This window comes from Lampetra planeri, chromosome 30, assembly GCF_965212315.1.
Source record: "Lampetra planeri chromosome 30, kcLamPlan1.2.h2, whole genome shotgun sequence".
NCBI classification, from domain to species: domain Eukaryota; kingdom Metazoa; phylum Chordata; class Hyperoartia; order Petromyzontiformes; family Petromyzontidae; genus Lampetra; species Lampetra planeri.
Genome location: NC_136136.1, coordinates 7541698 through 7613786, shown reverse-complemented (window position 1 = coordinate 7613786; position 72089 = coordinate 7541698). Strand labels below are relative to the sequence as shown.

At 47.2% G+C, this 72089-nt stretch overlaps 2 protein-coding genes and 1 long non-coding RNA gene across 5 annotated transcripts; all 3 read right to left on the bottom strand.

Moving 5' to 3' along the window:
- Nucleotides 1-174: 174 nt before the first annotated feature.
- Nucleotides 175-1644, bottom strand: LOC144728718 (uncharacterized). The gene is made up of 2 exons (XR_013587563.1): nucleotides 1455-1644; nucleotides 175-357 (listed from the first exon to the last, which is right to left on the bottom strand). It is a non-coding gene; the product is annotated as an uncharacterized LOC144728718 (long non-coding RNA).
- Nucleotides 1645-18075: 16431 nt separating this feature from the next.
- On the bottom strand, nucleotides 18076-29341 carry LOC144728909 (calcineurin subunit B type 1-like). 3 transcript variants are annotated; one of them, XM_078608651.1, is made up of 6 exons: nucleotides 29234-29341; nucleotides 27310-27349; nucleotides 24448-24624; nucleotides 23843-23902; nucleotides 23438-23622; nucleotides 18076-23318 (listed from the first exon to the last, which is right to left on the bottom strand). In XM_078608651.1, exons 1-6 carry the CDS (start codon nucleotides 29234-29236, stop codon nucleotides 23271-23273), a joined length of 513 nt encoding a protein of 170 aa, XP_078464777.1. In that variant the 5' UTR covers nucleotides 29237-29341; the 3' UTR covers nucleotides 18076-23270. The 3 variants fall into 3 exon arrangements, with proteins under 3 accessions (XP_078464777.1, XP_078464776.1, XP_078464778.1); XM_078608650.1 differs by lacking the exon at nucleotides 29234-29341 and adding an exon at nucleotides 27742-28208; XM_078608652.1 differs by lacking the exons at nucleotides 23843-23902; nucleotides 29234-29341 and adding an exon at nucleotides 27742-28216.
- Nucleotides 29342-31279: 1938 nt separating this feature from the next.
- On the bottom strand, nucleotides 31280-56789 carry LOC144728908 (alpha-actinin-1). The gene is made up of 21 exons (XM_078608649.1): nucleotides 56573-56789; nucleotides 51547-51661; nucleotides 50256-50375; nucleotides 48489-48575; nucleotides 48280-48367; nucleotides 47539-47617; nucleotides 47257-47338; nucleotides 46770-46855; nucleotides 44394-44486; nucleotides 43556-43786; nucleotides 42985-43132; nucleotides 42633-42783; nucleotides 42093-42201; nucleotides 41757-41897; nucleotides 41388-41570; nucleotides 40509-40643; nucleotides 36181-36360; nucleotides 35070-35216; nucleotides 34533-34613; nucleotides 33617-33775; nucleotides 31280-33155 (listed from the first exon to the last, which is right to left on the bottom strand). The coding sequence occupies exons 1-21, from the start codon at nucleotides 56681-56683 to the stop codon at nucleotides 32997-32999; spliced, it is 2685 nt and encodes an 894-aa protein (XP_078464775.1). The 5' UTR covers nucleotides 56684-56789; the 3' UTR covers nucleotides 31280-32996.
- Nucleotides 56790-72089: the final 15300 nt, after the last annotated feature.

Here is a 72089-nt window from a genome sequence, read left to right as displayed (position 1 = left end):
GGCCGTGGCGGACGTGGTTTGATACGATTCCTCCTCGTCATGGTACATCCCGATCGCACGCGCTCGCCGCGCCACTCAGGAGAGGTTTGCGTCTCTGTAATCGCGCGCGACGCGGCCATCCCGTGCCCACCGTGCCTCCGGGCAGTGATGTTCCGATACGGACGTGACAAGATGTTGTTTTTATGTTTTTATTCCGCTATAAAAAAAAACATTCTGGCACAACTTCACCCCGATTGCGCTTCTGGCGTCGCGACACGAGACGAATGGTTCGTTCAGTCTGGGCCCCTCGCGTCAGGGAACGGCCCAGGGATATTGATACAACGGCGCCACCTTTGAGATCCCTTCTTCACGTGACCTCTGGTCCACACACGGAAGAACAAAGCAACATTTTTGCCAAGTTAAGCACACAAACAAAATTGAGCGTGATGGAGTGTTGATTCTTGTTGTGTGCAGCCATCGGCGGCCATCAACTCACACCACTTCAGCCGGGCCTGATTAAGGTTCTCGTAGGGACCCATGTTTCAGAGGCCTTCAGTGATATGTTTGGTGCTGCTGGCCCATGTTAGTATCGTCGCTGTCACTCACTTTCTTTCACGCGTACTTTGTTCAGCCGCTGGACAGATACCGAGTCTGGTAAGTTCATTATTTAGCCTGTGCCCTGATTTGATGGGAGCGTGTGAATTTTGAAGGGGAGCGTTCGTTTTCGAAACTGAAGCTGATTTACAAAAAACTGTCTCTGATCAACCATAGGACGACGACACTGTATCTTCCCTTCCACTGCTCTCTTGTGACAATGAGATTGTGCGGAAAAAAACACTTGTAGATGTTATTGATAATTTTGCAATTTCTCAACTTCTTAAAACACACATTGTCATTGACATGACTCTGCCTCTTTGTATATACACCCTGCCTATCCTTGCTGTACACATATTTATTCAAGAAGATACCTTGGTTACATTTGATCATACATGGTCAACAAAAATGTTTCGTAGGCACTTTCTTTTTCGTGGGCACGAGGCACAGTGCCAACCGTGCCTACTGCGCCTATTGGATAACGCGGCCCTGCACTTCAGCACCCGATTTAACCATATGCCTCGATTCGAACCCAGGTTCCTAGCGGTACCGGCTCAGTGCTCCGAGAAGATGTTTTCTTGCTCGTTTGCATTTTAATTCGCGCGGTGGACAGCCATCGACCAGGCACCACCGTCAGCATCCCCGCCGGCCACGGCACGCACGCGTTAACGAGCAGCAGTCCCTGGTCAGCTGACCCACGCGCCAACTCGCTGGAGCACGCCGGGCACATCACCGCCCTCGATACGGCGCCGGTCTCGTGCGTTGGTGCACGATGGCACCGGCTGGCTCGGGAGGGAGCCGTGTCGTGGCCAGCCACAGGCAAAGATCCCCTGTAACGCCTTAACGACATAGCTCTTGGGGCAAGTGCTGAAAGTGAGCACCTGCGAAGGGCGGCACGGCTCGCGAAGGAGTGGGTGGTCACCGTCGTCCCTCCGGTTGCGACGTTTACACATCGCACAACGCACTTAGCTGAGGCTGAGTCGACATGGGGTAGGCCCAGGGAATCAAACTCGGGTTGACAGTGGCGCTAACCACTGCGCCACCCCTGACCAGACTGCGGAGGAAGAGGAGGAGGGGGGGTTAAGGGATGTGGGTGTTGTTGCAAATGGTCACATGGCATGGGGAGGCCTCCATCCATTGGTGGATAGAGAATGGCAGGAATGTATATGTGTTTGTTATCTTTTGTTCCTGTTTGCGGGAGGGTAACATGTTCAGTTATGCCCCCCCCCCTCCCCCGAAAAATGTATGTCATAGAGCATTTATTGAATAAGTATATAAAATAGAAAATTAATTAATAATCATCATGGGACCTCCTTCGCCAGTACCAAAATATGATAATAGGTTTTTCCCCTTTTTTCTGGCAACAAAACAGGCGTTGTCTTTGTGATGTATGCCTTTTGGCGTCCTCTGGTCTAAAACCGTTTGAGACTCGGCTCAAAAGAAAGCTATCTCTGGTGTGGACCAATCAGTTTCAAGGACAATGCATATATTATCAGAGTATGTTTTTTGTTTGCATTTTGACCACAAGCATTGTGGTTAATGCAGACATGATTCCTTGTAAAAGGTTTCAGTTTGGTGTTTTTACATCTTATCGCCTGTTTTATTGTCAGAAAAAAGGGGGAAAACCCTATTATCATAATGAATAATCCTTCATGTAAATGTAATTTCAGATATGTTTAATGTTCGTCATCATGATCATCAGCCTTGATCGATTCACTGCTGGGTGAAGGCCTCCTTAAGCCCGCCGCCACCTCTCGCGATCCTGCGATGAGACAATCCACCCAGTACCCGCACACGAACTGATTTCATTGCTCCATCTGCTCGGTGAATGTGCCCCCGGATTCGTTCGAGAGGACATCCACCCAATCGGAATGCATCTTTTCTCGTCGGGCGCAACTGTTGTTGCACCGTGCTTTTATTCCACCCAAGTCTACGCTTTCACCAACACGCGCTGCCCAGTGAGGTGAAATATGGTCAAATAACCCCCCCGTGACCCGCACTGCGTGGGGAGGCCCTCCTCCTGCAGCAGATGGGCACTTGGGCTGCACGTGTACATAACACTATGTAACACAATTTTTGTTCCTGGGTAGTAAGTGTTATTTCGTAATTGCTTATGCCTAAAATGTATTTTTAAATGGCTATTATTCACTACACACTTTGCTTTTGTGACCAGGACAGTGATATTTTGAAATTTACCTATTTTCAATGAAAAAACGGGCGAATTTGTGTCTTTTCGTTCACATAAAGTCAGAAAAAAAAACATATGAATCAAAATGAATACAAAAGATTTAGAAGTGAGTAGTTTTTCGAGATTTACGATTATACTGCAAATCACTTTCACGAATCAGCCCCCTAATGTAGTCTCCCATCATGTTTTCGTTATACCGTCCTTGGTAGTGGCATTCAAAGTCCAGTATATCCTGGTGGAAGCGCTCGCCTTGCTCCTCCAAGTACGCTCCCATGTTCTCCTTGAATTTATCAAGATGAGCATCAAGGATATGGACTTCGAGGGACATCCTACAGCCCATTGTGCTGTAGTTCTTCACCAGTCTCAACCAGCTCCACGTAGTTTTTGACCTTGTGATTGCCTAGGAAGCCACGAACCACTGCGACAAAGCTGTTCCTAGCCGCTTTCTCCTTACTTGCGAGCTTCTTGGGGAAGTCATTGCACTCCAGGATCTTCTTTATCTGTGGTCCGACGAAGACACCGGCTTTGACATTTGCCTCAGACAGCTTAGGGAAGAAGTTTTGAAGATACTTGAAAGGCTGCCGACTCCTTATCTACAGCTCTGACAAATTTTTAATGAGGCCCAATTTGATGTGCAGTGGTGGCATCAGCACCTTCCGGGGGTCGACCAGTGGCTCCCGCTTGATGTTGTTCCTCCCCACGGAGAACTCGGTCCGCTTTGGCCAGTCCCGCCTGTGGTAGTGCGCCTTGGTATCCCTACTGTCCCAAAGGCAAAGATAGCAGGGAAACTTGGTTAAACCGCCTTGGAGACCCATGAGGATTCCACCATTTTGAAGTCTCCGATGACCTCCCAGCCATACTCATCATTCTTCAAGGAGTCCAGCAAGGTCTTGATGCTGTTGTAATTCTCTTTGAGGTGCACCGAGTGAGCCAGGGGAAGAGACGGGTACTTATGACCATTATGGAGCAGCACAGCTTTGAGGCTCCTGGATGAGCTGTCAATGAAGAGGCGCCACCCATTCTGGTTAGAGGCGATTCCGATTGCCTCGAACAGACTGGTCACATGTTGGCAGAAGCAGAGCCCATCTTGACGGGTGAAGAATCTGCAATAAGGTTGGTGACGCTTCCTCTGATCTGCGACTTGCACACTGTTATCCAACAAGTTCCACTGCTTGAGCCTAGACGTCAAAAGCTGCGCATTGGACTTGGTGAGACCAATATCTCTGATTAAGTCGTTGAGGTCTTTTTGGTTGGGGTAGTATGGGTTTCTCTCCTCAGCTCCACCTCTGAAATTGTCATCTGGATCTACAACGTCTTCCTCTCTTGTAAAGACGGCTGCTCTTTCTCCGGAGGAATGGGTACGGGGAGCTCATGGCAGTATGGCACTGGGGTGATGGATGAAGGTTGGTCCAAATACGTGATAGCAGGTGCATTCTTGCCAGTCCGACATTTGGAAGGGTCCACCATGCAGAAGTAGCAGTTGCTTGAGTGGTCAGTGGGTTCCCGCCATTTCTTGGGATAGCGAACTTCATGGCTCTCTTTTCTTCTCTGTACCATCCTACAAAAACACATTTATTTCACCCACGACTAATGTGTAAGAGATTCTGGCAACAGTTTTCATATATGATATATATTTTTTCAATACCATTGAAAATTGTAAAATGTTTTAAAATTTAAAAAAAATTCCATTTTAAAAATATTAACAAATTTGATAAGATAAAATTCCGAGCAACAATTATCCATCTTACCTTCCAGAGTTTGTTTTGCATTGCTTGCAGGTGAAATGAGGTGCCCAGGGTTTGTCTTGATCCCCGACAGGCATGCCGAAATATGCCTTGTAGGCCTCACACATCTTTGCAGATGCTTCAACAGAGTACTTTTTCGCTCTTGTCTTGATAAATTGGCCGCAGACAGAGCAACATGCGTCTGCCGGATGCTTGCAGCCTCTTGATGCCATCTCAGAAAAATGCAGATATGTATCCACTTAGGCAGCTGGAACTAAACTGAACTGGTGGGCTTAAGGTCCCTGTATTTATACTACTATTTATATTACTGGAAAGTTCTAGAATGCTCTAGAAGTTACTCCAAGTTTACTCAGCATTGAATGTATCTGGAATGTTCTGGAAAATAGGTACATTTCAAGATATCAATGTTCTAGTCACAAAAGCAAGGTTTTTGGGGATTAATAGCCATTTTCTGTATTTTTGAGGCATAAGCAATTGGGAAATAATACTTACTATCCAGGAACGAAAAGAATTGTTACACAATATAACGACCTCGTTGATTATAATCAACGAGGTCGTTATATTGTATTGCTAATCTTGTATTATTCATATTATCACTCTTCATCGCAGCGACGAGCCACATTTCGTTCCACGTTGTTGCCTCCGCGGCTATAGAACAACAATAACAACAACAACACTTGTGCCCAAATTTGCCCCGCGGCCGATTAGAGAATCAACGAGCGCGGGAGTTAAAAAAATAGCCCCCCACTGCCGCGGCACGGCTCGTCCACGCCGAGCCATCCCGCGGCGGAGCCCGAGGGCTCCTGAGCGACAGGTCGGCGTCATTAATATGTAACGAGGCTGGCCCGCGGGGGGTTCCTGTCTGCATGTCCTGCCGCAGCCCAACAGAGGGATACAAAGATCAGCTGTCATCGCGCCTTTTGCTGGTAGCTCTCTTGGCAGGGCCATCCATATGCATGCCCAGGTAGAGGCTCTCCTGCTCCTCCTCCCAGCACATACACCACCCCCCCTCCCCCGCTCAACACCTCCCTCCTGCCCAACATGCATACTCGCCCACCCCCCACTCGCTCACTCGCTCGCCCTCCCACTTGCTTGCTCAACTAACTCGCCCTTCTTCCACTCGCTCACCTGTGCGCTCGCTAATTCGCCCTCCGACTCGCTCGCTCGCTCGGCTCGCTCACCCTCGCACTCACTCACTCACTCACCCACTCGCTCACTCACTCACCCACTCGCTCACTCACTCACCCACCCACTCGCTCACTCACTCACCCACTTGCTGACTCACTCACTCACTCACCCACTCGCTTACTCACTCACCCACTCGGTCGAACACGAACTCGCTCACTTACTCTCCCACTCGCTCACTCATGGGCTTGCGCACTCAGCCACCCTAACCAGGCTAACCCTTGCTAAGCTTCTGAGTTTTGGTCATTTTAAGAGCACGGTGCGAAAGAAGTTCAACATACATGCATCCATGCATGTGTGTATTGATTGATATGCATGGACAGATATTGATATCGATTTGTCTACATATTCAATACGCATCGACTAACACCGTTAAAGTTAAGATTGTGCCAATTAAGTCCCAAGCGATTGCCCGCGAAGCTGGTGAATAATAATAAATGTGCGCGTCTGAAATTTTTAACGTGGAGGTTTCCCCCCCACACCCGATATCCCTTGTTCTCACTGGCTGACAAAGCAGTGTAACCAATTTAATCAGTGTAGCCAATGCAATTTGCCTTTTGTCTAGAAAAATCTATTAAAACCAAATTAAGATAAGGAAACAAGAAATTGGAAAATGTATGCTAAATGTACGTGGCGAGATGAGACCCGGCATTGATCGTTCCGTTCCATATCGTGCATCTTTTCCTCGCACACGAACCGCCGTTCGAACCGCTGGGGAGCTCAAATGCAATTTTAAAAAATGAAATGCATAATGTTATCAAAATGTATGAAGAAAAAAAATACACTGCACGAATTAGCTGATAATAAAAAAAAAATCTTGCAGCGGCAGTGGCAGCGGTACCACTGCAGAACCACACACACACTCACTCATACGCCACGCTCGAGAATTATATTTTTTCCGCCCGAACCGCTAATGTGCGATGTGTGTCGCGCTCGCCTGACATCATTAAGGGCATCGGTGGCCATCTGCCGATCGCTAAATCTCCCTCTCCGCCGGCAAAAAAAAAAAATGTCACCGGCACAATCCATCTGCCGCAGACATTTAGGAGGAAATTCTTTGATTGAAATTCAGTGACCTTTACAGAACTGTCCCGCGCTCCGAACGGTGGGCGAGCGCCGGCCAAAGGGAACGAACGGGGGGCCCACGCCGTGCCTGAATGTCACCAACTATCACCACCACCGTCAACGAGTCTAACTCCACCTCTTGACCGGCTGGTATTTGCGATTAATTTTGTTGTTGTTGTTGTTGTTGTTGTTGTTTACTTACGCGTTTGGTTGCGCGCATCTGTTGAAATTGAATTGTAGAAAAACGGGGCGTCGCTGCCGTACCCGAATGATGGGGACCGCAGGGACACGCCACGTGCTACTTTGTAGGCAATGGTGGTTGTCCGGATTCGTAATATAATTTTAAGTCAGAAGGCCGTGTAAGTAAACATATTTGTCATAAACCTTCCTCCACCCAACACAACCGATTAAAATGCATTGTACCAAATTGTTACATTTATATAGATTGCACTCCAACACCACCGGTGATGCTGCTGCTAGAACGGTAATAAATTGGCACGTTTCAGGACGTTCCAACTTTATTAATTGGCCATGTCGGGTGGAGGAGGGTGTATGACACTCATCTTACTCACGCGATCTGACCCAATAATCAATTAGGAATCGTCATATTTGTCACGAAAGCCCACGTGTTAAGTAGCTGGTCTATTGTGGATAGAATCGCCCCCGTCCATATGAGTGTGGAATGGTCACCACTGGCTCTGCAGGGCTTGTAACAGGAGACAAGCACCAATCCTTCACTGTGGCTCAGTTGAGCAGCAGGAGGTCTCTGTGACCCACCTGGCATCGTGTGGTTGTCGCGATATGCGTCGACAGAGCCGTCATGGGGGTTAGAGACGTGCACGTTACAGAGGGAGTGTGAGGCCACCCACTGGCAGAGCTGGCACAGGCGGTGAGAGCAGGCATGTCACCATCATTAGCTGCAGCAGCCGTGATCCATCTACTGCTGGATGATGTGTCATCCCAAGCTGTCACCATCTCTCACGGTCCAGCATTGTAACAATCAATCTTGCTCCACCACAGGAGCTGATTTCACCGCTGCGTCCTCCGTGTGTTCGCTCCTTTTGCTGCCACTCCATAGTTGGTCTTAACTATCGGCTGTCATCCCTTCCAGCGATGTCCTTTGTCCAGGCCCACTTATATTTCTTAACAGTTAATGCAAGGTTGGTCAAAATAACTTGTGTTGGTTTTTCAATCCCCTCTCTGTCTCCCAGCGCAATTCCAAACACAAGTGGTCGGTGGCTCCAGTTTGTGGACAGCGCAGGTAGGGATGGATTTCAGCCGGGTCTGCCGGGCTCAGCCACCTGGAGAAATGTTTCTGTACCTGGCAGACCGAATCCAGTAGAGCTGTGGCGACTGCAGGCGACCCATAAATATTGAGTAGGAGACTAAGCCCTGAGCGCAGGTGAGCGGCGGCGGTGCCGGCCAGGTGACCGGACGGCAAGAGGGGCTCTCGGGGTGCTGTCTCCCACTGTGAGCGATGCTAAACTTCGTGGTGGCACGTTTGCGAGGTTGCTGAATTTATAACTAATTATTTAGGATACATTTATGTTTATAATGCAATGTGTTTATCTGGGAAAGCCTTGCGGAACTTTCTAGACTTTTTCAGGAGGGCTCTGGGTTGGGAAATTGGGCCAGTTCCATTTTCATGGCAGTGGTCCGAGGGCGGCGAAAATCCAGAGAAGCCTCCAGAAAACCCCTTGAGTGCGAAGTGGATGGCACGTAAAGTGTCACACGGATATGTGTGCACCAAGACAATTGCTGCACTGGCGTCTGAAGTTCAGGGTTCACGTTGGCGTGTTTCACCACGCGAGAAGTCAAGAGACCCAGGCAATTGAGTCTCCCTTGCAAGAGTGACCTGGGTCACCTAAAACAACAAAAGCAAGGAAAATAAAATACAGCAACGAACCAGAGAGAAGACCACAGCAATAGCAACCGCGTTCCAGGAGAGACCGAAATACCAGCCGGCGGCTCGGAAGAAATTTGGGGAGTTCCATAAATCTCGACGCGATCACGGCGCGAGTGCCTCCGCTGGTGCGACGCGGAATCGTTTCCGACTCTCCGGTAACTTTGTCGGCGATGCGTTATTAATGACGAGGTTGGAGGGCGACGGACCACGAGCGGCTGGGCTGGCACAAAGAAGTGATGCGCAAGACGCGAGGAGGGCGCGTCCCCCCCGCGAGCCGTCGTGCTTGCCGACAGCCCAGCGCCGAGGGCGACCCTCGCGCCCATCGCTCTGCGCTCTCCCCCCTCCTCCCTCCCGTTCCCTCTTTGTTTTTTTACGATCAGAGGAAACAAGAAGATGCTCGGTTTAGTCGGCACTTTGCTTTGTTCATCATTTCGGTTTTTTCCATTGCTTTGCTTTATGTGCCCCCCCCCCCTTTTTTAATGAAAGATTTTACGTATTTTCCAAAAATCAATCTGTGCTACTTTCTTCGTAGACACAAACATCAACACGAAAGAGCATGCTCTGCTCCTCATCCTCCTTACCCCTTCCTTATCTCTCCACCCCTCTCTCTCTACCCCCCCCCCCCCTCTGCCTACTCTCTCTCTCTCTGTTCCCCCTGTTTTCTATGTTATTTTTTTGTAAACTACCACAATTGCTGCATCTACACCCAGCACTCCTCGCAGTCTGACGGCCTCCGACGGTAGCTCATATCTTCACGCAGAGCTCTCCGTCTTCTCCCACCGAGCACACGGCCTCCTCCAGCGCCCACTGCTCCATGAAGGCCGGCACGGCGTGGGTCAGCCACACACCCTGGGCACCGACCAGAGCGCTGAGGCGGCAGCGATGGCGGACGAACAAGCGGTGGTGTCGGCTGAGCAAGCGGCCGAGTCGCAGCCCCAGGGACCTGAAAATCCACATGCAGAGTTCGGACTTGCAGACAGTCTCTAGAAAATCATGGAGAGCGAGAGGGTTGCCGGGGACCGTTCCAAGCAGGAGGGGGGCCTGCAGGCGCTGCCTACGCGTGCATATCTTGACCAAACAGCGGTGCCTATCCGCCTCCAGGGGCTGTCTGTGCTTGCCAAGGACAGACCACCAAATCCCATTGAGTACCTTGCAGCATATTTAATGAAAACAAGGCCCGGTCACGAAGACAAGAACTAAACCGCGGAAGAATGTGCTTGAGAGATAGAAATATTCATTTGCAAATGCGTGCTCTGGATAAGCTTATATAAACTTGTTTGTTTTTTGGAGAATCATGGTTTTTCTATTTCGATGTTTTTTGTTACCATCAGTTGTAGTGAACTATGACCTACGGCTGTTAAGACGCTATTGACTTGAGTTTTTAATAAAGTGAATCACAATCATCTGACATTGTATTATTTAAGCTGTCTCTCCCTCTTTCTGTGACACTGACGGCTGCTCTCTGCTCCCAGTGTTCAGGGGCCTGCTCAAGGCGCGGCTCCGGCTGGAGCACGTGTACCACACACATGCCGGTGATGTGCGCGTCTTCTTCGAACGCGGGGGGGGGCCGTAAAAGCCCCCCTCTGTACCAGCGTGGACGGCACCCTCGTGTTCACCTTCTGAAGCGCTCGCTCGTCGCCGTAGCGTGCGCGATGACCACCACCACCACCTCCACGTGACTTTTCTTCCGTGTTGTGCGCGGCCTCCAGTGCTGTTGCTGCTTGCGGCAATTAAAGTTGTTTAAAAGTCAAAGTCTCTCCGTCTCTTCCTCTCTCTCGCGCTCGCTCGCACAGCTGCGCCGACTACGCGCTCGTTTGTCAAATCCCTTGCGGCCGTGACTCCTCCTGTGCGCGAGAATCCATCGAGTACTTGACGCGAAGCGCCGCCGACAAAGCTGTTTTAAAGTAGAGAAACGCAGCTTGCCGTATGGCGGACTAACGATAAGATAACCACACCGGTTTTCCATTTGTAAACATTTATAAACGTGTCCGTTCCAGAAAAAAGAGGTGTGGGGGGGGGGATGCGATTAACAAATGCTCGCGCAACGCACCGGTAATTTTGTTGCCAGACAGCAGTTGTGTTTGCATTTCTTTCCGAGAAATGAATTGTTTAAACTGTCGTAGGGAAACGCCACTTGGCAAATTAAGTGGCGGGATTGGTGCGGCGGCGGTAATCTGGCGTGGACCTCATTCAATCAGCCTCCTCAAATATTGAACAAGGCTCTCTCTCTCTCTCTCGCCAGCCTCGGCGAGAGAAAAAAAAAAGCCGCGGAGGTGGTGGGGGTGGGGGGAGAAATGTGTTCTTCCTTATCCTCCGATTATAAGTTTAATTGAAAAACTTTATTTAAAAAACAAAATGTGCAGTGGCCATTTCCCGTGCGCCCAGTGTGCAGATGGCAGCGGATAAAGAGGAGAAGAATTAATAGGAAGATGATGAGGAGGATGAAGAGGAGAGGATCAGATGTGGGAGTCTCAGCTCTCCCCCGTGTGCTGCCTTCTGGAAATTCGTTCAGGTATCAAGGCGAGGGCAAACCATCTCATTTTAACCATTATTTTGGGGGGAAATATTTAGGACGGACTGATGTGGGAGAGAGAAAGGGGGACATAGAGAGAGAGTAGGGCGAGGGGGGTTAAAGAGAGAGGGGGTAGGTAGAGAGAGGGGGTAGAGAGCGAGGGGGAAGAGAGATGGGGAAGAAGTAAGGACGAGGAGCAGAGCGTGCTTCTTCGTGTTGATCTTTGTGTCTATGAAGAAAGTAGCAAAGATTGATTTTGTTGCACAATGGTAAAACACGTAAAATCTTTCATTTAAAAGGGGGGGAGCACATAAAGCAAAGCAATGGCAAAAAAACACCAAAAAACTAAATGATGAACGAAGCAAAGTGCCGACTAAACCGAGCATCTTCTTGCTTCCTCTGATCGTGTAAAAAAAAAGAGAAAGAGATGCGCAGCGCACCTCTGGTCGGGAGATGTCCGTCCTCCAGTTGGAGCTGACGCGGCGCGTGAGATGATCCCCGGGGTCGGACGGAACTTTCGGCCAGAGCTGAAGCCGGTTCCCCTCGACTCGGCAGTGCCGTAGGGTGCGCGCGCGCGGGGGTAGCGCGACACGCCACGTGCACGGGGAAACTCAACACAGCCGAGGCTCCCCAACGGAAAGCGGCTGCGCTGTCGCTGTGGTTATTATGACTCGTCGCTGTATACAGTGACGGGCTTAAAATAAAAATTATTCCGATGTGTAACAAAAAAAAAGTGAACACATTCGTCAATAACACGAACCGGTAAGATGGTCGACGTTTCAGGCAGCGGCCCTTTATAGCACGTATCAATTACTTTTAAAGCAATGGTTTAACAAATGTTTTCAGTTTTTGACGTGTGTTGAGTTTTTTTATTAGCATTTTTTGTTACATTTAAATGCTGTATGCGTCACCAGGTAATGTGACAGGATCATGTTGTCAGTTGCAGGTGCTTTTATTTGCGACGGTGAGTACTCAAGGGACCAGGATATAGGAGCCTCATGTGCAAGAGATGCACAAAAAAACGGAATGTAACTAAATACAGCAAACAAAATAATAACAACAATCATATTAGACAGGAAATACATAATAGACTGAAGTGAGTATGTAAAGTCAGTGTCGTAGTTTTGCCTGAGGGAAGTAGCCACTGCAATAGTCGGGAAATTGTGAATGTGGCAGCTACTCGTGACCCCATGCAACAGGTATGAATACAAAAAAAACCTTGCTGATTACACGACGCGATGCCGCATATTCAGAGCCCTACCCTACCGTACGGCGAATCGGGCCGACCGCCCCGGGCCCCGCGCTTTGGGGGGGGGCGCGCTTCAACGTCACGGTGTCGGATGTAATACTTCGAATTTAGTTTGAAGGCTTGGGGGGCACACGCAGCGTGATTTTCCCAGGCGCCCACATCTCCCGATGTACGGCCCTGCGTATATCAGCAGTTGAAGAATCGAGAATATTTCATGGGATTCATTGTTCTACCCCCTTCACTGCAAGCAGAGATGTTCCAAAACTTTGAAATAATTACTGCTGCAATGATAATTATTATACTTTAATATGAAATAGACGTTAAGAGGAACACATGGATCAGAGAACACATGCAGGCGACAGGCCACATGTTGACTGTTTTGACTGTTCAGACAATGAAGTGGCCTGGTGCAAGGACACGTGGCCACAAGGGTTGATCATGGCCAGTGGTCGAGAATAATGACGGAGCGGCGGCCAAAGGAGAGAAACACGTCTAAGGGGTGGTACGTCCATCATCAGCACCATCGGAATGTATGGCTCCTCGTTGACGGGAGAAACACACCAACTCAACCACACCGTGAATGTGTATCCAAAATGTTGCTTGGGGTGTCTGTTAGCCATTTTCAAAAATTGCGGAAAAATGCCAACAAAGTGTTGGTGTGACGGCTTCAGGAGACCATCCAGCAGTGGATAGATGATGACTGATGAGGATAATAATTTTCTGTTGCAGGTTCCACGAGTGTCACGTCACACTGCATCCCTGGTGAACGTCTGCCATGTGTGTACGTGCGTGTGTGTGAATGGGGAGCGGTGGCGCAGTGGTTAGAGCTGTTACAAATCTGGCGACCCGGGGTTCGATTCCCGCTCGCGGCCAACATCACTAACGAATATCTGAACCGGTCCGGGGCCTCTCCTAGGTCGGTTCATCCTCAAATGAGTAACCTGGCGAGGTTTGTAAACAACAGCATTGAAGAGACAAAGGCGGCCGGGCGTGGTGTTGACAACCCACTCGGGGTGCTCGCGAAGAGTCCTTGCCACAAGAGTCTTGTGAAAGGCAATACGGGGGGGAGGGGCATTGTGTGTGTGTGTGAGAGTTTTAGCACAGGTATCTGAAATAAACATTTCCGTGCGATAATATGGTCAGAGGCAAAGGTGCGAGTTGGGTCACCCCTGCTCGCCCAGAAGCAATCAACAGCTTTAGCGTTATTAAACCCCCCCCCTCCCCAAAAAATACGAGGAATCCGCCGTCGGTCCAGATGGATGAAGCCGAGGCAGATGGGATGATCAGATGCAGCGGAACACTCAAGCAAACAGCTAGCACGAGTCCGCTCTAATGGGGGGTCATTTGTGAATTTGCATCCTCCCATTAGTTGGGCCAGGCATCCCCCGACTTTAGATACTAAATATTGTACGGCAATAATTAAAAGATAATTAGAACTGCGTGTAATTGGCTTTGTGAGTGCTGGGATCCCGTTGATCGCGCGGCATTAATTAATCTCGGGCTTTGAAATTCCCGGGGTACAATATTGATGTCGGATTTCAGCACGTGTGGTATTTCAACAGAACATCCCAACAAGAAGAATAAGAAAAAAAAGACCGCGCCGCTAATGAAGGACAGGCGAGCGCAGCGCGTGGCCACGGTGAAGACACTCGCTTTGTGAAGATGCCTCGGCAAACCCGCCCGAGGCAATGATGAGAACGGAGACGGTGAGACCCCGGGGGGAGAGGCCGTGAGGCCCTGAAGAAGGTGGCCGACTGCCTGTGGGGAGGCCTTCCACACAGCAGTTCCATAGAGCGAAGCGAATAATGATCACTTACTGATTATGATGCATTATTATGGGAATAGCTCGTGATGGTTGTTTCAAATTATAATCATATCTGATTATGATTATTACCAGACTGTGTTTCAGTGGTGACAGCAGTGGATTGGCTTCGAAGATTACAGTTCATGCCCACTTACACCTTTGCATGTTACTTGCATGAAATTGTATTTCACATATGGTCGTTTTTTCTTCTTGGTTCTTTCGGTAAAGTCACGTGACTTTACCGAAAGAACCAAGAAGATGAATCCCTGCAGTCACGAAAGCTTTCAATCGAAATATGGTCGTTTATGAGACTTGTACGACTCGTCGCAAATTCTTGGTTTTCAATCCGATTCAATGATTGTTTATTTTGATCACATTGCGGTGAGTGTTGCGGCCTCAAGTAGCTGTATACGTCACATGATCAGTTTAACACGTAGGCTTTTGCGACCAATATCCATAAGAGGTGTTTTGGGTTAGATCGCCTAAATATAAATGTGTCGTTAACTCAAAAGCCTCTATTATGGACGCCACATGATATTATTACGTGCAAAATACCCTTACAATCAGCAACCGTGTTCTATGCACGACAGAACAAAGCCCCCTTCCTCCCAACTCTGTGGTGGACGTCCCCTTGGGCGCGTGTCCCTCCTTTGGCTGCCACTGCGTCCTGAGTCTCAACCACCGCGGCAATAGTCCCTTCGAGCGACGCGTCCCTGCCCCAAGCTCTCTTAACTTCACTGAGAAAAGCGCCGTCTCGACCTTGCGTGCGTTCTCTCATCCGGCGTGCTCGTTCCCCTATCTGCCGCCCCCACTCCACGCTTGCATCGGCGCGGCAACTACAAATTATCAAACATTGATCGCTGCGCACGCGCGACTTGGTGCGCGTATCGTGTGCTTTAGAATGAATATTCATCGAGGAGTCAACGCATCGTTGCACGCCGACCGACGTGCCGGTGTTACCGTCTCGAAACGTCGCACGCTCAAGAGTGAGGTCTGACGCGGCCAGTGCCGAAAGGATTTCGAGTTCAAATCCTGGTTGGGTGTTGACTCAACCCATCAGTCCTCCAGGAACCACTCGAAACGAACACCACGATGTGGGGGAAGCCAAAAGTGGTCTGTCCTCTAAGCTCGACTCGCCCCTGTCATGGGAATGTGGAATTTCCACCACTGGCTCAACGACTGTACGATGAGCATCGCCTCAATGTTCACTTTCATTGGAGTTTGGTGCGGTTGTTTAATTGCGATGAGAAGGGGCGAGGAATCAAGTGGTTGTTGGGAGGTCGAGGAAAGGTTCCCACCGAGTCGGTTTCCACGGTGAGCATTGCCCCCTGGTGGCCACCGTCGATGACTGCAATCGAATGAGAACTCAGAGCCAGTGGACAGGGTCACCGGGTGGATCCCGGGGGTCAGAGAAGTTGAGCCGAGTCCAATGAGCGTCGGGGTTTGAATCCGGGTTCTCAACGCGAGTCCGGGTCTCGCCCACACCACCAACGACTGCACAAAAGATGACACGAAACTTTGTCATTAAAAATTTAGTTGCATTTTGGGTCAGGTCGTGGTGCAGGCAAAATGTGAGTCTCTCAATAATAACCCTCCACCACCCAGCAATAGAGACAATGACATTGTCACGTGGACAAATATGCCGATTGGTTTGAGGGGTTTTTTTTCCAGCAAACCAGAGGAATTGAAAAGTAACCAAAATGTTGGCAATGCTGTCCGACGTTTCGCTGGAGATTACGTCCAGCGTTATCAGGCGTTATTAAGAGCTCAACTCTAGCGTGGAATAGCTGCTTGACTCGTGGCATGACCTCATCAGAACGGCCGTGATGGTGAACCGGTTTAATTCATTGCTTAATTCAGCTTTGGGAGATAACAAAAAAATCCATTGCGTACTGTGCATTCAACAAATCCACTCGTCGTGAGCAGGAGTCACCCTGGATGCGGTCAAAGTCTTTATAGTTCCTGAATGTCGTTAGGTGTTGAAGCACAGCTAAACGACGACGAGTCGCGAGGGCTCCACTTCTGTGGGTCTGTCCCAACAGCGAGAGGGGACTGCGACCGGATGAAGGAGATGGAAGACGCGGAGTTAGAGCCAGACCCCGGGGGTCAAATGCAGTTGTTGTAATCGTATCGTTTGTATTAATCAGAGGTGTGGACTCATGTGACTTGGACTCGAGTCAGACTCGAGTCATGAATTTGATGACTTGCGACTCGACTTGGACTTGCATAACAATGACTTTGTCCCACCTCTGGTATTAATTATACAATGAACTGCAAGTGGATTAATTTAATGTAGAATGTCTCACACGCGCAGGTTTCGCTCTCAACAAGAGCCAACAATTGCCCGAGTTCTGTGTAGGTACTGTATGTTGAACTTCTTTCGCACCGTACGTAGACAACTGTGCTAATCGGACGTGTGGGGGGGGGGGACAACAAACGGAAAACAAAAAGCACTTCTAAATCTAGATTTAAAAGTGCACATCTCCAGTGGCTTCCTAGGGTCATACATTGGCATGTTTGGGCCAACTCCATGAGTGGGAAACAATGATTGTGTAATTGTAATGCCAGATGACCGACGGTCTGGACTCAACGGTGCCAAGGTCTTGAACCAGCCCAGTGGCTTGGCAGCTGCCGCAGTGGCACGGGGCCGCGAGTCACTCGGGCACGAGGGGGCGCTGTGACCCGAAAGGGAGGCAATGGCAGCCCTGACCGTCATCAGAGGGCTTCATGTTGACCTTGGCAGCACAATCACACTTGTTTTTGTACCCGACTAAAGCGACATACGTGGTTCTCCGACTGGCCACCACCAGGCGTTGCAGTCTTCCCAGGAACCCCCCCCCCTCCTCCACCCCCGCCCCCTATAATTGGGGATTTCCCAGGAGCCCTCCAGCAAAGGCTGTGGCCTCACTTGTGGATCGCCGGATGTCCCGGACCCCGACCCCCCGCCGCCGCCCCACCCTGGCCACAATCCCCGCGTCCAGGTAGCAGTGGGACCATGACGTTACTGACGGCTGTCTCTTGGGATGGTGAACGCCCTCAAGGTTGAGAGGCCACAAGGCCTGCGAGATGATGCCCTACCGGTAAACACATGCAACGTTGGCATGTGGTTGGATCTGCATCAAACGTACCCTGTGCAAAATAACCTTATTATTTGCGTGCGTGACAGGTGCTGGATGACATTGTAAAAAACAATTATCCCGATTAGCACGTTTACGTACGGTGCGAAAGAAGTTCAACATGCATAGTAACATCGTTTCTCGAGACTAATTGAACAGCTCTCCTGGCGATGTGGTGAATTGCCACGGTTCAGGGTCACTATTTGAAGCATGGACTCTTCTACTTCGGATCATTCAACTCACGAACTTTCAGAGATACGAACAAACCTGTCCATATGTTCAGTTGCCTGTTCAAACCGAGTCGTAAGTTCAACCGCTGCGCAATAGATGGCGATGGTGTCATCTACATCTGCAGAACATGAACCAGTGGCATCTACATCTACAGGAGATTATACACTTTTTAAAGCCATTCCATGGTTAGTGTACATGCTGTACATGTTTGGAATCGACAGAAGTAAAGCTGGACTTGTGAAGAAATCGACTTACAAACGGACCACTGGAACCTAACTCGTTCGTAAGTTTTTTTTTTGGACGTTGCTGTGAATGGTAGCAACCTTTGGTAGCTGCAGGGTGGTGACATACGGTACTATTCAAAAAAACATTGCCGGCTTGCACGCACAATTTGATACACGTGTCACGAGATTAAAATGTGAGATAAACGGAAGAATCCGTACTTCTTTCCGCTTGTAAACAAAACAAAACGGACAACGAATGAACACCGAGGAGATACCATAACTTTAAACAAATATTTATTCTCATTCTTTTGACAACAGATAAAAATGTAACATGTATAAATGTACAAATCCATAAACATGCAAAAGAGCACAGTCCATTTTCAGTTATGTACAAAAAAATAGCACAATTCAGATCCTGTTATTGCAGCTCATTTGTTACATCCCAGCAAACACGCGATTAAATTTGTATTTCAGAATCATCGAGTTTTAACGTTTACATTTACCATACGCGGAGAGAAGCTGCTGCTGCTGCTGCTAAATACGTTATTTATGGCTAACGGGCATGCAAAGTCACAGGCTTCTTCTTGTGAAGTTATCGTACAATTGAATGCGGAATTCCAATTCAAGCAAATATCACACGAGTTACTACGTGACCGACACACTTTATTTCATAGCATCGCACACCCGAATTTATTCCTTGATTGTTGTGCAGATTCAAGGGAATATTCATGCCCGATTTTATCGTGAATGTTTAATGCGAATCTGAAACTTTGTAATCTATTCCAATTTATGCTCACTGCCTTTTAATCCCCTGTTAGCAAACAATTATTCCTTTGCCGAGATCATTTTTGACCCAAAAGTTGGAAAAAAAATCAGTTTTCAATTGCATGCATCATGGCCAACAATTGGCATGAATGTGTAGAAAATTACACAAACTTCATTGCTTTGGCTGGAAAAAAATTGCAATTGGTGGTTCCATCTTGCATGATGAAAATGTTTTCTTCATAATATTACATTATTGCATCCAAAACATAATTTGCACGATATTGGTTCGCTCAAACTCCTGCTAGTGCTTTACCACGATCCGCTAAATGAATGTGATCTCTAGTTTGTGATGTAAAACTTAAAACGGAATATTAATATATTTAAAAGCATTTTTTTTACGTTTTTTCCCCCTTTTGAATAGCTCACAGAAAACAGGTAATATTGCATCAAAATTCCCTCGAGACTCCAAACCATCCCAAAGAAAAGAATGTGCAGATGACTGCTGTTTCTCTAAGTGGCCGTTTAGACTACACGACTTCAACTCACATTTTTATTAAAGTCAACGTCATGCTTGGATTGATTTATAAAATAAACAGGCATATTCGAAATACACAAATACTTTGGCTTTCTCCTTGCATACAATCCCCGCTAGCAATTGGCGACGTTGCGTTTAGTTTCATCCTGCGCACGTCAGCAGCTACGAACTTATTTACAACTGTCCCTTCATCAGATACGCCATGCAGGGAAACATTGCACTTAAGAAATCTTCATACTAACCAGGAAAAAAGCTGAAAAATACCTAGCACTGAATCGATGGAAAGCACAAACTCAAATCACCTACGTACTTCAACAATAAGCAAAGGTCACCATGCCATGCTTGCATTATATGTACTCTAGGGTAGTGCGACATGACCACGCCACTGTGTTAAAGAGCACACGTGCTCTCACCAATCACGAGACTCGTAAAAGTTCCTCATGCAAGACAGGATCATGTAAAACTGATACAGCCGTTCTCCGGTTTCATTACAAAACGTTTTTTTTTCTTTCCAAAAACAGCCCACGTTATCAATTGCAAACTTAATTCCTCCATGTCATCATTGTCCTGACATGCGTTTTAGATGTGAACGGGCGCACACAGCAGTGCATTTTATGGGTCAATCACCTACGTGCTTTACATGCATATTTCAATCAAAATTTTACCAACGAATGTGTTCATGCAAGATACATGCACACGCACCATGGTGTCATTAACCCAGTCACATCACGGATGCTCACTTCAGTAGAAAGACGTTTCCATAATTGAGTTTGCAACTGTACGTAATTGAAATGAGGAAATGGCTGCTACGTTCCGAGCAATTTTAAGCAACTCCTGCCGATGATTACATTTTCTCGTGACACAACCTAGAATTTCTCATTGCATTCCAGCGCAATACCTTAAGATCAGTTCAGGTGGCAAGACGCTAAGAGCCAGCTTTGACTTGCAAGCCAGTCCATAATCCAGCTACTTGCATGCATGCGTGCAGGGCCTCACAATCTATATAATTAATAAACAACCAATTGCCCTTTACCCAAATATAATTATAATTTTGGGACGTAAAACAGCATAATAAGCAACCAGTAAAATGCACCTACTATACGAAGCATTGTTATTGTGCATCCCTAAAACAACGTTCAACTGCCTGCTTAGACTGGTAAAAAATCTGCTTACAAAGCACCAGCCACCAACATGAAATGCATGTTAAAATACGGTCACCTGTTTACGGCAATACCAAAATGACTGTGCAACGCGGTACCTGTTAAAACTAAACCATTAGCCAAACAGCGAGGTCTATTGCATGATAATGTAATTTTCAATTGATTACTTCTGCCAAGATCAATCAATACAGATTCCGTGTTTCTTTAAGTTAATTCGCAAACTGAATTTCATTTTGTTAAGCCAAAGTATGTGTTGTGTATGTTGGGAGCTTGTATATAAAAAAAAATGAAATGTATTTACACAGCATAAAATGTACACCAACTCTACACTGCTAGCATACCAACCCCCCTGTCCACTCGGACCATCCCATCACCAGTGATTTAATGTTGATTATTAAATTATATGGAAACTTACTACGACGACACGTGGACGATGGAACACCTAAAATAAAAGCATTAGCACCAATTCTCTTAGCGCCGCTGTTAATTAGCCACTTGATCCTTATGGCGGTACCCCGAGATAAGAAATAATACAAAATGGCCGAGGCAATTAAATATTTTATTATCTGGGACACTTTTTTTCCAGGGGTGTACTTAACTCCGCGACTGGGGTACCAATCAGTCCGAAATCAGTGCTACTCCGTGATGTCGAAACGCAGCGAGGACGATTGCGCTGAAACCCTGAACGCTCGCACGCACCGTAGTGGTGCATCGTGTACAGCTCGTCGAGATGAATCGATTGCCGCATCGCCAACCACCAACAGACTAAAAATGACTGCATCACGGACATTACGCGAGAGCCGGGGTGTACTATGGTACCCCGGGGTACCGCCATGAGGTTCACTTGATGAAAATTACCGCTATTGTACTCGATTTAATGCGTGCGAGTTTGCAGCATTCTGAAACGTAGGTTATACGAGAAGGCACGGCAGGTTCAATTTCATCGCAGTTTTTACCAGTCTACAGTACGGGAACAGTTTGACGTTAAATGTGTACGCTAATTATGTAGCAAATTAAACACAGTTGTATACCAGTTGTCATTTGAGCATATTAACAGCTGCCAAGTTGCTTTTACATGGTTAAAATGTATAAAAGCAATACTACATAACAAAGGCCAATCTCATTCAAGTGCGCACCATCGAAGATACAATTTTTTCAAATCAAAGCAGTGCGTGACAGTTGCCTCGCATAAACTGCTCGATTTAAACAATCACCAGTTTTAAACGTCTGCTAAAAATATTGCATACCTATAAGATAGGTACTCATCAGTGACCCGGGACCAATCCACACACTCAGGACAAAGCATTCACTTCACTATCAAACTGTGCTGGAATATTATAGTTATACTTTGACAAAAAAACTAATTTAAATAAAGATAATTATTTGATACAGATATACTCAACATTCCATTGAGTAATGAACTTCGCGCAAAAATTATACCACGACGAAAATATTTAACTTTGAACGTTTGTTAACTTCCCTCTGCATTGTCCCCTTTTTAGCGTCGCGTAAGCCGTTTGTTCTGTATCGATTGCTAGCTGGCCATTTGCTGGAAACTCATCCCCCCCCCATATTCAGACCTGTTTGGCATTGTCTGAGTTGCATTGAAAGCTAAAGAAAATAAATTACAATTTACAAATGTCGTACGAAGTAAAAAGTTTTTCATTTAAAAAAATAAAGAAGACTGTGCAGACCCTTGCCCGGCTACAGGTTGGAAGCATGCGCAAAGCTCGTCCCTACGCATGGAGGGTAGGGCAGCGGAGGTGCGGACGAGTGTGTGGGTGGGTAGGTGGATGGATGGATGGGCCAGCGGGAGGACTGTCAGGCGGGCGAGCGGACAAACGTCCAGGCGGAGGAAGAGCGCATGCTACGCACCCCGGGCAGGCGTGCGGCCGCGACTGACAGCGACACGTGAAGCAAGCAAAGTCACGGCGGCAGCACATACCACGGGGGGCACAGGGGTGCTGCGTTACACATGCACGCGTGTGCGTCTGCTGGGAGCCGGCCACTCACACTGCATGCTAAACACGGACCAGGACACTGGCAGCGCATTACACCAACTCCCCTTCCTGCACAGAGGCAACGTTTAAGGCCAATATACCCTTTGTAGAAAGTGCCGAAAATACAGGTGAAGGCTCCCAGTTATCCCCTTTGCCCAGGAGCTCAGAGTATTTGTTTGAAGTGCTAAATATTACTTGAAGAGAGTGAAAACGATTGATCTGCACTTCACGACATTAAGACCACCTCGTGTTTCAACTAAATATGAAATATGTTCTTGTACGAGTCTATTTGAAACAAAAAAAAATTCAAAATCAAGTTTAAAGCATTTGCAGTGTAACTTTTTATGCTATCTCTGTGGTGCGGTATATGCAGTTTTATAAATAATTGCAATATAAACATACGCTACGTTTCTTTATAAATATCTAGCTAGACTTAAAATTTCCAGGTAAACAAATATCTATAAGATGCGTGTAAAGTCGCAATAATTTAATATATAACATCAAGGAAACTGGAGTTGGTGTAATGCACTCATATATATCTTTAACAAAATCTCATTATGAAGTTACATTTGTCTCAACATGCAAAAGTAACAAGCATTCATACTCGGCTCGCAGTGCTTCCTAGGCTGTTCTGCAGGGGAGCAGGGTGGACACGAAGCAGTCGGTACGTTTCACAGCCAGGAGTTTAAAATACTGTCGTGCTTGTCATCATCTCATTGACTGGCACAGTACAAGGCCGCTGGCAAGTCATTTCACAACGCCATGGAGTGCTAGGGCACCTTATACTCAAGAGGAGACCAGAACAGATATATCAGTTTACTGCCCACGCTGCGATTCTCTTTTGTTTGTGTTTTGTTTTTGAGACTAAAGAAATTGAAACAAAATGGCACTACTTGAGTACGGCAGGAGTAGATGGCTCACTGGGCTTGGCTGCCAGACAGCCGCATTTCAAAGCAGTAAACGAGTGTGCACACAGCAAACGGTACGCACGTAGATGCCAGGCATTGGCGGATTAGACATCAACAACCATCTTCTTATGGAAATCGAGGCCTCCCACCACCTGCAAAAAAATACACACAACAGAGATTTCCACAACACCACAAGCACAACCAATCCACAGGTGTCGCGGTGCACGCTAAGTGGGTCCTAGGCAGGCAAAGGTTGGGAGAAAAAACTCACGGCGCAGAACTCCTCGAAAGATATCCGTCCATCCCCATCCTTGTCGGCGTTGAGGATGGTCTTGTCAACGATCTGCTGAAGTTGTGTATCTTTGAGGTTGTTTCCCACCATCATCTTCAGCACCTGGAACAACTCCCCATTTGAGATGTAGCCATCCTTGTCCATGTCGTAAATTCGGAAGGCAACTGTCGGGCGTGAAGGAAAGATAAAAAAAAAACCCATACGAAAATGTCATGTTCTGTGGGACAAACGCACGGTTGCACACTATTGTATGTTAGGTTTCACAATGTGAAGCAGAAAGGATTTACGTGCAAAAATGCATTCCAAATCTATGAAAATTAAGTAAATTCTTACATTGTGATTAATTATAACAAATCATAATGCGAACACAGGATAGCAACTTACACCTCAGCTTCTGATCTTTGTCGCCCTTAACACTGAACTGAGAAACACCCTCGATGAATTCTGTGAACAAAGTTTAAAGCAAAAGTAAATTTCATACACTCGCACTGTGCACAGCCTACTTTTGTACAGATGGCCACTAACGTTGCAACACGTAAGTTCGTGCTGCCTCGGGGAATTTCAGTAGTGGCATGATGATGTAATCGCAAACAACCATGGCCACACCTATGCAATCTCACAAGGACACCCAAATTTTCTTGGAATTTTTATACGCTTTCCCTTCTAACATTTAGTATCTGTCCATAATCCCTGCCTGATGGACTTTACAAGCACGTTCTGTACTCAGGCCCCTGGTGCGTCGCTACGGTTGACTTGGCATGCCGATTTGGCACCACGTCGGTACACGCGAGCCACCCCTACGACATGTGACCATGATGCTGACCATGAAACGTTTTCGAGGACTACAGGATATGGCAACAGCTGGCAGGCTGAGTGAACTCGATCGTGTGGGTGACGATCGAGTGATCTGGATATCGACCTGCGATAGCAAACGCAAGAAGCGGCGGCTGGTGATCGCAGTAGGGCATTAGTTCGCTGGGGGCTCCTACCTTTGAAGTCGACCTCCCCATTGCCGTCGGTGTCGAAGATGTCGATGACGCGCTGCACAAGAGGATTCTGCTGCAGCTCGGGAAGAGACATAAACTCGTCCACGCTCAGCGAACCCGAGTTGTCCAAGTCGAGCTTGCGGAATCGCTTCCCCAGCCGTTTTATCTCGTCTGCGTCAACTGCACGGTGGCGAAACAGACGGGACCTTTTAAACATGCACAGTCGTGGTCAACAGCAGAGCGCCTCATCCTGCAGTGGACAGAAAATGGATGATCAAGTTATTCGGCACTCGAGGCCTTCAGAGACAATTGCGGTAATTAAAAACTTGAGACAGTTTTGTAGGATTGCCAAGTAACAAATGGAATGATTAAACAATGGTGAGTCCATAGATTGTATTAACAGATTCATTACGTTAATGCAAGTTGCGAGTATAAAAAAGAAGTTGCTTGCATCTGCAGATTTTCAGCTAATGTCATTAGTCTGCAGTGGGGTCTTTGTGTAATTAAATTACAAATACTACCAGCCACCAGGGCTGAGTCTCTTTGATCTCTCTATAATTCCTTCAAATGTGAAATTATTCTATTTGACATAGAACTCAAAATATCGTGCTATAAGTACGGCACGATAAAAAAGTGTATTGAGTTGTAAACCCAACAAAAAGGCAACATCAGAGTCAAGCACTTGGACAGGTTATCTATCAGCTATTTAAAACAGTAACTGAAGGAGTGAATATTCTTTGGGTCTTTCAGTAAAGTCTTATATTTATAAAAATAAATATATGAATTCCTGCAGTCACGAAAGCTTTAAGTCAAGGAGTGAACAATTGGATAAATTGGTATTATTTTCCCCACTAATATTTAGATGTAATGGAAAATGTCAGTGGGCCTCACAGGACAATAAAACAAATGTATGTTTAATTGCAATATAAAAACAGCCATTTGCCAATCTACTTTTGGAAGGCCTCCCCAAATTGTGTCAATTGTGTAAGCTTGGCCACACTTCACCACGCTGGTCAGTGTGGGCAGGAAAAAGGGAAAATCGAAGACCTGTTCAGATATCTCGTCACTGACGTGAGACAGGTCTGGGAATCAAACTCAAGTGACCATGTTCATGGTGCACTGCAGTAATCACTGCCCCCACCACTTCACTCCCAATTGTTAAATGTCTGTAAATCACGCATGTAAATATATTCCGCGCGATAACCTGAAGCGATGCATTATAAGCATTTCAAAGTAATTTAATTAACCATAAAGCAACCGTTAAATGTTTATTGAGATGCAAATGCTGACCATTGTTCAGCTAACCTACTGACATTAAACATAACGGCAGCAGCTATAAATGGACACATAGAGGTCAATTGCCAAGTATGTAGTCCGCTAATAATGCCAAGGCACTATACATTCTCCATTGTGATGATGCAATGCTAAAGTTGACCTAAAACACAAAGAATGACGAGCTCTGTAATAATAGCATAGAGCAAATAAAGCAAAATGCTGTACATTCACAACGTATATTAAATATGCCTGAATTATTTAAGTATACTCTAATATACCACCTGTGCTTCAAGAGGACTGCACGGCGGCTTGATCTGTACCTCAATGATAACCAGTACACAAATTCACAACACTCAAGAGCATGATGCTATTTCTCAGAATCACATAACGTACAGCTGGCCTCTGAGCTCCGGCAGCCAAATACAAAGCTGAAATATTAACTTTCACAGAATTCCAAAATAACAACTATACTTCTCTCTGACAACGTATAATAGGTAACGGTTCATGCAGCATGTAAATCATCAGTGGGCCTAAAGCGTGTTGCAGCACAGGCAGTTGTGGGGGCAATAGTAAATTCTGTAAGTAGATGTGGAATATTAATGAGCGATAATTCACACGCCACAAATTGTTGAATAATTACATAGTATGGGTTTGCACAAGTGAAATTATTTAACATTCATACTAACTGTATCATTATTTACATTATTCTCGGTCAACACAAAGATGAACATTCGATAGATTTGCCTATTTAGCACGGGTACTTTGGAAAGAAACGGTGAAATAAATTAACATCCAAACTGTGTAGAGAATGCTCCGCAGCAGCTACTACAACAAAAACAACTGCACTCCCCCCCCCAACCCAAGCAATCTTCACCAGTCTCCCACTCTCCCCTCTGTGGCAAACACGGGCACACAATGGCCAACCTGTGCGGACACGTGTTCCCGGGTGCTGGCGCTCTCCGCAAGCCCATGGGGTCGGACCACAAGGTCACGCCACCAGCGACATCTTGGCCCGATTATGGTCCGTATCCCCCTTAGCTGCACCGTGCAACATATCCCTTACAAGCCTCGTGAGATAAATTTGGTAAGGATGGCCGCCGCAGCAAGAGAATCTTACTTGAGGGGCATCTGTTTAAAAAACATTTTCTAAATAACATTCGTGACGGTCGTTAACATCATCATTAATTGGCTTCGTCAATGTACGTCTTTGCAAATAAAACTGTGTAAAAAAAATCACCACCACATTAATAACAACCGTACAGTGCAAATTCGGTAAAAGGCGCTTGGATTTTAGTTTACTGGAGGACAAAACCTTGACATCGGTAAGGCAGCAATATAACTGCACACACACAACACCTACAGCTGTGCTGTGCTGCCAGCTGTCGAGTCACTCCTTATTTTAAGACATCAAAACGTTCACACATACGTCCATACGAAAGGGAAATGTGCAAGAATCCTGATTAGGTCTTTCGTAACAAGCACAAAGAGAACTCCGGGTCAGGCACCCTTCGTACTGATCACACTAATAACGGGCGCTCCCTGCCCACGCGTTTAAAGCACCAACTCGCGTTCAATCGGGTGAGTACTTACAGTGCGTGCACATGTCCAGCGGATAACTCAAGTCATTCCCCTGCAAAGAAATAACACGAAACCTTTAAGCGCTCACGCATACACGGCGCACATTCACACAAGCCCGCGTGTACCATACCTGCCAGGACAATATATACACAATGAAGGTTATGTTGACAAGCAGCGAATGGAGCCAAATGAAAACTGAGCCGTGCTCTAAAATAAGCTTTGTTTTGTTTTATTTTTTTACATAAAAACCGCCCTCCCCTCCACCAACACCACTAATTGGAGATAGTCGTGATCATTTAACCGATTACGCGATTTACTAATGTATTTAACGACTAGTCGAGTTCTTCTTCCATTGCTTCATGTGGCTCCCGGCGGCTCAGCTTTAAAGACACTCAAGAGGCGAGAAAGTCCATTTAACTCGGGCGACTATTAGCATACACGTACGTGTGAAACACAGGAGAGAGCGTGGAAAGGGGAGCTCATTACTGCGTTTTTATATTTTCCAACGGGGACCTTATTGACATAACATTTCAGAAGGGTTTACCGCGGGCGCGTTTGTTATTAAACATCATTATCTATCATTCATTTCTAAGACGGGCCTGCCCGCTTCTAAACACAAAAGACAGATAAGATGGCTCACTGAAGGACAAGCCACCCCAAGGCGCATCTCAGCGGACTCATTTGGAGGCAGAGCAAAACTGCAGCAAAATACGGGCGTGTTTACGAATACATTCCACCGTGTGTACATCCAAACACATCAACAAGCGGAGCACGCGCCCATACAAAGTACACAATCGAGCGTGTGCGGATTAGAACTCGTAAACAAGGACACGCTCACGCTGAAACACGTACACAAGCTAAACGTGTATACTCTTGAACCACGCGCACACGTGTGCACATTCTAACGTGTACGTAAGCAAGTGTGAAACGCGTACAATCAAACGTGTACACAAACATGTAGTACACACTCCAGCATGTACATTAAAATAGGCTCAGATGACGATGGCTAAAGCGGTGGGCCGTGCTATTCCGTACTGTACTACTTTCGTGTTTGCGCAACGCTGACACACATACCACCCTATGCTTTATTGACACACAAACAGAGATTGTATCTCCCTCGCGTTTTAAGAATAAAATACTCGGCTGTCTCTGGGCTCAGCGCAGGCCGATCCCTCGCCGCACGAAGCCGCGTCTCCAACACTGCACGTCCCTCCAACCCTGGCACCACGGACCCCAAAACCTCACCGAGCACATAGGCCACCATCCCCATCCGTGATCCCGCGAGCAATCACCATCATCATCACCATCAGCCTCACCACCACCATCATCATCTTTTACCATCACTGCCCATGGTCATTCCACCGATGGATGAAGGCCTCGTCCAAGCCGTCGCCATTTCTCACGACCCTGCGATGTGCGGCGTAGCGCCTACACATTCGCAACTCCCGACTTTGCACGACTGGCTGCGAAACGGTGCAAAATAAGTTCAACATTGATACACACGAGCCCATTTCAGCGCTCCATCTCCTCGGTGGACTTACATTTCGCGAACGAGTTCCATTCCTCGGTTGCTACTCGACTTTAATGTATTTAAAATCAGAGCAGCCAACGCGCGTTGCAGGCGTAAACATCGAACCAAAGATACGCATCGTAGATCAATTGAAACATTTCAACATTGCATCTCATATTTGACAATGTATTAAAGCGTAGGCCTCGTAAAGGCCTCACAGCCCCCCACCGTTCGCCTAGCGAACCCCGCCGAGGCAAGGGCGCCCTCGGTCGGTAGGACCGGCCAGCCGACAACGGTGTGGGGGGGGGTCTCGGAACCCCGCGAAGGTGCGGGTCACGAGGCTCGGAACACGACACCGCCCGCGGCGCCCAAGCACTCGGCCGACCCGGGGATCTCCCGGCCCCGGGAACCCCGTGAGAGGCTCACCATGTTGGCGGCTGGACGTCGCTGAGCGCTGCAGGACGGCGGGAGCGGAGCGGGAGGCGCGGCCCGGACCTCGGCAGCGGAGGCGACAACATCCGGGGTCCCACGGCGCGAGTCACGACTTCACGCCGGCAGCGATTCCCCCGCACGAATCGATTCCCCGCGCGGATCGCAGAGTTGAGCCTTCCGTGCGCGCCGCAGCGCCAGCTGCCCTCGCTCGAGGCCTTTTTGGGTGTAACACTAACGCTGGTTTTAATGCGAGACCTGCATGAAAGCTTGAATTGGTCGCGAGACGAGCGGTGGCGAGGAACGCCGCGTCGAGGCAATCTGTGGATCGATTAAGGTAGAAATCGATTCACCTGCTGAGCAACGGTCATAAGCTCCTCCCCCAGTCCTGAACCCGGCATCTAACGGGGACCCACTCGGTCCGAGCTTGAGCCAAGGGCTCAACTCTTTGAAACGGGAACACTTTTGCGTGGAGTGATCTGCAAAATTATTGGCGCTGGGTTTGATGCCTGTATTACATTATTACATTATACCCCGGCCAAAAGCCATAGTTGTAAATCATAGCCCCCCCCCGGCGCCGCCCAACTTAATGCCTAATCATTGTGAATTCTAACCCTTAAACTCGCGCGTCAAAGCCAAAATTAAGTTGGCGAAAGCCCACGTAGGCGCAATTCCAAATTGCCAATGTTAAATAATGACCGATTCCATTGCTCTGGTTCTAACTCGAAGCCACCAGTCCCCATTGCAACCACAAAAACGTAGCTATGACCACCACTCCCAGAACGTACTTGGTCGCAATACACATGATTAATGGCATTGAAACTCTATCTTAGATACAGCCCTACAATGCTGAACTATACTCCAAAGTTAAACATGGCATGGTGCATATAAAATACGATTTGCGATGTTATGTACAGGGTTACAGATCAATCTTGGGGCGAACCCGAACACACTTTGTGAATGTTCACTCATTTAATTCAGTAAGGTATTTCGTACAGTATTTTACTGGTAGGAACCTCCTGGTTACACCAGCCCACAGGGGATTATTGTGTCCGTCGTGCAGGGAGAGGCTGGGTGGGGAGGGAGGGGCTGGGTGGGGAGGGTGGGGAGGTGGGGCTGGGTGGAGCTGGGTGGGGAGGGACTGGGTGAGGAGGGTGGGGCTGGGTGGGGGGGCTGGGTGGGGAGGGGCTGGTCACCCCGTGGGTGTCCTTATAAAACTCAACGTTTAACCTACTCACGCCGGCTTGTGCCCGCCCTCAGTCGGGCATATTTGCGGAATACACCACGCCGCCGTTGACCCTGGCCATTGACCGAGCAACCCAACGTTCCTACCAGCTCCCTCCGCAGGAATGTGTTTTTCAACTGCACACTCGTCACACACCTAGCGCAAGGAATGACCCTGAAACAAAGGCCACTGCCGAGTCATATGCTGCAAACGGCACTGCAGTAAGCAGCAATGAAAATCAGAGGTTTCCCAAAACCACATATTGCCATTTGGTGGAAATGGGAGCATCGGTCATTGTTCAGCGACTGGAATCTCACCCCAAGCCCAACGCCACGTGTTTACATTTTTGTTGTGCATTAAAGCGGTTTTATGAAACTTTTATCGTCCCGCAGACCACTCAACCAATGCAAACATTTCCGCGGACCAGTGACAAAACGCATTCACTTCTCCAGAAATGCCAGTGATACTCAAGGATTCGTTTACCGGAACATTAAAAGACCGCTATAAGGTTATTTTCGAGGAGGAATTTAGATCTCGGGGTTAGCGTAATCGGTGAAGTTTACCGAACTGCATTTTTTTATTCAACATCGTAAGCGAAATTCGAATTCATGTCCGAAATAAACAGTGTATAAACATTGTTTCCTGCATTTGGATCAACCTGCATTTGCACCAGAGTCCGCGAACCACCTGGAAGACCGTCGTTGATCACTGTTGGTCCGCGCACTGGACTTTGAGAACCACTCCATTAAAGGGTTGAAATCTTACTGTACGCAAGATTCACCTGGCATATAGCAATGACAAATACTTGCACAATGCGGTTATATCCAACGTAAGCCTTTATTTACCCACGTGATTACACATCTGCACAATGCATCCAGGGACGTCTGCGGTCTGCCCAGTGGAGTTTCATTGAGGCATGCTTATCTCCACGTCCGCATTAAAAATATGCGGTCAAAGTTAAAACCCTGTAACAATAGCGTGGAAAGGCAATCACTCGTTGTAAAACGCCAACATTTCATTCAGCAAGATTAACACTTCACCTCGCTGTCTTTCCACTAAAAACCACTGATTTCCACATTTGATGTTTAAAATAAAGGGCAAACACTATTGTGGTACAGTAAAAAATAATTGTTAAATAACACACCATTATACAGCTAAGTAACTTGGTCCATTTGTCTAAGCCCCATGATTGGAAAGACTAAATTCATAAGAAAGTTAAGATACAATATAAATGTAGAATTTAAAATCAGCACCGATCCAATTCTAACACTGTTTCATATAAATAAGACGGGGTTTACTTGGGAGCAACAGACATTCTTAAATGCAGGGGGACAGTGACCACCAACTTGAAGCAGTTATTCAAATGACAATGCTGTGCAGTGGGATTAAAATCCAAGTTGCTTTTAAATGTAAAGACCTACACTATTAAAAGTGGTGGGTTGTAACATCCGGTTTGTGTTTTTAAACAGATTCTCATATTACACATTACATTTAAAAACCCTACATTTTTAGCACACGCTGCTACTGTATATTAAGAAAACAATAACTATAGGTTTCTGTAATCCAGTGGTGGGCAACATTTCTCTGACCATTGTGAAGTCATTAGGTCAAATAAGCAATGGGTTTCCAGATGCCAATACTACACCAAGTGCAGTCAAACACACACCACCAGACCCCCAAATTGCGGATCTACCCAGCTCAACAACTCAATGCTAACTGCTTTTCCCACCTCTGCTGTAAACAGATCGCATTACTACTCAAATAACACATTCTTTACAAGACCGAGTATCACCCTATGTCTGATGCTTTCCAACCGGACATGCATAGATTTTTTTTAAGAACTAAGTATTGTCCTGGGTACATTATTTTATACACTGGGCTTCTCCTCAATTATGCGCTGATGGCTAAAAATGGTATGTATTAAGCCTTAACATGTTTTGAGATACGAGAAATATCAGTAAAATACTAAATAAAAAACAAAGCCCTCTTAATTTTGTATTCTACAAAAGGGCACTTCTGTAAATCTTGATAACTACTTAATAATAAACAAATACAGCAATAACCCAATGGTGGTAAGCCAAATAAATTTGTTTACTGTACATACACGAAGTTTGTTTTGTGTATACTTGTTTAGGTGTATGTTCGATTTAAATTCATTGTTGCATTTCGTGTTCTGTTGTCCTTCCCCCTTCTCCAAGGACGCAGTAAGTGAAGTTCATTCGTGGTCACGTCATGCGTGGGAGTGTCAGACTCCAGTTCGCCATTCCTCCATGTGGATCACAGGACAGGATCACGAATTTCCGCACAGCATCGGTCCACACTTCAGCACACGGTCTGTTCAAGCGTGACCATGGATAGGCAAACTGCACGCTTAGTAACCGATCTCTGTTGTGCGCAGCAGTCGGGATCATCTGAAAGCTGCTCGAATAGTGTATGGAAGTTGGGTGTCAAGGATGGATGTGCTGTGTCTAGTGACCGCGTGTTGCGAATGTGCAAGTGCGTGGTGTGCGTGTTTGTATGAGCGGTTCTCCGTGGTTACAGGTCGCTCTCGCCGTAGAGAGCGGTGGAGAAGGACATATAGTCGAGTGCGCCAGGCACGGCGTCAGGCCCGCGGTACGGGGCCATGCGGGCGATGCAGTACTCAGCCTGATCCGGGGGCAGCTCCCTCCGCAGCTCGTCGGCCGTGATGAAGTTCTGCACCCATGAGTTCACACACATCGGCAGCACACACTAATTCAGCGAGCACTCGATTTCTTTGGCGTACACAATTACACAAAAAAACACTCCCTACACTGCTTTGTACATAAATTTGTTAGACTTCGTCAATATACTCCTAAATGAAGGCCCTGCCGCATCGATTCAAGGAGGACTGATCTCAAACTTCTTCATCGACGGAATAGGTCTCTTGCATCTATGTGTAAAGAGCAAAGGACAGGAGATACAACCAATGGGCTGATGGGTATACAATGTATGTCGACCTTCTTTCGCTCCATACATAGCCAACCATTCTAGATCTAAAAAACAGTTGCCCATGTTCAAAGAAGAAAAAAATAATATCTCAGACAAGTCGGCTCCAAAAGCCAGACCTTAATTCCTGTTGACTCCAGAGGAGAAAATAATCACGGGAAATGCCATGATCTGCTAGAAACGCTGACCTTGTCGCCGGCGAGGATCTTGAAAGAGGCGATGACCTGGTCGGCTGTGTCGGTATCGGTGGTCTCGCGCGTCATAAAGTCGATGAATGACTGGAATGTGACCAGGCCCGTGTTGTTGGGATCAACGACCGTCATGATCCGCGCAAACTCTGCTTCTCCCTGTGTGGCCAAGGGACAACAGACAATTACTTAGCAATGTAGAATGCTTTTTCATACACAAAATACCTTAAGTATTTAGTTACGATGGAGTTGGCTGAGTGTCTCAGTTCAGAATGTTAAGGCAGCGCTGCGCTCAGATGAATCATTTAATCCAGGATTCTGCCACCGGTGACTAAACCGGATTCTTAAGTGTAGTGATTGGATGGCCTTAGGATGGTCTCCAATGAATTCACAAAAAAAAACATTTTGTAAAATTAGGTTATGTGCCTAATATAGATAAATTTGAGCTCTGAGAATGTACATTTTAATGTCATGAAAGGAACATCAAGCTCAGTGGGAGAATGGGTGGGAAAGTGCTGCCCCCTACTGTGTGGAAGAAAGGTCAGTTGAAAGGATCTCAGATGAAGCTGATATCCAATACTTCTCTCACACAGTGTGTTGAACTTCTCTCCAAGAGACGAAAATGTAAACTTCATCTCAAAACATGCCATTGACATTATCAAGATAAAATTAGGGGAAAGGTTAAAAAGTATTTGGCAATTTTTTTCAAACTCCCTATTCCAATCTAAATATTATTACGAAGACTTTACAACCGAGACGATACTTTTACCTAAACCAGTGACGATGTGAGAAATTATACTTTACTTAAAATGGATTCCAAATCGATTTAGGACACACTGTGTATGTATTTTAAATTCGATACTCTTCTTAACAGCCAATTTATGGTGTCAGAAATAATTATGGGGCTGCACGTCACCTGCTGGTCATTCCCGACGTCGTAGCCCAGGCTGATGAGGCAAGCCTTGAACTCCTCCGCACCCAGCTTGCCAGAGTGATCCTAGACCATGAGGGACAGTTTGGCGAGACCAACTTAAACCATTGATCAGCAACTCACACATCTACATTTACCGTATTCTCCAGATTATAAGACACTCCAGATAGTAAGACGTACCCAAAACAAGTGCAGGGTGTCAATAAAGTAATACAAATCTGGTCACACACAGACCTCCTGTACAAAATGCTTCGCACCCACCAAATTTTACTTTAAAATACAGGGGGAAAAGTGTCTATAATATTCCAGAGAATACGGTAGAACCATTTGTCAACGCAAGGCCAGATGAAGTCCACCCGATAAGCATCGTAAAAACAAGCACATTCAAGTACTGCATTGTTAACATTTATGTATTCATGCTTCTTAACGGAGTGAATTACAAAACTAAATATGTACGCGCTGCGGTTAATCTATTGAATATAAATTGCCACTTTATTATATTTTCAAGAGAACCTGCAGTACCTTGTCGAAGTGGTTAAAAGAGGCGCGGAATTCATGCATCTGCTCCTGGCTAATACCCTTGGCGTCCCGCGTCAGGATCTGGGTCTCCACTTCGTTGATGGTGCGAGCGATGGTCGTGAGCAGCTGCTCCCAGCCCACGCGGATGTGCTGAACACACGACACGGTGCAATAAACCTCTTAAGACAGAGCGCTCATATTCCGCGACGTAAATGTATGACCTTCTCTCAGCCTGCCTTTACATTAGCCACACCTTACAGGATAAGGGTAAAGTATAATGTAATGCTTAACCATACGTAGCTATAACATTACATACTGATGAAGCTAATTCCGTCTACTTAGGGTCTTAGAGACAAAGCATGACATTACCATAGAGACCACTGGCCTGACACCTGCGTGTTGAGTATGTGCACCGCCACTGAGTCGTGTTTGCCGCGTGCCCGTGTGTGACCTCGTTGGTGCGAGGAACGAGGTATGTGCAGTGTCCAACCATCAGGGCTTGATGGTGCACACCTGTTATCGAGCCCTCTGAAGGCAAACGTTGGTACATCATTTTTTTATTCCCATTGGGCTGGGCTGTAAGCAGGCCAAGAAATGGCAGTACAGCAAATTGGTTCATTAACCTATTATTTGGACCTAAGAGTGTTTTCCCCTCTTGTGCATGGGTTTTCTCTGGGTACGCCATAAAAAAAATCTCCTTACAAATAAAATTGGCCAAAATTCTCAATGCAAGACCCTCGTGAAAAAGTACTGAGACTAAATTTCGATTTACTGAGACTAAGTAGGACTTTTCTGCGTAAATGACATTATTAGTATAGCTTAGTTATTGCACAATAGGGTGAGAGAAGGTTATAGATGCGATGATCACCCACGGGTTTGCATCCAAGACGCAGACCTAAAGCCAGAAGGTGAAGTTGGTGACAAAGTGACAGGGGGGTCTTTGACAGGCAGGTGTTGACCTGACAACTAGGGGATCGACAGGAAGCAATGCCAAGGTGTTGCAGAATCAACGACCTCGAGTCGTTGCCTCTGCCTGCCGAGCGTAGCTGGTGCACGCTGTGTGCGGCGTGCACCTGTGTCATGCGCAGCGGTGCACATCATGTGTCGTGCGCACCTCCATTGTGTAGTTGGTGTGCTTGTTGTCAAAAATGAGGGCCTCCTGCACCAACTGGTACTCGCTCTCCAGTTTGTCTATGTTGGGTTTGTAGTTGATGATGTTCTGTTCGTAACGTCTCAGCTGGTTCAGCTGGTCCTCCAGCGTGCCGTGCATCTCGATGGAGATGTGTCCAATCTCCTGCAACAACAAACGCCCAACACGCGGCACATGGCATATTTGAAGGCTGAATGAGAAAGACAGCCGGGTGGCTCAATGTCACTGTGACTCCCGAAAATAGTAAATGGTACGTATTTAAAACAGCTTCCATAACTGGTGAAAATGTCTAAGAATGTTTAACATCACAGTATTATTAATAACAATTTTAGAACCAGCCATGTGGCTCAGCAGTAGAGCGAGCAGCTAACAATCGGAAGGTCGCAAGTTCAACTCCTGGTTAGCGTTTGACTCAGGCCATCATCTCTCTGGGGTCGAAACAAGTAAACCCGTAAAAACAAAGTTTTTCACTATAAATCCTTTATATGCGTGGCGGCTAGAGTCCTCTCGTCCTCTGGCTTGAGATGGCTGCCACTTATGGGTCAGATGATTGTCTGCCACCATTAAGCAATTGGTAATTAAATATTTAATTTGTTTTCCCTAAACAGTGTAAAATTTTGGATTTTTTTTTTTCACGAAAATTAATTGTCACACACAACGAGTCTGTGTGGAAAATGTCAGCTCGATTGGATCACGGGAAGTGGGTTAAAAAACGAGCGAAAGATTTGCACGGTCCTAAGCAAGCAAGCGAACTTAATATAAAGGATTTTAAAATATATTCGCCTGTGGAGGACGCGGGGATCGATCCCGCGACCTTTGGCATGGGAAGCGAGGGCGCTACCAACTGCGCTACTCCGCCACAGCCTGTGGAGGGGTTACGCTCTGGGCTCTTACACTCTGACGTTCAGCCAAAGCCATGAATGCGTTCTATTTGAATATATGTAAAATAATTTTTTTTTGCCTAAAAAGTGTAAAATTTTGGGAATTTTTTTTCACGAACAATAATTGTCTGGCACAACGAGTCTGTGTAGAAAATGTCAGCTCGATTGGATCATGGGAAGTGGGTTAAAAAACGACCGAAAGATTTGCACGGTCCTAAGCAAGCAAGCAAGCACGCAAGCAAGCAAGCAAGCACGCGAACTTAATATAAAGGATTTAAAAATACACACCACTTTGTGGGGAAGTTATCCGTGGTTATATTAGGGACTCGGCCCAGATGTAGGAATGAGGAATTTCCACCACTGGTTGTAAACAGGAGAGGATAACTACCTCAATGCTCCATTAAGCAGGAAATTACTTTGACCTTTATTTAATGACCTAGGAGTACACCTACATTTAGCTTTAATGAGAAATATAAGTTAATATTGGCCCTCATTAAATATTCATTTTTGAATCATAATTTCATGTAAAAATTGGCATCAATTCCACCTCAATCAAGTTTCAATGTGCTGCAAGTCACTATTCAGCATGAGTGGGAATGTTTGCCACAAAATTATAGGCAACCATAAATTGTATAATTTATGTCTTCATATGAACATGCACAGCTTGCTAAACAGGCATCGCACAGCATGTGAAATGCACACACACGTGCCAATGTATACAAAACTAATTATTTTCTGGTGAAAGATGATTCCGAGAGATAGACAGCTTCTATTTATGAAGAGGTAAGAGCGCCTCCTGCTACCACGAATCTATTATGGGAGATCTGGGTTTAGCAGATACATCAGCAGGACAGAAAATAAATCTCAGTGTGAAAAAACGCTACACAATTAAGAGTAATATTAACCTTAACATTTTGCAATTATTCATCAGTGCATATGAAGCAATGATAATACCATAGCGATGTTTGTAAAACAAACTCAAGTAAAAATTTTGACTTAAAACTTTCGTGACTGCAGGAATTAATATTCTTTGGTTCTTTCGGTAAAGCCACGTAGATATAAAAATTATAATAAAAATAAAGTGAATACAAATAATAAATTATAAAAAACCACTGATGTCGACTGTAGCCTGGTTCTTAATCGGAGTGAGTGTACTGGCAGTCTATAGTGTAGACTGTAGCAATGGTTATTAAGCTGGGTAAGTGTACTGGCAGTCGAGAATGTAGACTGTAGCCTGGTTCTAAACCTCGGTGAGTGTACTGGCAGTCTATGATGTCGACTGTAGCAATGGTTATTAAACAGAGTGAGCGTACTGGCAGTCTATAATGTAGACTTATTCTGGTTCTTTCAGTCATAAAAATCTAATTTAAAATATTCAAACAAAAACCACGACGTTTCGATCGCAACACAAGCGGTCGTCATCAGGAAAAGGGTGGTTAGCTTCTAAAGGCAAACTGTTTATAAAGTTTTAGAGATGGTCAAAGCCCAAGTGTGTCAGAATTATGGGCGGGGCAGCTGATGTTAATGTTGGAGAAAACAACGTCAACACAGCAAGTCTACACCAATAAAAGGGCTGCCAGGCAATCATTGCACCTCGCTCCACATACCCACACTGCTGACGGTTGAGGTTGACAAGAAAACACAAATCAAGTCATGAACCAAATTGGTTGATGACATCTTTCCAATGATTGCTGAGTTTATAACCATCCTCTCTGTTGAATTGTGTCTGTGTCTATATATATGGATGGCTTCATGAACAAATCTTTGTTGATAGCCAGTCGGCTTGCAAAGTACCATAGCCTTAGTGAAATCAATTTCGTGTGAGCCAGCCGCATTAAAATAATAATCAGCTACGGCAGAAGTATTGGTCCTACCGTGTTTCAAATCTGCCTTATGCCCAGGAACACGGTCCGGTACATGTCGCTTAGTTTCCCCAATGTTACTGCTGCCATAGATACAGCTTAGTTTGTAGACGCCGGGATATTGCATGTCAGGAATCTTGTCCTTCACAAATGGGATCAGATCACAAATTTTATGTACTGTGTTAAATCGGACCTGGATCTTGTGTTTGTTCATGATTTTGGAAATATTTTTGGTTACCCCTGCTATGTATGGCAAGGTGATGGCTTTGATTGGATCCTCAGATGGCTCCTTCCTCAGAGTTGGGGTGATGGCTTTGCGGATTGTGTAGTCAGAATATCCATTCGCCTTGAGAGCCGGGTGTACGTGTTTGAGTTAACTGGTTAGGTGTTCATGGTCAGAGATACATTGAGCTCTATGGTGTAGCGTTTTGATGAGGGAGTTCTTCTGGGATGGATGGTGGTGGGAATCAAGCTTTAGGTAGGCGTCAGTATGGGTTACTTTGCTGTAGACAGAATGGCTTATGAAGCCAGCTGGTCTCTTTTTGATTAGGACATCCAAGAAGGGTAGCATGCCATCCTTTTTTACCTCTTGAGGAATTGGTTCAGAGCCAGCCAGCCATGTGGCCAGATGACAAACGTGTCATCCACGTGCCTCTTCCACAAGGACGGGCGTAGAGTGGATGCCTGGATGGCGTCCGTCTCAAATGTTTCCATGAAAATATTGGCTACAACTGGAGATAAGGGAGAACCCATTGGGGTGCCTTAAGTTTGTTTGTAGAATGTTCCATTCCAGGTGAAGTATGTATAGGTGAGGCAGTGTCTCACCAGGACCGGTACACTCACTCAGGTTAATAACCAGGCTACAGTCTACATTATAGACTGCCAGTACACTCACCGAGGTTAAGAACCAGGCTACAGTCTACATTAGTGTTTTTTAATTTATTATTTTTCTATGTACGTGACTTTACCGAAAGAACCAAAGAATATAAACTCAAGTTTATCCGAATAATTATCGATGTGCACACTTGCATAACCAACTGGTCACCAATAAGTAACTCCCATCCAAAACATAAATTGATGCCAAACTGTCAATTCTCTGTGATAACTTTACTTCCAATTGCATTTGACGTAAAACCGTGTCTGTTTTCATGCAGTCACTCTTAACTATTGAATGCTTCTGTACCTTATTTTTAATTCACTACGATCAGTCTAAAAGCATCCACCAAAGCAGATCTACATTACAGGGAAATTACGATTAAAAATAGATTATTTGTGCAACATTTTCGATTTCCCATGTGACAGTTTATTTTTGCTCCGATTTCGATTCGCTTCATTGGTGTACTTTGTTTTATTTGTTTTGCTTGACATTTTGGTGACCCGGGACATTCTTGCAAATGAGACTATCCTGGTGTCTCGAGTTCTCACCTAGTTAAACCAATACACTAAAAAGGCACCCGCAGAAAAGGTTTCCACACGGTTGACATTTTGAAAAAATTTCCAACGCAACTCCCACGGCGAGACTGTGTGCTGCCCCAAGCACACGGCTCACCTCCATCTTGGTTTGTATCCAGGGCCCCACGATGTTGGCCGAGGCTGCGAACTGCCGACGGAGCGTCTCGTTGGCCTGCTGCCGTGCCAGCTCATCCTGCAGAGAGTCGTCCCGCAGCGGGACCTGCTGTGTCATCTGCCGGCAGAATAGAAGGAGATGCATAAATCCATCCACTACAATCAACACTCATGCTCATCACACATGCATCAAAGTGTGGCTCCCAGACCAGTTATGAATCAATATAAAATGTTGCATAAACTATCTTCAAGATCCTTCACGGACTTGCCCCTACCTACCCCTCTCCCATTTCATCTCACTAAACTCGCTCCTCCCCCCCCCCCCCTCAATGCATGCTCCTACTTCTCGCCTTTCATCTCACACTTATTCCCCTCTGTGCACTCTCCTACATCTACCCTCTTACCTTGCTCTACACCCCGCCATGTACTCACCACACCAGCAATGAACAATGTCAATCAAAGCCCTGTCAGTGGAAGGTCAATAATTTTACTCTGCTGCCCGCAATAGTCTGAATAGTCTGAAATTCCCCTCCCTCAGTCACCTGTCTTGTGACTCCTGAACACACGAGGTGTTACATTCACAATATCACAAAAAAAATTCTTCAGTCAACCTCAAATCATGACAATTCACCAAATGACGATGATCTTATAGAGTTCAATGCAAACCATTGTTTACAGGGTAAATTGAAACCGGAAGGTTCTCCCCCCTTAGGGATTGGCGATTAACTGCTTGTTCAGAACATCGGCATTGTCACTGGCTGCTCTGCACTGTGTTTCAGGATTGATGAGGGTGCTTTGAGAGCTTGCGCTCGATCCCAAAGGAGACTGCGTGCATTGCTGTGAGCTGTGAGGGATGGCTCACCCTCTCCCACTTGCTGGAGATGTCGTGTGGCGTGATGGCGCTGTACGGATTGGGCCCGGCCAGCTTGACGTTGTACGTCTGCGCCACCTTCTGAATCTCGTTGTGCACGCCCAGAATGGCGCTCTTTTCCTTCTCTGCTTCAGGCAGGGTATCCTTGAACTGCTCGTGAGCCGATATCAGACCCTGCACAGAAATGTAAACATTTGATCAGTTTAATGAAGGTGAAATTAAAACGTAAATATACTTTCATAATAGAATGCACTTTCATCTCAGAAAATGTTGTTGGCTCCCAAAACTATAAACGCACACTCTTGTAAAATTATGATTGCATCATCAGTAAAAAATGTAAAGGGTGCCAACACTGCCGACCTGTATCTCATCGATGGTGTGAACGATGAACATGTCCTGCAGGTCCTCCACAGCTCCGTCCATCCACGTGTTGAAGGGCGCCGCCCTTTTGGCGAACTCCAGGTACAGCTGGTCGATGGTCTCCAGGACCTTCTCTGTCCTCTGCATTCACAAGCACGATCGACAGCAATTCAACTGGTGGCTTTTGATACGTGAAGAACCCCCACCAACCGCTACTTTTGCTTTGAAATACAGGGGAAACCGTATTTATTATTATATCCAGAGAATAGGGAATTAGTTAACAACAACCAAAAATGTAACAGTGAAAACAGGCGGACACGTGCTACACCAGCTCACCTCTAGGGTATCCTTGCGCCTTTGGGTGAGGTCGCCGAGCTTGTCCCACTCGGCACAGATGTCCTGGCAGCGTGCGTTCACGCTCGACACGTCGTGGTAGTCCAGCTCACTGCGCGAGGCCACCGAGGAGAACAATGTGGGGGAGGAGATAAACATTTAGTTCATTCTGTAGACAGCAGGTGCAGTGGATATTAATCCCCAGAGTGCAACACAAGCAATTGATAGGTTTACGCAGCCACATAGGCGATCAGCGACTGGAAGTTTTAATGACTGGCCACAAGGTGTCAGCAACACACGCTGGATTCGCTTTTCTCTAAAGTCCTCATATGTGCCATAGCCCTAAAATGGCAAGTGGTGCATTTCTATTCTCTCAGTGCAATAGCGTTATTCCATGCAATAATTTTACAATGCTCTGGCTAATGACGATTAACAAGTTGAGTCATATTTGCACGCCAGATGAAACGCACAGCACGTGTGCTAGAGCACCCGCGGACCAAGTTCCACGTTCTATCTTTCCTTCCCTATGCGTGCCACACATACTTGAGCTCCTGGGCAATGGCGGCGATCTGCTCCACTCGGTCCTGGTGAGCAGCTAAGTCGCTCTCAAAGGCTTCGTGCTTGCGCAGCAGCGCCTTGAGCTCCGTCAGAGACACAGAGTCATAGTCGCGTTTCTCCAGCATCGCCTCCTTGCCTGGCACACGCGAAACCGCGGGCTTAGCAGGTGGCAGGGCAGCAGCAGCAGCATCAAGCACAATGCTGAACAACAAAACGATCGCATTCACTCCTCCAGGGCGGCAGATGCCGATGCCCCAGTTTGAACTGCTAATTGTACCACGGAGCCCACACCCATGGACATGAACACGTGCTGAAGCGATGGTTTTGGAAGTGGTACCTGCAGTCCACGCCTCGTGGATCTTGGCCTTCTGCCTGAACTTTTCGGCCAGATGGTCGAGCCGCTCCAGGCGTCGAATCTCATTGAGGAGCCACTCTTCGTAGCCCTTCTCCGCCTGCTCCAGCATGGACCAGCCATTCGCGATGTCCTGTGATGAGAAGTACATGTGCAGGTGTGAAACGCGGTTTGGTGACACCTCTCTTTCCATGACGCACAAAACAAATGAGGCACACGAATAAATGCCCATGTGTACACGTGCAGCATAACTGTCAATCCACCGCTGGATGAGGGCCTTCCCACACCATGTGAGTGGCGGGGGGAAGGGGGTGATTTGGCCAAAGTTCTGTACTCCGGTCTGCTGCCCACAACATAGCCCCGCGACCTACGACACCTGTTTCATGCATGGCGGTCACCCATCCAAGGACGATGCAGGCTCTAATCCCGCTTATCTTCTGAGATCGGACCGGATTGGGCACTGCATTCCAGATGTCGTCACAGGCTGCACCAAGTAAAATAAATGTAAACTGCGGGCCAAGAGAACGACTACTGTGCCAGAGAGACCGAAACTCACCGAGACCATCTTGCCCTCGGAGGGCATGAAGGCGGGGCGGTTCATGAGACGCAGCTTGGTCTGCAGCGTGTTGAAGCTGATCTCCAGCTGGCACTTCTCCTGGGCCTTGGGTGGCTTGTGCACACGGCGGTAGTCGCGGAAGCCCTCCAGCTTGCCTTGCATGGCCTGCATGGTGTTCTCCGGCACGCGGTTCTCCAGCCACGGGATGGTGCGCCGGATCCAATCCAGCAGCTGAACATGAAATCACAAAGCAACGGCGCTTGTCAGGAGTCTACACAGCTGACAGCAGCACTCAATATTTGCAATAATACTGTGAGAGTTACCCGCTTGTGGGATGTTCCACAAAGTAAGTAAGCTAACGGTGAATATTTCAAAATCATCCCAACAATAAATTCAAGGTGTGATTTTGAACAATTATCTTTATTGTTAATTCGTAAATTTATGCAATAAGTCAACGGTTTGACACAATATATGAAACGGAATCCACCATCACAGCGTGGACGAAAAGGTCAAGTCTGTCCGAGTACGTCTGACACCGTCGTATTTTATGAGCATTTCTCCATTATCAGGAAAAGTTGACAAACTCCTAATCCGTTGAAATACTATGCCCAAGTAAAAGAGCCACTCCATGATTACACTAATAATGGCCTACATCTTTAAAGTGTCAGAAATATTTAAAAAATGTACATCGTAAAAAACTGCTTTTAAAATCCTTTCTAAAGTGCTGAGATTGATGATGTGACATGTTACCATTTTAATAATAACTATGCGTACCCCCTACAGTGATGTAAAAGCGTGTGTGCGTGTGCTGGCTGGTGGCAGTGGCGGCGCTCCTCACATCGCTGGCCATGTGCTCGTAGTCCTCCATGAGTTTCTCATTCTCCTGGTTGACAGCCAGGACCTTGCAGATTCTGTTAGCCGCCGTCTCGGCCTGCGCAAAGAAACATAACGTTTATGAAGCATGCAAAGATCGTTGAGCAAAAAAAACAAATAAATCCCCAACGCACAACTACGTCTAACGACTGCCCACAACGCCCCAAGACACTTTATAGTACCTACCCAACACGCTACATCTCAAGGGTGTATGCATGTATTCCGACTTTTTCGCAGCAGAGATGAATCGTGCGCCAAGTTCACTCGCTCATCTTGAGCGACACGGTTGGTATAAGGAGGTGAAAAATGTCACAAACATCAAGTTTAACATTAACCAATGAAGTCGTATCAATGGGTTCGTATAATACTATTGGGACTTTGTGGAGCAGTGCGTGCATCTTGAATTGAGCCCTCCTTGTTTCTCATTCCAAAGTCAGACCAGACTTCATCGCTGTTTCGAATTACACAGCTAAGCATTCAAGTGGTTTCCAGCTGCTTCTCTACTGACCTATTAAATCTAGATACGCCGCTACACGAATAAAGACACTCATGTGACCCTTGATGTGACACAGCGATTACAATAAGTATTAATCAAGTGAACAAAAAAATGTAATCTATGGACTTTTACATTTTATTAAGTTGTACTTTGTCACAGCAAATTATTTCAGTAGAAAATTGTAGACATTATAATTAAAGATTTCACTTCTCGCACTACAGAAAATGATCATCACTGCACAAGGCAAAACGTATCTAATATTGTTAGTTACCCTTGAGACCGCTCATTATTGTCAATCAGTAATAATTAAGCATCCCATTCTTCAGCAATCATCTTGTAAAGGTTGGCTGCCTCCAACTGCTATAAAAATCGTCGTTAACATGTCAGCAGATGTCTGAACAATGGTAAGCGCCTGTGCTTTAACAGTCCAACGTGTTCAGTGGCCATGAGTAGCGACGTGCAGTCAAGCAGAACGCAGGCCTCCATTTGCCTTCAAAGACCAAAAAATCCAAGCGTGTATACACAAAGGAGGAGAGGGGCATAATGAGCATAGCAGGAAGGCAAATACCTGTGCAGAGCACCATCAAGAAGGGGGAAAGGCAGGAAAGGGAAAGCCTAACACGTCTGTCCTGGGAACTACACAGGAAAGAGGGAGGGCAGTCGGGGAAGAGGGAAGGAGAGAATCTTTAACCGTGATATACTTCTGCAAAGCCTCATGTAAACAATCTTTGCAAGACACGTTTCGGACAACACGTCGTACTTAAAATTTCACTACAGCCGCACCGCGTAACTTAATGTGTGTGAAACACGTGCACGTTGAACATGCGCCACCTCTCGCATCAAAGGGACAAGCCAAAGATAACGACCGTCTAAAGTTAAATACTTTCATTGCATTAACACGTGGGCTGAATGGCACACTATAATTTCAATAGGACGCACACCGCTACCTCAAAACAACACTTGCATGCGCTTGAACACAAAAACAGCTGCCAAGTGTCCTTCGAGCCAGGCTTAGAGTCGCGTGACATGCAGAGGGCAAGTCAGAGCCTGCTGCTGGGATAAAACACCCTCCTCGGCTATGCCGCGTGCATGAAAATCCTCCCGAGTGCTCATGCGCAAAACCCACAAACACCCGCTTGCACCAATAGCAACCAAGTTGTGGAAACTTTGCTTCAACGGCAGAATACCGCTCGCCGAGCTCAGTTCTCCTACGTTTGCTTATCGCCACTGCAATTTCGGGATGCTACTGCAGTGCAATGGTCAACGCTCTAGATTTTTGCGAACCAAGAGGTCACTGGTTCGAATCCATCTCTTGGCACAGCAGCTGAAAGAATGGCGCAAGTTTCTTAAATCACCCCCCCCCCACTCCGCTTCTGTCCACTAAGCAGTATAAATGGCTACACCAGAGTTAGTCGATTAGCAGGTCGCATATGGGTGGAGTAAAATGTGGGTACACCAAACATTCCAAAAAACAAATGTCTAGCATGGAAGAGTAGTCCAAAATAAAATCTCGAGGGGCTCTCTCCTGAGTGAGTTTCCTCCAATGAAGGCCCTTCCACCAGCAATGAAGTTGGCAAGCAAACTCAGGCCTGTACCTTTACCCGTTTCTGCAATCTCACCTTCCGTGCATCCCTTAATGAACATCAGTTACGCTGCTCAGGCTTCACCAATAGCGGCACGAATGCCACCAACCGCACAGTGCTCGCGTTGTTGGTAGTGCATAACCGAACGCGCGCGCCAGCGACCTTCTCGGATCCACTATCAAAGTGCGAGTTCATAACGAGGGAGGAAGCGACTATCCATGCCTGCATCAACTCCAGATGTCCCCGGGGGGGGGTGGCTCACCTTCTGCGCGCCCGAGAATGCATGGTAGTAACACGACACGTAGGTCATGATGGCCTTCTCATCTGGACGTGCTGTGCCCACGATGTCTGCACGGACACGCGTGCCGTAAAAACAGCCATGATTAGGTAAACACTATCATGCATGCAGATTAAATAGCAATTAAATAACAAATGCTGTTAACAATGCATTAGCAGTCACCATGTTCCCCTTTGCCCTTAGACCAATGTACGATTTTAACATAATGTACTCTCACTTCTTGCCTCGTAAAAAGTAGCTTGTTAAAAAGCTACCGATGACCTGCTGGCCTGAAAGCTGATCAAAGAGAATGCAGTCTTCACAGCTGCGCCTAGGGTATTTATTATACATCTATAATTCAATACGCTTGCTCACAGCCAGTATCCATGACACTTTCAACTGTTTCCAACTTCACCAACTCCATTCAGCATAGTAATGATAATGAAAATAATAATCTGAAAAACATTTTTACCTTCTGCATCCAGCATCTTTGGAATGTCCAAGTACTTTTCTGCCACTTCGAAGGCATTGTTGAGGTTTGTGATGGGATCATCCTGCCAATAAGAATGCCCAGGACAATCAACACAACAAGCTCTGAGAGTTCTGATTTAAAAAGAAATGCATCATCATTTGAATGTATGCAAAATATAAGGATTTCAATTCTTAAAAACACTGCATATTTGCATCAACAATTATTAAGAATGTACTCCTCGCCTGGACCAACAGAGATTGCAAAAGATAAGACAGTACGTACCTTTCGCAGTTTCTCGTAGTCGATCAGGTCCGGCCGGTGCCTGTGTATGAGGGCATTGAACGCCAAGCCATCCTTCCAGCTGCAGTGAGGGCACAAACAACGAGATTACATCCATCGGGGATCCAAGCCGATCGTCTCAAGTCCTTTTTTCAGCACGGCTGCACAGCAGAAATGTGTTCCACGGAGGTCACGTTTGAGGGGCCATCTATCAGCGGCATGCTCGCTGGGGCATGGACTTGCATACCTTCTACGCTTCTATCATCGAACGAGCGGACGGTGAAACATACAAAAAAAGTGACGAGTGGGAGTCGCACAACCCAAGGCTACAATAAAATGTGCGAGTTGGACACATGCATGCACACAAAACCTTCTTAATTTTCTCACAAGCATTATAATCTTAATCCATGCCGACTTAGTACATATAAGGAGGGAGGTTTAAATCTGGAAAATTAAGATTTAATACAGTGGCTGTTTCAGATGCAAGGGCTCAGTGGAGACTCATGAGTTACAGATCTGGAACAAACAACAAGCTCTGGCTTGCAATTTCAATCCCCACCACTGTTATTTACATTCTCTTGAATATTTTGTAGATTGATGAAAAACAATAACCCAGCTGCCTGGAATGATACTTAACCGGTGTATATTTGGTTGCCAGCAATGAGCAAACGGAAATAAATTCAGTCAGTTGCATCTTTCTAACTTACAGCAGGTGTCTTAAAGCTGAGGACAAGACGGACTAACCTGATGTGAAAGTTCTGCACGTTGACGTTTTTATACGGAGCCGTCTTCCGCTGGCACCAGAGCAGGAGGCCCTCCTTGGCAGAGGTTTCTGTACAAAAATGCAGCCGTTTTTCTGTCTGCGAGTGTGCGCAGGAATACATGTAACTTTAGCCTATGAACAACACGTTTGATCCTAGATGCACGTTTTTTTCCAACGGAGGCTCGCTTACCTTCAACAGAGATGTCCTGAATGGCGAAACGCAGAATAATTGTCCAAATCATACCCAGGGTCATCTTTGCATTTCCATCCACAATTTCTGCAAAAAATAAACATAAAAAGAAAGGCGAGTGATGGTCTCTACATTTTAACAAACTTTATAGGAATCATTTGAACTTGTAATGCGCACAGTACTCGCTCACTCTCAAATAAATGAAATGATTCAGAGGCACGAGGAACCAAAAACAATCAGGTAAGGGAGCCCTGGCAGTTAGCTGATTCCTAACTCACCACAACTTTTATGGTCCTCTATATATTTAGGCATTATCGGTCAATTAACAATTGTTTATATGTGGGAGGAAATCGGAGCACCTGGAGAAAATCCCACGCACGAGAGGGGACAAAACTCTACGTTATACAGGTGGAAAAGTTGGAGTCCACATTTTCCGTACCACATTCTGCTATTATCCTGACAAGCCAGGGTTTGGCACCTCCGAAACACTCACTCTAAAAGAGATTCACAACATTTGTGCGATCCACCAACCCCCGCCTTCAGTGATGGATTACAGGCATGCACCACTACCGCTTGGCACAATAAAAAATATATACAATACTGCTTTACACACTGGAGGCCCAAGTATTTACGTTTCTTGAATACATTATAAAGTGGCATATTTATGGAGGAATAAAAATCAATACATGTAACCACAACATTACAAGTTGTCAGAGAGGCTTAATTAAAATGTGATCTGCATTTAATCATAGAAGTGGGGGGCGGGGGATAACATATGAATAAAGCAAAATCGTGGTAACAATGTGAATGCCTGATGTAACATGGCAGTTAAATCAATGATTTACGCTCAGTTTGGGATCTGCAGATTAACGGTGGAATGTCGGCACGTCCGGCATGTGCCTGGGACTCCACATTGTGCACAGGGCTATGCACCACTTGGCCACATCCCTTCCCAGTTTGTCAGTCTGCCAGGCTGCCAACACAGTTGGGAACTCTGCTCATGGAAGCTGTCTGGATAATAAGTATTTTACATCAACCAAGAGAAGCACATTTAGTGCAACTTTAAATGTCGTGTGTTTGCAGTTCTGTAAAACTGAGATGAAAGTAAGATGAAATATGACCTAAACAAGTTGCGGTTATTATTACATTCAATACATTCAGCCGATAGAAACCAAGTGGCTGAAGAAGTGGAGAGCATAATTAGAAACAAGGTTAAAGGCAAATACAAAGCCGTTCGCCACGATTACAACAGGAGCAGACATTCACCAATATGAAACCCATGCACTCCACCAGTTACACAAGTACAGTTAGTAAAACAGCTGGCAGGAGGATTACATTTTCAAAAGACCCCACTAAACGAAGGCTGAAAACAACTTTCCCACCACCATTATTAAAAACTGCCTTCATCATCAGCCACGATCTTGCTTGTGTTGGCTCAAGACCTTCCAAATCCATCACCATCATTCATGGTCGCGCGATACAATAAAGCACCTCGCTCCTGCACACAAGCTCTTCTCATCATTATCTTCTTGGTAGACATGTGCCAGTGTTTGCCCTCTCCTTTGGCTGCCACTACATAGCTCGTCTCGACCACTGACCATCATCCCTTCTCATGATGTACCCTGCCCTCCATCTCCCATGTGCACCGGGTCAAGCGGCATCGAGCCGGGCGTCTGAATTACGGAGTGCCCGTCACGTCTGAATCCCACGGTGTAGAGGGCACCGGGGGCAGTGACACAAGAGGAAATCAGCTTATGACAATCCCACCTTCTGCACCAATGGACACGAGTTTCACACCCTTGCTGGCAATGAAATCCAGAGCCTTGTTGACATTGGAGATCTTGTGCACTCTCATCTTTCCCCTCTCCGGCTTGGCCAAACGCTCACCTGTAAAGTAAACATTACGCCATTGCGTAAACCTCACGACACCGAGCTCTACATTCATAGCCGTAGATGTATCCAACGTGTGAGCAATAATGCATGATATGCGCAGATCACAAGTTCAAAATACCATTCAAGTTATACCACTCTTCAGAATGCATGTTCAACTTTGAGCAAAATAAAGGTACAAGATTGTGCTGGTAATGTCTATGTTTCACTAGAATTGTAAGATTGCATGAATATATAAATTATTATCAATGCATGCAAATAATCGCATGTATGCAGATGTTGTATGTAATAGGTTTGCATCATCGATGTAGCCACCAGTGGCTGCTACATTCAGAACATTGTTTTCTTTGAAAATATTATTAAATATAATCGTAACCCTCAATCGTGACAATTCATTGACGAGCTTGATGAGGGTCGGAGGGGGGGGACATTGTTAAACGTCTACCTCCTACCATAGCAGCGGTTTGCAGCCTGAAATTGCGTTTTTTTTATTAGTAAATACACTCAGCCTGCTGAAAATAATCCAACGACTTCACCTCGTGTGAAGTTGACAGCTAGTCACATCTCGTTAGCAGCCGCCAGATCTTAGCCGGAAAGCAAGCTCCAATTATTCCACGGTGAGAAAAAAAACAATCACTTACAAATTGGACCCAATTACTCCCAATACGTCAACCAGCAGGAAATTATTTTCTACTAAATGTATTGTGATTTGAACCTTCCAACAATTCGATCTGTTATGCTCACTAAGCCTTTCATTTATTTGAAGCAATTTCAATAATGGTAACAAACAATCCAAAGAGGGCAATTAAAAAACACAAACACAAAAGTAAAGGCAAGCCAACATAAAACAGCACTTCTAACGATTGTCAAAATGCTCTTCATCTACGAGCTACTATTGTGTTCAGTTAAAAAAAGTGATTGCACAAAAAGCAAAGCGATTCATCCTACACTTATACCAATTTTAACACTTTCTGTAAACTGCAAAGGAAACAAAAATTATCAGAATCAAATCTTTTGCCGTCACCCTACACTTGTACAGGACCCGGCACAATATCCAACTGTTCAGATGTCGTCACTCGCTGCACTCGATGGACAATGCATCTTGACGTGGTGACGACGTCCTTGCGCTTGGTGGAATATCACCGGTTGAAACCAAGCGTGAGCTCACCTGAGATAACCTCAAGGAGCAGCATGAGTTTCAGGCCGTTGCGGAAATCTTCATCGATGTTCTCGATGCCTGTGCCGGCCTTGCGCAGGTGTGAGTTGCACCATGCCGTGAACGTCTAGGGGGCCGAGAGGCAGCAGCACACAAAAACAATGTCAAAGATACCCCATATAGCCTTTAACAGATTGTTGGGGGAAAATGCCATTCGCGAGCAACTTTCAAGGCCTGCACAGAAAATGAAGAGGTGGGTGGCCAGCACCACGCCCAACCGCCTTTGAATTCCCAGTGTTGTTTCCACACACTACACTAAGTACTCATTTGAGGTAGAGTCGACCTAGGGTAAAGCCAAAGATCAGTTCAGATAATCCCCACCGGTATTGGCCATGAGCAGCAAAAGAGCTTGGGTCGCCGGGTTCATAGCTAACTGCTGCACTACCGCTCCCCACTACATCAACACACAGGCATATATTATGCACACACACACATCTGATACATGCATACATACAAACTTGACAAACAATCACAAACAACCGTACACGCATAAAGATACACTCATGCACGGACACACGCCCACAGACACGCACGATTTTGACTCACCACGTAATTATACACAACACAGCGCTATGGTGATGTCACCATGGTGCTCGTACCAGAATAGGTGCCTTTCGAAGCCACCTAATCTCACCGCGCATGTACACATACACACACTTATGCCTGGTTTATCAGACGAAAATGTATCATGTCTAATTCACCTAGATGAGAATATTAGTTGTGTTGAAGGTAACATGAAAACACCTAACAGGCAGGCTGTACGAAGTCTACCATCTTATTTAGCTCCTGAACATATTTCCACATGCAATAATAGAAACAGACCACTGCTCCATACTAAAGTTTTAACATATACTTTGAAACAAATAAATGTATTCTGGAACACCATATATCGTGCAACTCAAATTGTTTGCAAGGTTAAGTATTTGAATCCTGGAACGTTATGACAACCACAGTAAACTATCACAACATTTAGCCTCACAGATATCATAATGCGGCGTTTGCTAAATTTGTAAGAACACTCTCAAGCAAAACAAACCCAGCACGTTTGCCCCCTCGAGTCTTGTGCTGCAATAAAACATCATGTGACTCGGTCATTGTTGGCAAAAATAAGCTCCCCTTTGCTCTGCACATCCTGTTTGCAGAGTGAGCATACTACACATACGGCCCCTGTTCAGCACAAAAAACCACACGGCGAAAGTGAGCAGAGCCGTCAGTACTCACTGTCTAACATTCAAGCCTGCAGGCAACCACACAAAAAAAACCTTTAACTTCAAACTCTAACCGCAGTCTATGTCAGTTCGTGCTTTGGGCACTGAGAACACATACCAACGCCATGTACGACTAATAGGCAATGCAACAGGTTATTCTTAAAATGACAAAGTTTCATTTTATATCACCTTTCGGTTGAGGGTGTAAATCCATAATCTGACAGGTATATACACATCAAAAGAACCACAACACAAGTGACAGCTTAAGCTGTTTACATAACATCTCAATCACTTGAAAATGTCCACACCCCTTACAGTTACACACACTTGGCTCACAAATGTATACATTTGCTGTTCATTCTTTCAGTAATGGTGCAATAACATTACGACCCAGAAAACCCATTCATTACAGCCGTAATACTCCAAAAAATACCAACTGGTATTCTCAAACGCAACTCACAACACTTTGCTGCCAAATGCTAAATATTATGACAGCTACAATTGACTAGCTTGCTTGCAGTGATACAATCATCATTTGGAGAAACACAAGTATTTATATCAGGAATCTGGTTTAACATCAACACTGCACATTTAAGTTCTTGCTGCAGAAGGCGCAGTTGTTTGTTCTCCCCGTGTGTGCACAACTCTGCAAACAAAACGTCCTGCTGTGCTCTTGACAGCGCAGGTGCATGATGCTGCTGTTTACCAACCTCTATCCAAATGCCAAACACAAGGCTCACTCTTCGACCAGCTGAAGGCAGACGCAGTGCCTGACACATACAAAGAACCAAATCCATGAATGCTCTCCTGTTTATATATTTACAGCACAAGGTGCGTATTCAGTGGTCATCGTTTGGCAACATTGTTCCCATGAGACTTATTCAGTAGACTTTGCTCGTCTGGCTTAACTCGACAAAATATACCAACCAGCCGGGTGAATCAGGTCAGAGCTCTGAGGCTGCACCACTAACATCCTGCGTTGTAATCCAGGCAGCAACCAGTGACTAAGTCAGTTTTATCATGGTTAGTCAGTTGATGGTCTCAGCCCAATAATAATAGAGTACACCAACACAAACAAAACGTTAAATTTGATTATGCACTTACTTTGGCTGAAATCCTGTTCCGAGAATAAAAAAAATATCGATATCAGTGGCAAGTAGGTTTCAAATTAAATGGGGGGGATGTCCTGCTCTGAGATTTCCGAATGGTTACTTGGTCACATGACATGAGGGGGAGGATGTTTTCACTTTGTAAAAAAGACACCACCCATAAAGCCAAATGACTTCAAGCATGGTAACTCGGGAAGTAAAAATACTAAGTTTCACAACTCATTTGAATAGAGTGAGTGAGTATTGATTTACTGTATTATGCTTTATGAAGGCAGCACACAGTATAAGAGTTCTCGATGTTTTTTAGTGAAAAAATCAGGTTAAAAGATGTTGCATTGCTTTGAGAGCGGCTACCAGAATGTGAAGTATGCTCCAAGATACCATCTGGAATCAATGAACGTGCGTGAGCAGTCACGAACAATATTTGCATTTTGGATTTTTGTACAACTCGTAAACTTAACGGTTAACTCGGAAACCATGAAGTTGACATGCATATTTTAAGCCGTGTCGGCAAGATATGTTCGTGTTCATTATATGTTTGAAACTCAACACGGTAGCGCAAAATGCGAAGATCTGTGACAGTCCCCCCCCCCCCCGCGTGGCCACTCAAGCAAGCAACCACGTACACACCCACTCATTCACAGCTCCACTTCCCAATTATTTGACAGCACCCACGTGTATTCACTTCTTAAGGCTCCTGCCGATGATAACGTGTGGGGCTCTGAGACCAAACTTTGCAAGTCTCGATATAATGTGTCAGTGGCCATCGGTTAATCAACGGATACATTTTAATTAGAAACGACTGGAAATTATGTTTTAATAGTTGTTACCGCTTCAGTGGATAACACCGACCCTTTGCGATAAAAAACAATCCATTGCTTAAACGTCTCTCGCATCGAGGACCCCCCCGTCACTAAACTCCCATGCAGATTTCCGAGTCCAACCTTGCAAGCAGTGGCACTTGCCTCGAGACATGTTGATCCCCTGCGGCCATGCCCTTCCCCTCCTGCCCGCCTCCCACCTGGAGGGGGGTAGTTGGGGCCTCGGCCCGGACCACGAGAGCCCAAGCCGGTGACCCACGTCGATCCCCCCCCTCTCCTCTCTTCCCCTTCCTCAAGGCCACGGGCTGCCCAAGCGTTCTCAGAGACCCCCCCCCCCCCCAGTGGAGTGGGCAACCATCCATTGGTTCCCGTGACCATTAATTATTCACATTTATTCCAGGTCTCCCTTACAAGACGTCAAAGTCTTCAATGGGCTCTCAATTTGTGAAACACTGCAGAGGCGGCTAAGTATAGTAACAGCGTATCCGCCAAAGTGGATAAAGTGCATAGTTGCCGATTCAGCGAGCATGGTAAGGTAACCGCGAAACGGAAAGAATGCTTTGTTTTAAAAATGCAGATCCCGAGTGCGTGAGGCACACTTGATAAAACCACAATACTACCAGCACTTCATGCTCGTCGGGTGATGTCATACTACATTGATCTTCACATCCTCACAGAGGCTACTCGGCAAAAACGTCTATCACTCTCATAATGGATAGCTTTAAAATGCACTTGTCAGTACCATCTTAGTGTGTTTTTTTTAAGGCCTATAACAGTGGTACGTACAATATAAACTTAAAAGTTAATTCATGTGATGAGACTTATCGACCATAAAACCAATTCGGAGGACTCTTAACTGTACCAGAGCAACTACGTCGTGTTGAACTTCTTTCGCGCCGTACGTATATCCCAAACCGTGCTAATCGGAGGTGCGATGAAGGACAAACTAAACACCAATAAAGCAGCACTAAACAAACTCATGAGAGGAAGACCTCGAATAAAATGGGGGATGAGGCCTTTTGCTCAGCAGTGATGACTGTTCGAGATTGGCAACAACAGCGATGATTTGGGGCCATGCACTGCTGGTAGCAGCCCCCTAAAGCTCTCCCCCAGCCCTCGTGCTGCCAGATTCTTTGCTCGCCCCCCCCCACAGCCCCAAATTCTCGCCCCATGCGGGTGTGAATAACGGCACCTAAATCCCTCAGTTGGCCAAACCCCCCAGCGTGTAAGCTGCACATCTGAAGAGAGTTGTTCCCCTGCACGTGAAATGCACAAAACGGGTGTTGCATTGTCAGCATAGAGAGTGGGTGCAGACACAGGTGCTGTTGTACTGTAGTTTCACGTTCTTCAACATCTACGCTGGTACCCGTATTTACCAAGCCGCGCCGAACAACGTGGTGTAAAGTACGGTGGTCACGCAAACGCCACGACGTGCAACACTGTGGAGTCATCATCATCCAGCGATGGATTCGGCGAATAGGGCCTCTCCTTCCAACGTTTGAGCGCATCTTTAGGCCACTGCCTTGTTGCATAAAACATCACGAAGTTGTCTTCTCCGTTCTCCCAAATTTATGCGTCTGCAAGTTAAATAAAGTAACATCACTTGGCGTTTTACGCAACTGTCCACCAATACTTTCCCGCTACGAGTATGTTAATTGCAAGTTCAAAAAGCAAAAGCCCATAATCTCACGCATTCTCCTGGCCTTCCTCGGCTCAGATAAAAGCATAGAAAGCGAGAGCGTTAAACTCGCCGTTCATATGGCCGAGGCTACGTTCATCCACACCACCGCACCGCGGTTAGGCCAAAGCCTACGGCCTCGCCTGCAACTCGCCCGCCCACCTTGCGCTGCTGCTTCTCCCAGGCAGGGTCGAGCAGTAGCTCGCGGTCCCAGTCCTCCTCGGGTGCCATGTAGGGTTCCACGCCCATCGTGTTCTCGTAAGAGTTGTCCATGGCGTTGGCGACGGCGCGGGGGGAGCCGAGGGCGCTGCGGGAGCGCGAGGTTTGAGCGGGCGGGAAGCGGAGCCGCCTCTCGCCTCAGGGACGTGCACAGCTCAGCCTCAGTGGTCAACGCCCCCAACCCCGCAGCCAGGATACGCCCCTCATTAAGGACACGCCCCCCCCCTCCATCCAGCTCCAGAGCGATGCCGAGAAAGCTATGGGCGTGGCTTCTGGGGGACCGGGGCAGTCCTCTTCTTTACCCAAGGTCACGCCCCCAGACTCAGAGACCCCCCCCGCGCCCCCAGACTCAGAGACCCCCCCCGCCCCCAGACTCAGACACCCCCCCCGCCCCCAGACTCAGAGACCCCCCCCCCGCCCCCAGACTCAGAGACCCCCCCCCCCGCCCTCAGACTCAGAGACCCCCCCCGCCCCCAGACTCAGAGACCCCTGCCCGCCCCCAGACTCAGAGACCCCCCCCGCCCCCAGACTCAGAGACCCCCCCCCGCCCTCAGACTCAGAGACTCGCCCCCAGACTCAGAGACCCCCCCGCCCCCAGACTCAGAGACCCCCTCCCGCCCTCAGACTCAGAGACCCCCCCCCCCGCCCCCAGACTCAGAGACCCCCCCTGGCCCCCAGACTCAGAGACCCCCCCCCGCCCCCAGACTCAGAGACCCCCCCCCCGCCCCCAGACTCAGAGACCCCCCCCGCCCCCAGACTCAGAGACCCCCCCTGGCCCCCAGACTCAGAGACCCCCCCCGCCCCCAGACTCAGAGACCCCCCCTGGCCCCCAGACTCAGAGACCCCCCCCGGCCCCCAGACTCAGAGACCCCCCCCCCCGCCCCCAGACTCAGAGACCCCCCCCCCGCCCCCAGACTCAGAGACCCCCCCCGCCCCCAGACTCAGAGACCCCCCCTGGCCCCCAGACTCAGAGACCCCCCCCCCGCCCTCAGACTCAGAGACCCCCCCGCCCCCAGACTCAGAGATCCCCCCGCCCCCAGACTCAGAGACCCCCCCGCCCCCAGACTCAGAGACCCCCCCCCCGCCCCAGACTCAGAGACCCCCCCCCCGCCCCCAGACTCAGAGACCCCCCCCCGCCCCAGACTCAGAGACCCCCCCCCGCCCCCAGACTCAGAGACCCCCCCCCGCCCCCAGACTCAGAGACCCCCCCCCGCCCCCAGACTCAGAGACCCCCCCCGCCCCCAGACTCAGAGACCCCCCCCGCCCCCAGACTCAGAGATCCCCCCCCCGCCCCCAGACTCAGAGACCCCCCCGCCCCCCCGAGCCCAAACGCCCCCACCCCCGCGCGAGGACGTGCCCTAGCAACGGCCAATCAGAGAGCGCGCGCGCAGAGATTTTAAACGAGGTGGGCTGGGCGAGATTGAGCGCATTTTTTTACTGCCACTGCCTTGTTACAGAGACAACACTCAAGTTGCCTTCTCCGTTCCCCAAATTAGTGTGCCATTTGCATACCTGTCAACACCTTATCAGTGCCTACCTCATTACAGAACAATTCAGACCTTAGTGGTCACCCCGTGCCCTTCCAAATCTCAAAGTTCATCCTATAAAGTGCCATCCCAAGGGAGAAATACAAACACATACACACATTTTTTTTGCCCGTATTGAAACGGTTGTACGCCGTATAGACCTTATAACTCAATTTCCCTGTACAAGAATACGGGCTAAACCGTATGGGTTGACAGGTATGAATTGGCCCGATTAACATCGAAGCGTCTGCAAGTTACATAAAGTAACATGACTTCGTGTTTTACGCACCTGTTCACCACTCACTTTCCCGCTACAATGAGTATGTTAATTGCAAACTTCAAAAAGCCAAGCCCATAATCTCACGCAGTCTCCTCCTGGTCTTCCTCGGCTCAGAGCGTGACCCGCGACTTCGTTTCTGCTGAAACCTACGCGGTTACCGTGGATCTTTGTGGATAAAATCAGATATAATTACAACTCCGTGCTGAGCCTACAAATATACAACACAAATTAACTCCAACCGATGGGCTTTCCAGACCAATATTGTCAAGCATCATATGAGTAAACTCTGGACCGGGTTCGACTTACATATCACAAAGCCTGCGGCACACAGACCACGTGTGTAGCAGCACTTTTACAAGGCCCGCAAACAATAATTATCCCTCACTACAAGCACCTTAATTGTGAATATATCAAAATGATGTTTTTCATCTTCTTGGTTCTTTCGGTAAAGTCACGTAGAAGGGAAGTAACAAAATAAGAAAAATAGAACAATAAAATAATTCTCACGACGTTTCGGCCCCGACAGACCAGGTCTGTCGGGGAGACATTCAGACGCTGTCTCCCCGACAGACCTGGTCTTTACCTGAGGACGGCTGCTTGCGTTGTGGCCGAAACGTCGTGAGAATTATTTTATTATGTTTTATTTTTATTATTTTATTACTTCCCTTCTACGTGACTTTACCGAAAGAACCAAGAAGATGAATCCCTGCAGTCACGAAAGCTTTAAATTGATGTTTTTCACTTTAGTGCCACGCTCAGTCTGTTCTTGAAAAAAGTTACCTATGGCTGTGTTACTAAGGTTGTATGGTAAGTCATATTCGGTCCATTAATGTAGCCGTGCCTCGGATCAAGTAACCAATAATTTAGCGAGTCAGGTGAGAGCCTGGACCAGCGTTTGAGTGGGTGACCACTATGCACGCAGGGCAATAACCTCGTGAGATGACAAGAGATAAAGAAGGAATGAGATGAGATAAATGTGGACGGAAAATAGAGGCATAATGAGATGAGAGAGATATAATGAAATAAGGGAGATGTAGGCAACTCTGGTCTCTAAGATATGATGAAAACAACAGCAGACAATATCGAGATTAGAGATTAATCGGCTTTGATTGTTTTATTTAATTATGTTTATTTGGATATTAATTCAATTCGAGCTGATATTTCGTGTATACATTATTTGTCCTAGTTTGCTCACGTTTAGCATCACCACTGCTCATATACCCCACCCCCAAAACACGCTGGGCCGAGACATGTCATGAATAATTGAGCGTGGACATTATTTATTTATGCAAAACATTATTTATGCAAAACATTATTTATGCAAAACAGCAGCAGGGATTGGTTTCCTGGGTAAGGGACGGGTGTATATCGAGAGATGAAGGTGCTCCGTTTGTCGTCACATTTCCAGTTTGCCGACTGCCGCCCTCTCTGAATAAAAATGCAAACCCCAGGTCAGCACGTGGCGCCGTATCCCCCCCAAAATCAACACCACGTGGGTTCACGTTACCACGCCGCGCGTGGCCTGAAGTGCAGCAACATGAATAATGCCCTCTGCTTTCACCAACCCGCAACTTGCCAGCGTGGTGAAGTATGGTCAAACAGCTAATCCATGCGGCGCCTGGAGGCCTCTCGTCCAGGCGTGAATTGACAAAGAGTGTAGATGTGATGTATGCATGCACAGTTGCTGCATGCGCAAGGTTTTCATTTTGGGTCCTAAAACCTTGACATGTACTCAATGAAGCTCTGCATTAGGTAATGGATGATACACAATCAGCCACAGACTATGCATTCCTCTTGCGAGTACCAGTGTACCACCTGATGTGGCTGAACGTTAGTGGCACCAGATGCTTTAACATAATATCAATAATAATAATGGGTTGACAAAATAATTAATTTGGTAACCGGATATTATATGCCTGGCCACACCACTCCTCGTGCGCAGTTCCAGCCTTCATTGGAGGCTCGCTAACAGAACTTTCCCCAACAGCCCGTGTAGGCTGTATGGGGGGGAGTCTTTGCCTTTGCATGAGGCAAACCAATTCTTAACTGGGACAAAATCTCGATTTCCATTAAAGCTTCGAGACACGAGGAGGACAGACTTTCTTAAAACCGCGGGGACTGTCCGGGCCAGACCATGACATTTTGGAGGCTTTTCGTGAGAGGGCCCGTGAACTGCTGTGCGGGCGTGGACCCAGAACACGCATGGGCTGAAGGAAAGAGCTGACCTTGGCTTCCCTGGGCTGCAAAATAATCATATCCACAGCTGTTGGGGGGAACTCTTTGGGGGGCTGAGAGAGAGCGTGTCAGCTCCTTCAAGGAGTCTGTGAAATGAGCGTTAGCTGGGCAGCAATCTCGCCACCGCTTCTCCCGCCCCGCATGTGTATGTCTGCTGAAAGAGCAACGCTCTGTAAACAGATGTGGCACATACATCATCATCGTGATCCTCATGAGCCACGATGAAGGCCTCCCTACACTGGTCGCGATGTCTCACGGTCATGTGATGATGTGTTATTCCATACAGCACCTGCACATGAGGTCGATCTGTACAGGTGGACAACCTCTTGGGCGTGCCCCTTACTTTGGCTGCAATTCCGTTGTTAGTCTCGACCACAGACCATGCATCCTTTATAGAGTCGTGTTCTAAAGTTATTTTCTTAAGAGTCATAAGATATATTTGACTTATGTATGTTCTATAACCAATAATTTCCTCTTTCTGTTTTCAGTCTACAGTAATTATAAACATACAGCTCTCCGTTATTTGTGCATGTTCACATTTTTTTACATATTTAGATTACAGTCAAAATACCCCCCCCCCCCGCATGATTTACACGGCGTGGGGAGGCCTTCATCCAGCAGTGACATGACCAAGGGCTGTAAATTAACCAAAGCTAGACTAAAATAAGCATATTGACCGAGTACAATGCTCACGAAGGAAGTGGCCCAAAGTCCAAATGTTAAACTCCCCTGAGAAATAGCTCGGAGATTCAGTAAATCTGTTTGAATAGCTAACAGACACGATTAGCACATTGCAATTAATCTCCACGAGAAACCCACGGAGAAGTTTGTTTATATTCTTTCAAAAGAGCAGACCCCACAGAATCTCCCCCTCCACGGTGGCCCCCCAAAGACAAAGACCCCCGTATAGCCTGTAACAGACTGTTGGGGCAAGTGCTGTTCGCGAGCACCTATGAAGGCCGGCACGGCACACGAGGGGGTGGGTGGCCAGCACCACGTACCCGCACACACACACGCACATGCTGTTCATGGCACGGTGCTATATAGGGCACTGTCGAGAAAGACGGCGCGTTTCGGGAACGTACTTGTCCCCTAGTAAATCTACTTCAGTAGTCGCTCGAGTGGTGGGGGTTGGGGCGGTTGCATTCCAGCTGCAGGCAAACTGGCTCCGCAGGGTCGAGTGCCCCTCGTGACGATCCAGGGCCCTGCCCTCTTGCCCTCTCATGCACTATCGGTGTGTGTTTGTACTGAGCCGATGAGTGCTAATAATGATAAAACCGTTATACAGCTGCCTTTGGAGGGGGTGTGGGGGGGTCCCGGTTGCATAAAATTTTAAATAGAAGAACGTTGTCGTTCACCATTGGAACCTCATTTGCCAGTAAAAAATATGATAATTGTTGTTTTACCCTTCTATCTCAACTTTAAGGACAGTGCATATATTATCAGAGTTATGTTTGTTGTTTGCATTATGGCTGCAGGTATGGTGGTCTATACGAACATGACTCCTTGTAAAAAAGGTGTCAGTTTTGTTGCCAGATAGAAGGGTAAAAAACCAATGATCAATGTTGTCGTTGTTATTATTATTAGATATTTCATCTTTAAAATCCATGGAGGTGAAACATCTCTCGATTGCAAGAGTGTCCACAGCAGGGCACCCACCAATGCGTACTTTACCCGCTGCTGTACCGCATGCTTCAAAAGCACACGGCCGTTAAGGCAGAAAATGGAACAAAAACTGGGAAGGGTGCTAAGACGCGTGGAGCGATGCACGCTTGGAATTATACTGAAAGACAGAAATAGGAACACGTGGATTAGAAAAACACAGATTGTTTACATGATTCTAATTGTTAAGAAAAGTGAGCAGCGGTCTTGGGCAGGACACCTCTCTAGAAGAGGCGATGGCCGATAGTCAAGAATAACAACGGAATGAAATCCAACGAAAGGAACGGGTTTTAGAGAGACGCTCGCTCAGGAGATGGAGCGATGTGATCGGTTCTCGTGCAGGTGCGAGGTGGAACGTTGCATCATGGGATCGTGGGAGGTAGCGACGACTTGGGGAGGCCTCCATCCAGTCATGGATTGACCATGGCTGATGATCCGTGCGCTGGAATGGCGATATCATCCAGACATGCACAGCACGCTGGAACTGGTGTCGTGTGTTGCGTTTAAGACACCTTTTCAGCGCGCGCATTATCCCTTGTTTGCTTATTTTCACGTGGGGAGCGCGTTGTGTGAAGCCTGCTTCTGCCCGTTGAGTTGTTTACATTTCTCTAAGTGCAAGTGTCTCCTTGCCCAGATTAGGGTGGGCCAATGCTCAACTCCGCTGGTGGCCCTGAGACATTGGTGGAAATTCCACATTCCTATAGCATTGGAGGGCAATATCTCCATCGGGCGATCACTCTCTAACGAAGAGACTTTCCAGCAAAGTGGTACTTATTTAATCGGCCCAGTGAGATGATGATGATGATGATTAAGATGATGGACTTGTTCAACTCCCGATTGGGATTACAATTCACAATCTTCCGATTGCGAGTCAAGCACCAATTACGCTGACCACAGCTTTGTTTGACCGTACTTCCCGTTGGTTAATGCAGGTTGGTGAATGGGCGGGAGCATAACGTATTCAGATATTACTCAAAACAGATGTTTGCCATGGCCAGAAATTTACCTCATGTCGCCAGGTTCCTAGCATAATGTGCTAAACAATTAACCAATGCGTCACCGCACATTTTGCGAGAGAAAAAAACTAGGTGTAAAGTGGACATGAAAGAGTCTGTGACACCATTCGCAAGAGCAAATTTTAGACCATTCGTAATTTACATTCCACATTGACGCGTAACCTTAAACAGACTTTAAAGCACGTAACACAAGCCTTAATTTTTAAGCAAGTATAAAAAGCACATTCAGAATTCCATAATGTAGCTCAAGGGAGCTTCGGCTTAATAAAACAATAGCTCTTGACTTGGGCATGTGCCTGATATTAGCGCTCGCAAACCGCCTTTATTAACGCCACCCCTCTGTGCTTGAAATACATTGACAATTTTGTCAGGTGAAATGAGTCATTCATGCTGCAAGGTCAGCGCACACGACTGGTCTACCAGTCTCATGTCCATGTGTGAGGCTTTCTGTCTATCCACTGCTGGTTGAGGGCCTACCCCAACACGAATGGTGCGAACACCAATTGTACGAATTATTCTAGATTTGAAGTTTTTGTGACTGCAAGAATCCATACTCTTTGGTTCTTTCGGTAAAGTCACGTAGGTGAAACAATATATATAGCGTCTTGTTTCACTGCAGATTTCTTGCCCAGTTCAGCAGCTGTTTCTAACTATTGTGTCCCACCTGATCACGGGCGCTTGTGTTGCGCCCGAAACGTCGTGAGTTTACTTATTTATTAAAAATGTTCACCTACGTGACTTTACCGAAAGAACCAAAGTGTACGAATTATTCCATTACCTCTCCACTCTGGTCAGTGTTGGGTTGGTGAAGGCAGCGAGTGTATCACAGGAGCATAGTACAGTACGATGGAGTGTAAGACCCACGAGGTAGCCCAGCATCAGCTTATAATATATATTTAATGCATGGCGGTTGCTCATCCAAGCACTATCCAGGATCAAGCCTGCTTAGCTTCCCAGATGTGATGAGGTCGGACGCATTGCGGGTGATTCAGTCATAGGTTGAGTCCAGCAAAGCAGTTCTTGTGTTGTTGGAGTGGTAGCAGAGTGTTCAGCACGCTGCGCCATAAGCCCGGTGTCTCGAGTTTGACTCCCAGACACGGATAACATCAGTGACGAGTGATATCTGAACCGATCCTGGGCAGCTTACTTCGCAAACCCCAACTGAGCAGCTTGGTGAAGTATGGTCAAACAACCCCTGTCACTGGCAGTGCTTAAGTAAGTGGATCTTCATCCACAAGTGGAGTAAAAAAATCTGTACATTATCAAGTTCTTATGATTATAAGTTGGTAAATGTTGCTCATATATCCGGGGGCTAAACATTATTATTCCTATCGTTATATTCTTATTGACGTTATATGTTTTCATACGTTTATTTGTGGGATATATTGATACAATGTTGTACTCTTGTGCATTACGTTGGCATTAAATGGATGATTTAACAGCTTGTTGCTTTAGAGCTCGTCCTTTATTTCGGCAATACATCTTAGCCTCATTACTCTCCGGAAATTCCATCGAGGTCTATCCACTGCTGGATGAAAGGCAAGCATATATTGTACGCGTGTAAACGACACATCGATTCGTTTAGAGAAGTTGTTTTTATTATTATTCCACGCTTTTATTTAACTCACTCCGTCTGTTGCATCCTCAAAAAAGAAATCTTGCAACTCAATTTTTACCCACTTCCCAATGTGCTATCGACTGCTAACTTCGTATAGGTATATCATACTGATGACAACACAATATCCTATCATAAAAAAATCCAAAACATATTTTTGTAAATATTTTTTATGGCTCTATTTGTCGACGCTCAACTCACGTTGGCTGTAAATCACCACGGTCTCTTACGTTACGGCAAGCCACGGGGAGCCACGCCGAGGGGCGGGGGATGTGGAAGAAGGGGAGGGGCGATTGGGGAAGGGGGTAGGGGATGGGGCAGCTCGGACAGTACATTTCATTAAAGCGTGTTAAAAACAAAATTTAAACCTATTTTATTAACCTTTATTGCAGCCTTGCACCCCTTTGGTTCTCAACCCTTAAACATTTCATACTGTTGATAAATACATAGGTTTGATGAAACAAAGTAAGTTGTACTTAACGTGCAAGTGCTTAATTTTGCGTTTCGATGATTTACCTGCTAAAAAAATCTGCCCACGTCTCGCACCCCCAGAAAGGGCATCTCGCACCCCCAGGGCGTGCGTGCACTCACCGCAGGTTCAGCACCGCTGGTGGAGAGCGACCGACGGTGGCTTAGTGAGACCGAACGAACGGGAGTGGACAAGAAACCACACGAACGCGACAGTAGAAACGAGACCAAATAATGTACCGTGTCATCGAATCGCTGTGGGGGGGCTGGTGGGGTGATGAGTCATAACGGCTGTGTATTGTGTAGCACCGTAAGGCAACACACGTAGCGCACACGTATACACAGCGTTGATATACAAGGTGCACGGCAGTGTTTGGGGAAGCCAACAGCAGTTTTGCTGTGGATAAATTAATCCCTGCAATATAAATGTGGAATTTCCACTACCGGCTCAGGGCTGTAAACTCTAGATGAACACCCCCACGATATTCACTTGAGCAGCAGGGAATCAATGGCTCGACTGTGATGGCTGCTATTAAGGTTGCCTCATCTGTCGCGAATGCCGACGGTGCGCGCTTGCCCCTATCCAGAATTGACTCCACGCGGCTGCAGTCGCAAGCTCCTCTCTGAGCGATGTTTGTTTGTTCGCAAAGTCCAAACCCAAACACAGGAGGAATGTGGGACGTGATGGCTGCAAAGGTCAATCGCATCCCCCCCCCCCCCCCCACTGCTGATAAGCCACGCAGATGCACAATGCCGGCAACGTTTTTCGGGTAGGGTTTCAATCCCCGTCTGGTTCTGCGTCCAAATATTCTCCCTGTGATGTTTGTCAGTGAAGATGGGGGTTTTTTTTTCTCCACGGTGCTAGCAAATAACAATTCCAATTATTCGTCACGTAGAGCCTCGCGGAGTTTCAAAGACACTTTTTTTCAGGTGGGTGATGCTGCTGCATTTTTGGACTTGTTTGGAAAGATTTTTTATTTTTATAATCGAGCGTTGGCCTTTGTGTGGTATGACACCGGAGAAACCCCACCACGCCGTCTACGAGGGGGTGGCACTCAGCACTGCAGTCTGTATTCTCTGGGCTCAACCCAAGATTGTCAGTCTCTGTCCTCGTAAATTTCAGCCCAGGCAGCATTCACATGCCGGTGCGATGCACTGGCAAAAAAAAACACCGAAATGCTTCAGACAGAAAAATCTCGGTTATTTTGTACATTAGGGAATTTGCATCTATTGCTGAGCACAGGCCCAAAAGCATGTCAAGCGGCCAGCAGTTTAGGAGGGAAAGGAATTCGGACTGGTTCTAAGCAACTAAGCAACTGATTAAAATGCATAAACAAGCAAAATGATTAACTGGATATCGTCACTATAAATAATTAAACAACCAACACTATCATTGACAGCGCACTCATAGTTGGGGTGCAGAGTAAAGAGGCAGAGAAATTTGTAGAAGAGCAGAGAGTTATGAAAAAGAATGAAAATACCAAAACAAACCACACGGAACTCTGTAAAAAAAAAATTGAGGAAAAGAATGAGACAATAAGATTGAGAGCACAACATAAATGACTGAAAATTTGCTTCGAGAATCGACGTTAATCGACGACTAAGTCGCGCGGTTACACCGCGAATAAAATCATCACCACGGCCAGACAGCTGACCGCGTGGGACAACAGGGCCCTAACCGCCTGTGAGTGTGGATGCCAGATCGCGTCTCTGCCACTGAATTCTTTGAGAGTGAATCTCACTCAGTGCTGTTTCTCTTCAATGGTCGAGTCCCAATCTCCCCCCCCAACTCACCACTCGCACCCATCACTTTGCGTCATCGCATTTCTATTTGAGACATGGAGCCACTTGGACCTGGCTCACGCAACAGCCACCCCCCACCCGCTCGCCCCCACCGCCCCCAACCCCCACCACGCTTTACCACAATGCATGTATTTAGAGCCCTGTATCAATGCTGGATGGGAGGCTCCCAAAAGTGTGGGTCGTCGGGGTTGTTTGACCGTACTTGACCACGCTGGTGAAGGGGGTATCTTGAACTAGATCAGATACAGCTCGCCGCTGGTGTTCGTCGTGGCAAGGAATCTAACTCTGGATCCACAGCACAAATCGCTGATCACTGCACCACCACTCTGTACCCTGAAAAACACCACCATCCATCCATCCATCGGTGTCAACTCGGTTTGGAGGTCAACGGTCAGTGTAGGCAGGACTTCCTCTCTGCACTCTCGTGATATTTCCCGTTCTGAAACGGGTCCACTCCTTGATGTCATTTTTCCACCACATCCGTTTTTGTCTTTCTCTTGCCTTCATTTTTCCAGAGGAGGAAGATGCATCACAATCGGGCTTCTTAACCAGCACCACCACCACCACTCCACCCGAAACCACCCTCAATCTAAGCCCTTAAACCTTCCTCCGCATGCCTCCGCTCGGAGCTCCTGGGACTCAGGAGCTAAGATCCGGAGCAGCAAGGACAGGAGTCAATGTCGCGAGATATTTACAGAACGAGACAACAGAGGGCCCCCATTATCGGCCCCGTCAGACTGGCAGCCGCTTTGCCCCACGTGACCGCCGTCGCCGGCGGTGACGGGTGGTGCTGCGCCGCGTGCAGCCGGCGGCGGCGGAGGCTGCGGACGCGTGGCCAGGGCGCGGCCCAGACAGGGCCCGGGCAATCACCACAAATGAGGCGAAGGTGGCTCTCGTGTAATTGGTTGGGAGCGAGTCGGCGAACCTGATGAGGGTGCCTCTAGAATTAAAACCAGATCGGGAGTATTGCTCGTTCGTCCGTCGTCCCTGCCACAATTAGCGTCTGTGCCGTCTCCACCAGACCTCGAGACGTATGAACGGAGCGCTTTTCTTGGAACTTGTGTCGGCTGCGTTTGTCAGGCCCGATTTGTACCGCATCGATTTCCACTGGTTGACCCAGGTCGCCCTTTTCAAAATAATTCTCAATGAGCTCTCACCTGTTAAAATAAAGTCAATCAATCTCGCCATCACATCCCTCCAATTGCCACGTGCTGACGACCAACATAACCCTTGAAAACTGAAAAATAATAATTCCAACTTGTATCGCATACAGTGTTGGCTCTCCCTCGATGAGAACGACGCAGAGGTGCGAGGAGGAACCAGAGACGAGTGGGAAAGCAGCCGGCGCCAACAATTACCCAAGCTCTGCGGTCCTCAGTGTATGAAGGTGTTATTGGTCAAATAACGAGTGTTTGCATATGGAAGAAAACCGGAGTACCTGGAGAAAACCCACGCGTACGAGGGGGAAACACTATATCCCATACATACGGAATCTGCGAGGTCCACACTTTTGCTGTACTGCCTTCTTTTGGTGAGCCATGGTATGCCCGGGGGAAGTTTCACAACATGTGTGTCTGTGATCCACCAACACTCGCTGCCTCCACAGCGCTCGATCACAGGCCACGTGCATAGCCACCACATAATTCTCAACGTGTCCTCGCCTGGTAAAATATTTTAAAAAATCAATGATATAATCACGGCCCCCCAGCACGGAGAGTGGTGGCAGTGATAGTGCCCGACCCCACGCGGCACTGAGTGAAGAACGAACCATACAGGAGCCACCCCCAGAGCAGAGGACACTTCTCCCACCATCGCCCCAAGGAGCGTGGCACAGAACACAGCCTGTGCTCCTTATAAAGCCTGACTCGTTTATATGAAGTCTTTATTCCGGCTGTCACTGGGGTGATTTGGCACGCCGCTTACGCATGGGATTTGTTGATTCACTCCGTTGACTGTAGAATATTCGCTCCCAGTTGAGAGAAGAAAGGGATCCTGGCTTTCCGCGTCACGACAGCCCCCCCCACCCACCGCCCTTCGTGCTCTGCCGCCCACCACGCATCTCACGCACGCGGCTCGTCAGCTTGTGGCCCAGAGATACCAGCGGTGATGAGTTAAGCCCCATCCTCCCGTATTCTAGGAAAGCCAATTCCAAAATCGCAGCTCTTCTCTTAATCATGTGGATGGATGCCTATCCACTGGCCGTGCGTTCTAAGCTGCCCGAAGCGCAACACAAGTTGAAACGACTCTAATAAAAAAAACCTGCATGTGTGTGCCCGTTATATCGTAACACCGCAATGCAACTGGCGACAAGTTTTACCGTAACTTTCAAAATGTGTTTTCTCATCAAAGAAATGTAAAACTTGTGTCGGGCAGCCCGAGGCGTGGAGACCACGCGAGCCGCCGCGATGTTGGAGTGTCTTCACTCGCCAAATGACCAATCATCACCCCGAATGTGCCCTCATCTCATCAGAACTCAGATACTGAGCAGCGTTGGGCCTGGTTAGTCCGTGTGTACGAGAGACCGCATGGGAATGCCCAGGGTGTCGTAGGCTTGGGCTGCGGTAGAGAGGGCGAGAAGATAGAAATCGAGTAATGGATTATTTAATGCATCTGTCCGCTCTGGTTAGTACTTTAATTGGCAACCAACTGGGCTTGCCAGCTCTTGTAGGTGTGGGGATGACAGGGGTGGTCAGGAGATGACAGTGCTGAATGTAACCATCTGGTACGCGTGAGATTTCCAGGTTATCTGCATTCAACCGACAAGTCAAACAACTCATTCATGAGATTGGACAAACATCCCCATGTAGCACCCTCTTAAAATAGTATTGCGACTCTGTGAAGCCCTCCGAGTTAAAAAAAAAAGCATGGATGGTTGTTGTTAATACATGCGATATTTAACCCACGTGGCTCCTTCAAAGTCACCTGTGAACGGAACCTTGGTGAGCCACGTCTCATTACCGCTGGCGCACACGGGGGTCTCTTAATGAACTACGCTGCGTGTGATTAATTAAACCCCTGCCCGCCTCTTGCTAATCTCTTTGCACCAGCGCTGAAACCAAGCGACCTTCAACCACGTCAATTAGCGGTCCTTCGTTTAAACACGGAACGGATGATTGGCAATTAACCGTGGCAAGTATAAACCCATGAAAGCCGTACTGAGTCTCGAGACAGGAGGGTGATATTGTATTTGTGATAATTGGCCAATCCCATGAATGAGTGGTTGGCTGAACGTGGGTCACAACCGGAGAACTTGGAGAAACCCCCAGGGCGCGTACAAAGAGGTGACATCCAACATTGATATTTCCTGACCACACCTCGTATACACACACACACGCCTGTGACACCTGGCAAGCCCTGGTGGTTGCCCATCCAAGTACTGACCAGGTCGCATGCTGCTTAGTTTCCGAGATCCTACAAGATCCGGCGAGATGGAGCGCGTGCAGTGTAATTTGGTCAGGTAAGCAAAAACTTGAAACCGTTCAAGTTGAAACTTGAAACCTTTAATTGTCAGCAGCCAAGAGCCGACTGAGACAAAAACAAATTCACAATTTCCGAGTCGACCCTCGACCTCACAGCTCTCCCGATCGTGAGTCAAGCGTTCAACCCGGTTATCACCTCCTCGCGAGGCAGTGGCAGGCGGCGATGTTGAGCTCGAGCAAAGCTGGAGGAGAAACCTGCGGGACGGGTGAACCTCCCGAGCCAGCTGGCACTGCCATGGGGAATGTGACACGCGGTGCTGGCAGCCGCCACCTCCGCCACTCCTGTTTGCCGCTTCGCACGGCGCTGTCAACGGTGGCAACTGCCCGCTGCGGCTGGAGTCTACGTGCAAGTCATTACGGAGGCATTCGGAGAATTCCATCACGGCCTACAACCACCGGCCAGGGCCAGACTGCGGGTGTTTGTTGGCCAATGCTTCCCCTTTGAGCCCACTCACTGGAGCGCGCGCGCATGTGTATGGAGAGCTTATGTGTGAGTGTGTGTCAGCAAACACTCCACACCGCCTCAACTCTCCCATCAGCAACAGGGCAGTTATGGAGAGAGTAGAGGAGTTCCCATAATTGGGCAGTGCCCTCCGTGGCCAGATTCGATTTGGTCTTTCTGGCAAGGGCCCTCTCTTTACGATTCGGGATGAACGCACATGCTCGTGCTTTATTACAAAAACTTGGAAGCGAGGAGGAGATAATCGTAAGGGTCCAGTCCGTGCGTAATTGCACTGAACGCCACCGATCCTCGCACAAGCGGGACGTCGGGGGAGCGCATTGTTTTATTGCCCGCGGCCCTGAATGGGGGCCTCGGTTGCACGCGTTAAACTGGCCGCGTGCTACGACTGCCGATGAGCGCTTTTCGCGAGTCGCCCCTAACGCTGCTTCTCATGAAGGACGCGATGCTATCGGGCAGCTGCCGTGCATCGCTGCGTCATAGACGATCGTGCATACTCGGCTTTCGCAGCCGTGCCCGAGCGTATCGCGTGCGCGTGGTTGGTTGGTGGTGGTGGTGGTGGTGGACGGCGATATTGGCACAACATTAAGGCGTGGACATGGAAGGGAGCGACGTGAGATGAGAGACGGCCGCTAAGGTGTTCCAAGCACCCGGGGTCAGGTTTTGCAGAATGTTTGCAACGATCGTTATAGGTCGGTGTGTGTGTACGTGCGGGTCATACGTGCATTGATGATGTATGCGTGCATTGATGCATGCGCGCAAATGCGTTGCACGTGAATGTCATGGATGGATGCGTTTGTATGATTGCGACCGAGTGTGCGTACATGGGCCGTGTGTGTGCGAGTGAAATGTGTGTATGTGACTGTGTATGGGATGTGTAAGGTTTGAGCGGTGGCGCAGTTGTAAGTGCGCTGTG

What these genes read in the sequence shown, in the direction of transcription:
- LOC144728909 (XM_078608650.1), bottom strand. Translation starts at nt 27,780, where the DNA reads ATGAGCTCCCCTTTCCACGCTCTCTCCTGTGTTTCACAC. An exon ending in GCTGGACATGTGCACGCACT is followed by an intron (nt 24,625 to 27,309) that starts GTAAGTACTCAC and finishes GCCACCGTGCAG; the next exon opens with TTGACGCAGACGAGATAAAA. An exon ending in CAAAGATCAGAAGCTGAGGT is followed by an intron (nt 23,623 to 23,842) that starts GTAAGTTGCTAT and finishes CACGCCCGACAG; the next exon opens with TTGCCTTCCGAATTTACGAC.
- LOC144728908 (XM_078608649.1), bottom strand. Translation starts at nt 56,683, where the DNA reads ATGGACAACTCTTACGAGAACACGATGGGCGTGGAACCCTACATGGCA. An exon ending in CCACGAGGCGTGGACTGCAG is followed by an intron (nt 42,784 to 42,984) that starts GTACCACTTCCA and finishes CGCGTGTGCCAG; the next exon opens with GCAAGGAGGCGATGCTGGAG. An exon ending in ACACCAACTACACAATGGAG is followed by an intron (nt 35,217 to 36,180) that starts GTGCGCACGACA and finishes TCGTGTGTTCAG; the next exon opens with CACATCCGCGTGGGCTGGGA.